Source organism: Nicotiana tomentosiformis, chromosome 2 (genome assembly GCF_000390325.3).
Source record: "Nicotiana tomentosiformis chromosome 2, ASM39032v3, whole genome shotgun sequence".
NCBI classification, from domain to species: Eukaryota; Viridiplantae; Streptophyta; class Magnoliopsida; order Solanales; family Solanaceae; genus Nicotiana; species Nicotiana tomentosiformis.
The window spans coordinates 38,957,219-39,029,307 of record NC_090813.1 but is presented as its reverse complement, the minus strand read 5'-3'; the positions used below and the strand labels follow the sequence as shown (position 1 = coordinate 39,029,307).

General features: G+C 39.1%; 2 protein-coding genes across 2 annotated transcripts; both read left to right on the top strand.

The window, feature by feature from the left end:
• Positions 1-43,070: 43,070 nt before the first annotated feature.
• LOC138904645 (uncharacterized) lies at positions 43,071-43,865 on the top strand. Its single transcript, XM_070193152.1, has one exon. It carries the CDS (start codon positions 43,071-43,073, stop codon positions 43,863-43,865), a length of 795 nt encoding a protein of 264 aa, XP_070049253.1.
• Positions 43,866-49,598: 5,733 nt separating this feature from the next.
• LOC104109565 (U-box domain-containing protein 4) lies at positions 49,599-53,250 on the top strand. The gene is made up of 2 exons (XM_009618897.4): positions 49,599-50,088; positions 52,019-53,250. Exons 1-2 carry the CDS (start codon positions 49,769-49,771, stop codon positions 52,869-52,871), a joined length of 1,173 nt encoding a protein of 390 aa, XP_009617192.1. The 5' UTR covers positions 49,599-49,768; the 3' UTR covers positions 52,872-53,250.
• Positions 53,251-72,089: the final 18,839 nt, after the last annotated feature.

Sequence of the window (72,089 nt, the reverse complement as noted above, 5' to 3'; positions counted from 1 at the left end):
ATTTGTACACTTTAAGTTCTAAAGGAGATAAGTTTTAGCCTTTAATTATTTTATAGAGTTATTTGTTTTAAGGTGGATTGTGAATACCCTTTGAATTATTCACACTAAAAGAGCAACATATAGTTTATTGCTCTATCACATTAGTATAAGAATTCCCAAACTTAAAAGGAGTTCTAAGTGCACGAGATTTTATTTGTAGTTTTCCGTTTATTCTTCTTCAATTAACGTTTTTTCTTGTTATTAAAATAATTTAAAAAAATGAAAAATTAATTTGTTATAATTTTATACAAAAGAATAAAGACTGCTAAATCTAAAAAGATAACTATTTTGTCTAGTATAACATATTTGATGAGTAAAAAGGTGAATGACATTTCTCTAAGGCACATAAAACTCTTAAATTTAAAAGCAAAAGAGTATATACTTAACTTCAATATATTATATTTTTGCATTCTCTTGCCTTCTTTTCCTTTTTCGTTTGCATTCTCTTTTCTTTCTATACTATTTTTTATGCTATAATGAACAAATAAAAACATGTCATTTTGCGTTGTAACCAATCTTAATAGTCAAACAACATGTCCTGTTTTTGGTTTCGCACTTTGCCTTCTGATTCCTTCGATTTTGAAACAAACAATAAAATATAAACTATTCTAGATCTACTCATAATAAAATAATTGTATTAATATCTTCCTTTCTTTTTTTTTTCTAAATTAATACTTTACAACTAAACAATTACGAAATTAATATTATAAACCTAACAATTTGTAGGAAAATAAGGCAAAGTGCGAAACTTCTCTAGTAGTGACGACATGATACTTAACTCTAACAAAATTCTTTTTGTATAATTTACTAATATTTCTGATAATTTTTTCTTTTGAATGAAATATAGATTATTAGATAATAGTTTGATTTCCACACCTATTTAGATATTACCTCTCTAATAATGACGGCATGAAAAGTCTAACCCCTGTTCTTATGTTTATAATATTACCTTTACAAGTAATATAGAAACACATAGAAATATTAGTAGAAAGTTATTTCACAATATTTATGTCATATTATATAATGAACTGTCATATGTTTTCAAAATTGTTAAATTTATAAAAAGTTGAAGAGATGTAACTCCCTAACCTTGGCAATCATATGTTAGAAAGTAACGTCTTCTTTGACTTTGCCATTTTGGTAATGCATGGGTCAGAAAGCAAGCATACCACACCAGGAAGGAGCAATTAATCACCCATAAATCACGAGAACTACATACTCATTAGTCATTATCATAAAATAACAATTTAGACCAAAAAGAAAATTTGTAATTTTGATAAAAGTTAACTGAAATTCTCAGGCATTGTAACAAAAAAGGTCTGGAAGCTTCCTGATCAAGAGTTTGATAATCTATTGGAATTATGGATTCTTTGTAGTTTTGAGAAGTCAACGGGACAAACAAGGTAAAATTATTCAAGATACATGAACTGATGCACAGTTAATACCAAGACAACTAAAAAATTTCATGAAATAAGTACACATACATAAAGCTCAAATTTTAGAAAAGCCAAAAGCTAAAGGAGAAACTCAATTTAAATCGAAAATCTTACCTAATTAGAGGCCGCCAGCGAGATTGAGAACTAATTGACATAGTTAGTTCTTAAAGAGGTTAATTATTCTAGTTTTCATCATGCTTTTTATAGATGCCGTTCGCTAACCCTAATTTAAAGTAAGGAAAAAGAATTTATATTAGGAAAAATTAAGTTAATATGGGAAGATTTAATAAATAAAACTTTAGTGGTTTTTAAACTCCTAATATTGTTAAATTACTATCTTGTCAATATAAGATATATTTTTAAGGGGTAAAAAAGACGAACGACATTTCGCTAAGGACTTTCGTGCTTTTAATATAATATAGATATATTAATTCTTCCTCTAAATTCATACTTTGTTGAAGGCCCATATATAAGAGGTTGTCAAACCAGGTAGGGCTCCCATCGTAAAAATTGCATGGGGCGCCCTATTTGGTCGCCCCTTTTTAACTTATACCTGTTTTATTTTTCCGTTTGCATCCGTACCCATTTTTTTTGTTAAAAGCATTTTAAAAATACAATTTTACCCTTCTTTAATAAAAGACTATTGACAAACTGCAGGACAAAAACTTAAGCATGTTTAGGCTGAAGTTTTAGCAAATAAACTAAAAAACTTCAGCTTGTTTAGACTGAAGTTTCGGATAAATCTCAGGACAAAACTGTAGACTGCGTTACAAAACTTTAACATGTTTTGGTATGAAATTTTAGCAAATGAACTAAATAAATTCAGCATGCATTAGCAAAAACTCTTTAGAAAATTACATACTGCAAGACAAAAACTTAAGCATGTTAGTCTGAAATTTTAGCAAATGAACTAAATAACTTCAACATGTTTTGTCTGAAGTTTTAGCAAATGAACTAAATAACTTCAGCATGTTTTGTCTGAAATTTTAGTAAATGAACTAAATAACTTCAGCATGAATTAGCAAAAACTCATTAGAAAATTACACACTACAACACAAAAACTTAAGCATGTTTAGTCTGAAGTTTTAGCAAATGAACTTATATACGGTCGAAATAGATTTCGGCCTTCGTACGATTGATCGAGTTTGAAACGTAATCGATCGAAGTGAGACTTCGAGATGGGTTCCGAAGATGGTAAAAACAAGCTTCGAGCCCGAGGGGGCGATCAATGTCAAGCTTGATATCATTATCAAGCTCGAATCCAAATCGAACTATGTTGCAAAGTAAAGTTATCGAGCTTATGATCCGGAGACCGACCAACATTGACTCCGAATCAATTCAAGGGTCCAAGTCAGACTCGAGCTCAAACCAAGATCGAGAGCTCGAGTCAAGACCGAAAACTCGAGTCAATATCGAGCTCATAGACAAGAGCCGTTGCAATCTCACTAGAGGAGAGAATCTTGGCAGGAATTGTGAAAAAGCTAATTTATCATGGGTCTCCCACTGCGTATTTTTAATTATATCTAAAATAAGATCCCTCTACTATAAAGAGAATGGTTATCATTTCCGTAGGGGCAAGTCTTTGCTAACATTGTAATTCAAGCACCATATTCTCCTATAGTGAAGAGTTGTTCTTTCAAGCTTCTTAATTTGATTCCACTTGTTTAGTCTTAAAATTCATCTTCTTTACAACCTTGTCTATTTTGCATTCTTTACAATTCATACTTGATATTTCTATTTATCCTTACGATTTGTATTAAGCTACACCACATATCCTTAGAACTACGTACAAATTCAACTCTATCTATTTTTCGGGTAAACAGTCTGGCGCCCACCGTGGGGCTGAGGATAACAGTGGTTATTTGATACGAATCTATAAAAACACACCGTTTTGCACTTGTTTCTGAAAGTATCTTGGATTTCGGACTAGCAACGACTAACTACCAATCAAATGGCCTCACCTATCGACAACGAAGCTGGTCTTCAATATGAGAACAACAACTTAACACCCAGTACCGAAAGACCACTTGTCAATGCTGTTGGAGCTCGAATCGAAATGCCGATAGATATCAATTCGCATGTGCCCATTGAGGGAACCTACATTCTGAACCTGAAAATAGCATTCACGGTGTCACTCGGTCTGCAGCTCGAGATACCCATCATATCGAGGAAAACAGCGTCAGCTTGCGTATGATTTTCGAAATGTTGCAAGTTCAACAGGCAACAATAGCTCAGTTGTAGAGCCAAACCCAGCTACCGAGCATGCTGGAGCCAAGTTCACCTCGAGAAATTGCACACAGAATGGAGCCAGCCATAGTGAGGTCAAATGAGCAAGAGTTGGAGACTACTCCCGAAATTGCTAAAATACTCGAGGAGCTCACGAAGCGAGTCGAAGCCAAGGATAAAAAAGTAGAAACATATAACTCCAGGGTTGATCAGATCCCGGGGGCGCCACCGATACTGAAGGGCTTAGATTCCAAAAAATTTACACAAAAGCCTTTCCCCGCAAGCGCGGCTCCTAAACCGATCCCAAAGAAGTTTCGCATGCCCGATATTCCTAAATATAATGGAACGACCGATCCCAACGAACATGTCACCTCTTACACATGTTCCATCAAAGGGAACGATCTAGAGGACGATGAGATCGAATCTGTATTATTGAAAATATTCGGTGAAACCCTGACAAAGGGAGCAATGATATGGTATCATAATTTACCGTTTAACTCTATCGATTCTTTTGCCTTGCTTGCAGATTCTTTCGTAAAAGCACATGATGGGGCTTTAAAGGTCGAGAGTAGGAAGTCAGACCTATTCAAGGTAAGACAAAAGTGTCACACCCCTTTTCTACCCCCAAAATGATAAAATGTGTTATTGATTGTGGGTTAAAGAGTTTTTCCAATTAAAGTGATAATTTTTAAAATATGGATTATTTTATTTACAGAGTCACCACTTGGAATTGATTTTTTGCCGGTGTTCCAAGTCACCTTTTATTTGAATCCCTAGTCAAAGGAAGGTTTGACTCCTTTATTATTGGTCTGCAAAAACAAAGTTCGGATAAGGAATTCTGTTGACCGGGGAAAAGGTGTAAGGCATTCCCCGAGTCCCATGGTTCTAGCACGGTCGCTTTATTGACTACAACTTGGCTTAAGTTAAATTTGGATAAACTGTGATTTATTTATTTTTACGTTTTATCTATCCGCTTTTAATTATTAAAAAAATAGAATTATCTTTGAAACGAATCACATGTATGAATCCATTTTTTATTGTGCCAAAACCATGTCACGCGTACGTGTACACAATTAATAGCATTTTATTATATTAAGATTATTTTGGACAAAGTTGCGCGAACACATACTTCAGTTTTAATTTTGGAAATCGCAATTATGTCATGCGAACGTATACATAATCACGATGATTTGATTAATTAGGAGCGCACCTAAAGCATTCTAACGCATTCATGATTTGTTTCTTTTCCCTAAGTTTGAAATTACCGTGAGGCCAAGAATGAGCAATATAATCTACTTCAAACTAAATTAAAACACATTTCATAAAGACCTTGTATACTTTTCCAAATTTAAAATTAACATTTTTTATTTTTTTTACTATTCACAAGATTCCCTTTTCCACAAAAAGGTTAAACATCCAGCAAACATGGAAAGCAAATGCAATCTACTGCTCCAACATTTACAATTATTATAACATTAATATAAAAGACAGAAGCATCTTCCACAATGAAATCTAATGAACCGGAAAAAGATTAAACAACATCCATACATGCTGAACATTTATTCAAGCCCAAAACGATAATAACCAATATTAATTAAAAGAAAGGTTAGAGATTGACCTTTATATTGATGAGCAAAGCTGAAAATTTATAATTTAATCTTAACAAACAGAGCGACAACCGTAAGATTAGAACGCTGAAGCTACGAACCGGAACCTCGACATAGAAGCCTCACCGGATCTTCGACGGAGTTTGGTTGCTCGACTGGTTTTCGCCGGAATGGATGGTTGTTTACGGTGAAGACAAGGACGGTTTTCAGGTGGTTTGAAGGGTTATTTTGCAACAACTTTGAGGCGAGTTTGGCTATTTTTCAGCTCGGTTTTCAGGTGGTTTAAGGGAGATTTATGGACTGTCTTTAAAGCTTTTTGGTTGCTCATTTTTAGAGCTGAAAGTGACAGCTTTTCATGGCTGAAATGAGCTGGAGGTGGTGGAGGTTTTCATGGCTATTTTCAGTTTCGTTTTTGGGTTGAGGAGATCGAGATTTGTAGCTGTTCGCACCTCTTTTTACTGCCCGTTTGGGGTGGGATTTGAGCTGGTTTTAGGGAGCAATTTTTAGTTGTGTTTTGGCTGATTTTTTGGTCGATTTTGAGGGCTGTTTTTGCTTCCTCCTTTGAGCAGAAAATAGGGGCTGGTTTTGTAAGTGAGGGACAAAGTGTGGGGGACAAAGTGTGGGGGACAAACATGGGAGCGTGAGGGACAAGGAAAAGTGGAGTGGGGACACGCGTGGGGGACAAAGAGTGGGGACACGCATGGGAAGATGTGAGCGGGAAATATTCAAGCACGGTAAAAAATTAGGTGCTCACAGCATGCCCCTCTTTGCTTGGAAACATTAAAAGTTTTCAGGCAAAGATAAAGTGAGCCGTGTGACTAAGTTTTGACCATATCGTTACTCAAAAGAGGAAGAAAATAAAAGAAAAAGGTGCAACCGAGTCCTGGTTTTGGACTGCCTACATATCCCAGGTTATAAGGGAATCAGGTCGAGTGTAGTTCAAGAAAAGTGATGGAATGATGAGTTGGAGAGTCGAGTGAGGTTCCGTCGAGGCTCCGGTCCGTGGTCTTGCTATTACATCAAAATTGAAAGAAACTAAACAAGCCTATCAACTATGAGTTACAAGATTCCTATCTATAAGTCTTTTGAAGCTTGATCTTGAATCTTGACTGGTTGATCATGCAAGCTCTGATCTGAACCTTGATGCTTGCTAGCTGTAAGTGCTAGTTCATTCTTCTACGGCTTCTTTTGAGCAAAACGGGAAATGTGAAGCTCGTAACTTCAGTCATGTCTTGAATAGTCCGTATCATTTCCATCTGCTTCTGCATGTGGATTCCCTTTCTTTTCCTTTTCTTTTCTTTATTTTGGATTGAGACTTTTTCTTTTGTTCATCTCGAACCTTGTGCCTCGAGGTAAAACCTGCTCAGACATCACAACAAACAAACGAATGAAATTTTTCCGCCCCAGTTTTTACTAGGAAAATTTCGTGAATTATTGTAACAAAATTCTAAACTACTTGTTTATTGAAAGCAAATAAAAAGGAATGGTGTATCCTGAAAAGGTCATGATCCCAAAAGAATGTCTCAACTAAGTATTGGTGTACCTTATGGTGGGAAAATGTGGCAAGGTAATGGGATACCCTATATTGGCAATGATATCAGGGAGTGGTATACCATGCATTTAAGCTCAAATCAACTAGGGAGTGAAGTATCCTATGTTGGATAACACAGCTAGGGATTGGTGTAGCCTCTACTGGTAAGGAGATCGGGGATTGGTGTACCCTATACTAAAAAGGAAATGTAACCAGGGGTTGGTGCCCTGTATTACTGAAAAGGAAATGTAACCAGGGGTTGGCGCCCTGTATTACTGAAAAGGAAAATGTAACCAGAGGTTAGCGCCCTGTATTACTGAAAAAGAAATATAACCAGGGACTGGTGCCCTGTATTACTAAAAAGAAAATATAACCAGGGGTTGGCGCCATGTATTACTGAAAAGGAAATGTAACCAAGAGTTGATGCCCTATATTACTGGGAAAAAGAATGTTGAATCCCCTTGGCGAAAAAGTTCTACCTGGGTTAAACTATGAAAAACAAGACTGGGCGAAGAGTACTTCTACCCGGAACTATGAATTGGATCCCCCTAGGCAAAAAGGTTCTACCTGGGTTAAACTACGAAAAGCAACCTGAGCGAAGAGTACTTCTACCCGGAACTATGAACTGGATCCCCCTAGGCAAAAAGGTTCTACCTGGGTTAAGCTACGTAAAACATCCTGAGCGGAGAATACTTCTACCCGAAACTATAAGCTCGATCCCCCTAGGCGAAAAAGGTTCTACCTGGGTTAAACTACGTAAAACATCCTGAGCGAAGAGTACTTCTACCCGGAACCATGAGCTGGATCCCCCTAGGCGAAAAGGTTATACCTGGGTTAATCTACTTAAAATAACCTGAGCGAAGAGTACTTCTACCAGGAACTATGAGTTGGATCCCTCTAGGTGAAAAGGTTCTACCTGGGTTAAGCTACAAAAAAACAACCTGAGCGAAGAGTGCTTCTACCCGGAACTATGTGCTGGATCCCCCTAGGCGAAAAGGTTCTACCTAGGTTAAGCTACAAAAACCAATCCTGGGCGAATAGTACTTCTACCCGGAAATATGAGCTGGATCCCCCTAGGCAAAAATGTTCTACCTGGGTTAAGCTACCTAAAACAGCCTAGGCGAAAAGTACTTCTACCCGGAACTATGAGCTGGATCCCCCTAGGAGAAAAGGTTCTACCTGGGTTAAGCTATAAAAACCAATCCTGGGCGAATAGTATTTCTACCCGAAAACTATGAGCTGGATCCCCATAGGCGAAAAGGTTCTACCTAGGTTAAGCTACAAAAAGCAACCTGAGCGAAGAGTACTTCTACCCGGAATTATGAGCTGAATCCCCCTTGGCGAAATGGTTCTACCTGGGTTAAAAGCTATGAAAAACAACAGGAGCGAAGAGTACTTCTACCCGGAACTATAAGCTGGATCCCCCTAGGCGAAAAAGGTCCTACCTGGGTTAAACTACGTAAAACATCCTGAGCGAAGAATACTTCTACCCGGAACTATAAACTGGATCCCCCTAGGCGAAAAGGTTCTACCTGGGTTAAGCTACGAAAATAACCTGAGCGAAGAGTACTTCTACCCAGAACTATGAGCTGGATCCCCCTAGGCGAAATGGTTTTACCCGAGTTAAGCTACGTAAAACATCCTGAGTGAAGAGTACTTCTACCCGGAACTATAAGCTGGATCCCCCTAGGCGAAAAGGTTCTACCTAGGTTAAGCTACGAAAATAACCTGAGCGAAGAGTACTTCTACCCGGAACTATGAGCTGGATCCCCCTAGGCGAAATGGTTCTACCCGAGTTAAGCTACGTAAAACATCCTGAGCGAAAAGTACTTCTACCCAGAACTACAAGCTGGATCCCCCTAAGTGAAAAGGTTCTACCTGGGTTAAGCTACAAAAAGTAACCTGAGCGAAGAGTACTTCTACCCGGAACTATGAGCTGGATCCCCCTAAGTGAAAAGGTTCTACCTGGGTTAAGCTATGAAAAGTAACCTGAGCGAAGAGTACTTCTACCCGGAACTATGAGCTGGATCCCCCTAGGCAAAATAGTTCTACCTGGATTAAGCTACAAAAATGGGAGGTATGAACAGTAGTGATGCATGCTGCAAATAAAAGGAAAGTGGAGATTTTGACGAAACCTACCTTTGGTGACATTCGTCCTTTAAGAATCGCCATTCTGCACTGCTTTGATCCTGCTTCAAACAAAGAAAGATTCGTGAGTTTGTAAAGTGGTGGTCGGTTTGTGGCCTTGATGCCCTTAGTAGTTTGAATTCACCCCTCCGTTGTCGAAGAACTAATTTTGTCAGTGTGATACCGAGGTTCCCGAATACTCTGTATCTCTTTCTAGAGACATTGTCTTTCTGATGGTGCCCCTGGCTGTTTCATACCCGGATGTCCATGGTACCGCTAATCCTTGTCCCTAAGGCAAGGCAATTTTCCTTTAAAATCAAACTTAGTGGTCTTTCACCTAGAACCAATATTTGTCTGTAGTGCTTATCAACTTTTCCCATGAAGCAAGTCTTGCTTAAGCGACCTTTTCAGTTTCTTTGAGACACTTTGTTCGCCTTATCAAAAGAGATCACATATGGATTCCTGCCTTCGTCAATGCCGTATATGCTCTAAATTATGCTTGGTATTACGGGGAAACTGTAGCCAGTTTTGCAGCCATCTTTGCTTTGCTTTTGATGCAAGATTAGACCGAAAGGGAATCTAAGAAAAATTGTGGAAAAGAATAGAAGAGCAATTGGAAATGAAAAAGGAATTGTGTCTAAATAAAAGGTGTCCCTTTCGGGGAGAGAAATAAGGAGACTTATCTGGAGATATATGCCGACTTCAATGAATCATGACATGCATTTTGGATTGGACGCCTGATCTGTCTGAGCTGTCTAATTCTCAAAATACGTCGCAAATGTTCATCTTGAAACTGTCTTAGTTGTGCTCATGTCGGAGCATGGAAGACCCTCATTCGGCTAGTAGCGCCCTTTGCGGGTTTTCACTAACTGACCTCTCTCATTTCTCTAATCACTGGCGCCTTACAGTGCCCATACGGGTTTTCACCGATAAGACTCTCTCATTTCTTCTTCTTTTTTTTTTCTTTTTTTTAACTAAGATACGACACGCGGGAAGGTTGGCTGATGCCCTTGGCATGGGGACTTCAAGTATTCTCAAAGATCGATCAGAAGTTCTTAACAGGAAAAGGTGAAAGGAACCTTGAACTGAATTACAACCTTTGGAACTGTTTCTACAGGAAAAAACTGTAACATAAAAACAAACTTCTGCCCCAATTTTGGAATATTGGGAATATGGATTTTTGTTGCAATGGGACCGAACCCAGGGTAAGGCTGCCTACGTATCCTTTCGGAATCAGGTCGAACGTAGTTCAATGAATCAGAAAATTTGCTCATTTTTTTTTAAGTGCACATGTTCCAAAAAGTGGAAAACAAAGGAAGAAGAAAAATACAACTTAAAAGGGGTAACAAAAGGGTGACACTTTCTTGGAATAGCGAGCAATGGTAGCCTTCGTCATCTCGATCTAAGAAAATCATGCGCGAAAGTTCCACAGTGGGTATATATCAGACATAATATCTTTTGACTGCATCTGCATTAATAGTCATATCTGGTACCCGTCCTTCTTCATCTACCAAGTGCAAGGCCCCTTTTGGTAACACTTTCTTGATGATGTAGGGTCCTTTCCAGTTTGGGGCGAACTTTCCTTTAGCTTCTACTTGGTGTGGAAGAACGCGTTTCAGGACGAGTTGGCCTACCTCGAAGTACCTTGGACGCACTTTCTTGTTGTAAGCGCGTGCCATTCTTTGCTGGTATAACTGGCCAAAGCACACTGCTGCTAGCCGTTTCTCATCAATCAACATTAGTTGTTCTAATCGGGTCTTTACCCATTCTGCATCTTCAATCTCTGACTCCACAATGATCCAAAGAGAGGGAATTTCGACTTCAGCCGGTATTACAGCTTCTGTCCCATATACCAACAGATAAAGAGTTGCACCAACCGATGTGCGAGTAGTCGTGCGGTATCCTAGAAGAGCAAAAGACAACTTTTCATGCCATTGTCTCGAGCCTTGGATCATTTTCCTAAGAATCTTCTTGATGTTCTTGTTCGCCGCTTCAACGGCTCCATTGGCTTTTGGCCGGTAAGGGGTAGAATGGCGATGCATAATTTTAAATTGCTCTCATACCTCCTTCATCAAATGGCTATTGAGATTGGCTGCATTGTCAGTGATAATGGTATTTGGGACACCAAAGAGGCAAGTGATGTTGGAATGAACAAAGTCTACCACTGCTTTCTTGGTGACTGCTTTGAAAGTGACGGCTTCCACCCACTTGGTGAAGTAATCAATTGCAACCAAAATAAATCTATGCCCATTTGAAGCCTTTGGCTCAATTGGCCCAATAACATCCATTCCCCAAGCAACGAAAGGCCAAGGAGAGGACATGGGATGCAACTCTGAAGGTGGCGAGTGAATCAGGTCACCATGAATCTGGCATTGGTGACACTTGCGAACAAAACTGAAGCAATCTCGCTCCATTGTAAGCCAATAATACCCTGCCCGCAGAATCTTTTTTGCCAAAACATATCCATTCATGTGAGGTCAGCATACCCCCGAATGCACTTCACTCATTATCCGCTCAGCTTCTGTTGCATCTACGCATCTCAACAAGTTCAAATCTAGGGTCCTTTTGCACAAAATTTCCCCACTCAGGAAGAAACCGCTGGCGAGCCTCCTTATAGTTCTTTTTTGATCTCCCTTGGCGTGCTCTGGATATTCTCTCGATTTCAGGAATCGTTTTATGTCATGATACCATGGTTCACCATCTGGTTCTGTCTCAATTGTATTGCAGTAACTGTGTTGATTCCGAACTTGGATTTCTAGTGGATCGATATGGGTGTTTCTCGGATAAGGGAGCATCGAGGCTAAAGTAGCCAAAGCATCGGCTAGCTCGTTGTGAAACCTGGGAATGTACCTGAACTCGATGGATTTGAATCTTTTGCTCAAATCTTGTACACATTGTCTGTATTGAATAAGCTTGTTGTCTCGAGTCTCCCATTCACCTTGGGCTTGCCGGATAAGCAAGTCAGAATCTCCCATAACCAGTAGTTCATGCACATCCAGATCGAGGGCCATTTTCAAACCCATGATACATGCTTCGTATTCTGCCGTATTATTGGTACAGAAGAACCGAAGTCGGGCTGTTGCAGGGTAATACTGTCCAATAGGTGAGATGAGGATTGCCCCGATCCCAACTCCTTTGATATTGACAGCTCCATCAAAATACATTTTCCATAGAGGGTTGTCATCTGGAACTACTTCCTCTATTGAGTTGACCTCTTCGTCTGGGAAGTATGTGGTAAGTGGCTTGTACTCATCATCAACTGGATTCTCTGCCAAATGATTGGCCAAAGCCTGTGCTTTCATCGCAGTGCGAGTGACATAGACGATGTCGAACTCTGTGAGCAGGATTTGCTATTTTGTGAGCCTGCCGGTGGGCATTGGCTTTTGGAAAATATACTTCAGAGGATCCAGTCTGGATATGAGGTAAGTAGTATAGGCCAAAAGATAATGTCTCAACTTCTGAGCGACCCAAGTCAAAGCACAACATGTCCTTTCTAAAAGGGTGTACTTAACCTCATAATTTGTGAACTTCTTGCTCAAATAATATATTGCTTGTTCCTTTTTGCCCGTCGCATCATGTTGCCCCAGAACACATCCAAAAGAATTATCCATCACCGATAGATATAAAAACAAAGGCCTACCAGGTTCAGGTGGGACCAGTACAGGGGGTTTTGATAGATAATCTTTGATTCTGTCAAAAGCACTTTGGCAATCGTCTGTCCACTTGATTGCAGCATCCTTTTTCAGCAACTTAAAGATGGGCTCGCACGTGGTTGTGAGCTGAGCAATGAACCTACTGATGTAGTTCAACCTTCCGAGCAAACTCATGACCTCCTTTTTGTTCTTCGGGGGTGGCAGATCTCGAATGGACTTTATCTTAGATGGATCCAATTCGATGCCTCTCCGACTGACTATAAAACCGAGGAGTTTCCCAGATGGAACCCCAAACGCACATTTGGCTGGATTGAGCTTAAGGTCATACCTTCGAAGCCGTTTGAAGAACTTTTTCAAATCATTCACGTGGTCAGCCTGTGTCTTTGATTTTATGATGACATCATCGACATATATTTCAATCTCTTTGTGCATCATGTCATGAAAAATGGTGGTCATGGCCCTCATGTAAGTTGCCCCTGCATTCTTTAAACCGAATGGTATGACCCTGTAACAATAGGTACCCCATGGAGTGGTGAAAGCGGTCTTTTCTACATCACCCTCATCCATTAGAATCTGGTGGTACCCAGCATAGCAATCCACGAACGACTGTATCTCATGCTTTGCGCAATTATCTACAAGAATATGGATGTTCGGCAAAGGAAAATTATCCTTCGAACTTGCTTTTTTCAGGTCTCTGTAGTCAACACAGACTCTAGTTTTTCCATCTTTCTTTGGCACGAGCACAATATTTGCCACTCAGGTGGTGTATCGTACAACTCTGACAACATTGGCGCTCAATTGCTTCATTATTTCCTCATTGATTTTATCACTCATGTCCATTTTAAATTTTCGTTGCTTCTGTTAGACTGGTGGAAAATCAGGATACGTGGGAAGTTTATGAACCACTAAATCGACGCTTAAACCAGGCATATCATCATAAGACCAGGCAAACACATCTCTATACTCAAATAAAAGTTGAATCAAGGCTTCTCTGGTTTTTTGTTCAGTGTGAATGCTTATCTTTGTTTCTCTGACTTCTTCATGACCTCTGATATTAATTGGCTCAGTTTCATTGAGGTTGGGCCTAGGCTTGTTTTCAAATTGTTCCAACTCTCTTTTTATTTCATCAAAAACCTAATCTTCATCATATTCGACCTCTTGATGCATTATTTCGAAATTAGACAGCCTTTTGAGATCTGGGCATGAATTCCGCATGCATGTCATGTTATTAAAGCCGGCATTAACAAAACTGAAATGGGAATAAAATGGCAGGAATTAGGAAAAGGAAAATATACAAAATTTAATACGAAACTGAACTGCATTTTATTGAATTTGAAAGGATAGAAGGGTTAACGTCAAAATAAAACAATCATACTAAGATATTCGGATTACAACCCTGAAAGTAACCCAAAGTACAAAAGAAAGAAGCTGCAAAAGTCAACTACCAAAACTCCTTCCTTGTGGGGAGAGGAGTTGCTTCCCAGTTATTGAGCATGGTTTCTGGGCTAATTAGTTGCATATCGGCACGACTAGTGCCTTCACCCGCCTGGATCATGTTCACTTTAGAAAACATCTGCCTGAGGTCATGGCAAATTTCATCAATGTTTGCATGCGCCGCGGAATTTTGACCATGTTTGAATCGTGGCTTGACAAAAGTGTAGAAAATGTGAGGGATAGGTTGCTGCAAGACCCACCCGTGCTTCTTGCAGTGCTTGGCTTTGTCTTTGTCTGCTTGTGTTGGCCTGAAGCCTAAACCAAAAGTACCCCTGTTACTGAACGGAGAATTGGGTTCTGAAATTCCTTGCAATGATGCCCCCAAACCTTTTCCTGGCTCATAACCTTGTCTCATCATAAGTGCAGCCACCATTACAGATGTGGCAGAGAGACGCGGATGTAGAATGGGTTTTCCTTCCTCAACATGGTCTACAACAACCACTTCGAAAGCCTGATAGACAATGGACTCACATCCTTCCTTGGCCTCAATACATGGGATTAACGGGTCTTTATAAATAGATGACTCGTCTTCTCCGTGAACAATAATTTCTTGCATGTTGTGCTCAAATTTGAGCATCTGATGCAAGGTGGATGGCACAGCTCGGGCCGTATGGATCCATGGCCTTCCAAGAAGAAATTTATAAGAAGTTTTCATGTCCAATACTTGGAAGACAATTTCAAAATCAACAGGCCCAATCGTCATGGTGAGGTCGATCTCTCTAATAGTATCCCTCGCTGAACCATCAAAAGCCCGGATGAGACCATTGCTGGGTCGGATCCTGTCTGTATTGATCTTCATGCTTTGCAAGGTAGAGAGAGGGCATACATCTACACTCGAGCCTCCATCAACCATGACTCGCTTCACATAATGCCCCTCGCATTTGACAGTCAAGTGCAAAGCCCTATTGTGATCGGCTCCCTCCTCAGGAAGTTCATCATCAGTAAAGGAAATTATGTTCACCTCAAAAAATCTATTGGCCATCTTCTCTAATTGATTCACAGTGGTATTCTCTGAGACATGTGCCTCGTTCAGGATTTTGATTAGTACACGGGCATGCTCTCTTGAGTGTATAAGCAGAGATAATAGAGAGATTTGGGCAGGAGTCTTTCTCAGCTGGTCAATGATTGAGTAATCCTGAACTTTCATCTTTTTCAAAAACTCCTCCGCCTCTTCTTCAGTGACCGGTTTCTTTATTGACATTTGGCCTTCTCTGATTTGCTTAGCCTTCCTCAACTCTTCTGGAGAGTAACACCTTCCTGATCGAGTCAAACCTCCAGGTTCCCCCACTTCTTCTATGATTTCCTTACCTTTGTAGGTTACTACAGTTTTGTTGTAGTTCCAAGGGATGGTTTTCGTATTTATTATACGGGGTTGTGTGGCAGGCTTGATTATGATAGGCTCTATTATACCCGTCGTACCGCCCTGATTCTTCTTTGTGATGGGGTGACCTCCAAGGACGTATAACTTTGGGCTTGGAGCATTGGAGCGAACCTCCAACCTCGAGATTTTTGGAACAAATAAAATTGCCCCTTCTGAGCTCTGGGCACCTTTCACAATCAACGGTGCATCTAGGCTTGGATTTACTTCCAGTTTGGTTCCCTCTTGAATCGTTACCACTGTCATTTCTGCTCGACCAACCGGCTTGTATTCATGATCTCGGCCAATCATTCCCACAAAATGAACATGATTGTGTACTGGTAACGGGTTATTGGTCACATTAGGAGGGTCCTCTCCATTCGTGACTACAATTAATTTTTCAACAATGAGTCTTTCTACGGCTCTTTTCAGGGTCCAACAATCATCAGTGCTATGCCCCGGAGCACCTGAATGATATTCACATCTAGCGTTTGCTTGAAATCCATGTGAATCGGGATGCATATGGTGGGGAGCGATGGGTCCAAACACGCCTATCTGCTTCAACTTCTGGAATAGACTAGAGTATGATTCCGCCAATGGAGTAAATTTTTCCACTGGCCTCTGCTCTCGACCATAATCCTGCCTAGGACAAGCGTTGTAGGGTGCCCGAAAATTTTGCTGCTGAGGTCGGGGTAATCTTGGAGCTGGTGCCCGTACCTGTTGATTGGGAGGATGAGCATATGATTGAGCATTAAACACTGTATATTGTGGCGGTCCCAAAGAGTACTGAGGAATTGGCGGGGGATAGTAATGTTGAGGGTAGCTGGATTGCCCATGCTGAGCTTGCACATAAGGGTGCGATTCCCCTCTTTGAACTTCCCTGGATCCCGAAGTCATCATGGACCCTTTATCTCTCTTCTTTCTATTTGCCAAACTTCCCGACCCATTTTGGATAGCCTGGGTGGTGGCTTTGAGAGCAGCTTGACTTACAATTCTGCCAGTCTTGAGGCCATTTTTGACCATTTCTCCTATTTTGATTGCTTCAGCAAAAGGCCTACCCATCGTGGACATCATGTTCTGAAAGTAATCAGGCTCTTGGGCCTCCAGAAAAACAGTGATCAATTCGTGGTTATCCATGGGTGGCTTAACTCTAGCTGCTTGCTCCCTCCACTTGATCGCATACTCCCTAAAGCTTTCAGTCGGCTTTTTCTTCATATTGGATAGAGAATTGTGATCCGGCGCAATATCTATGTTGTATTGAAATTGTTTGACGAAGGCTTGGGCCATGTCGTCCCAGACATGCCAGTGAGAGATATCTTGGTCAATGAACCATTCGGAGGCTACCCCCACCAGACTTTCTCCAAAATAAGCCATCAGCAATTCTTCTTTTCCACCTGCACCCCTCAGCTGGTTGCAGTACCTTTTCAAATGGGCGATAGGGTCGCCGTGTCCATCATATTTCTCGAATTTTGGGGTCTTGAACCCTGGTGGCAAATGGATGTGAGGGAACATGCATAAATCACTGAACGAAACACTTTTGTGACCCCCTAATCCTTGTATGTTCTTTATGTTCTGTTCAAGACTTTTCATTTTCCTGGCCATCTCATCCGATTCAACCGTCTTGGTAGGCTTTTCATTTTTCACTGGTGACTCGTACTGAGGAGTCTGATTATATGGAGCCGAGACCACGAAAGCCATATTTGGCGAGTAGTGTTGGCCATCATAAGCATGAGATGGTGGCTCATTGATTGGCCTCGTCACAGGAGGTGGAGGCGGGATTGTGTATGACGGTGCGCCAGACACGACTAGAGGAGTGTTCCTGACCGGTGCGGCTGGAGGTCGCACATTAGAGGTACCAGGAGCAACGTGGAGGCTATAGTTTGGCACATACCCTGGTGGTAGGATGTGGTCGCTCGTTGCATGGAGCGGTGGTTGAGTAGCCAGGGGTACAGTGGAAGTTCCCTCTGAGGGACCACGGGGTGGAGGCTGACCAGACACCCAAGCTTGATATACATCAGACAATTGATGTCTCAATTTTCTTATTTCCTCTGACTCTTGTTCAACTGATTGACCCTGGGGGTCATCACCGATCAGCTCGATCTCATCATCGTTGGTCATTACTACTGCTCCCTTAGATCTAGTGAAGTAATGGTGTGTTGCCAGTTTCACCACAAATCAACCACCTTAAGCTAAACTTGTAAGAGACAGCAAACGTCTTAGGGTTAAGCATTTTATAGATATGAAATCACACATAATGTGCCATGCTCCTATCATTGTCACTATTTCTAACATGCTTTTGGAGGCTTCATGTTTCATTCCGGCTTATGAGGTTGCTTCTTATTGACGCTCTTATTTTCTTCTCATTTGTTTTTTTACTCACGCCTCATTTTGATCCCTCATCTTAGAGTTATTGAAAAATATTTTGATCGAACCTTTTGTGGGTTGCCTACGCATCATGTCGCCGCATGAATCAGATCATTACGTAGTTCAGGAATATCGGGAACAAAGTACATAAGCTAGCTCTTTTTCTTTTTTTTTCTTTTGGAATGTTTGAAAAGAAGAATTCTTAAAGGAGAAAGAAAATATTTTTTTTTTGGATTTTGATTATTTTTGTTTTTGGATTTTTTTGGGAGAAAGACTTCTAAAGAAGGAAAAAACATATTTTTGGATTTTGATTTTTTTTTTCAAATGAAAGACTTCTAAAAAGAAAGAAAATATTTTGGTTTTTTTTTTTTCCCGGTGAGAATCAAACCCGTGTAGTTCGGTGGACCAGAAATAAAATAGATAAACTAACTCTTTTTCATGTACAATTAATCCGACAAAATTTCCTAGCAAAGAAAATATTTTTTAAATTTTTTTTTTTTTTTGGAATTGGTGAAAGAAAAACTTCTAAAACAGAAAACAAAATATATTTTTTTTGAATTTTTATTTTTATTTTTATTTTATTTTAAAATTTCAAAAGAAAGAAAATATTTTTTATTTTTTTTTGGATTTTGGGAGAAAGACTTTTTTTTTTTTTAAAAAGGAAGAAAATATTTTTGGATTTTTGGTATAAAAAAAAAAAAAGCTTCTAAAGAAGCAATTAAAGAAAAATATCTTTTTGGATTTTTGAAAATTGGGGGGGCGAAACCGATGAGGTTTGCCTACGTATCTCACATCCGGTGAGAATCAGACCCGCGTAGTTCGGTGAAAATCAACTATGTTCTTTTTTTTCTTTTTCTTTTTCTTTTTTTTATTTTAATAAAAATTAATCTTCAACAACCATATGCGCTAGACCACATTATTTTTTCTCTGTTCGTTCAACTGATTTATGCTAAAGTCGGTCGACATGCAAGCCTCCCAAATAATGCAACAAATAGCACATAACATGACATAATGGTCTCAACCAGGTACCTGTCCTAAAACAGAACTCGGCCCATGAGTCGACTGTTGTTAAGTCAAATGCACATGATGCAAATAAAGCGCAACCTACTAGGGGTATTCATTGCTTGTGGCTTGTTCTTCTAAGTTTGTAAATCCTAAAGGAGATGGTATCTAGACCTGTCTTACCCGGGCGGACAACCCGAGCCGAGGAGCATCAAGAATTACCAGTAGTAGAACAGCACTGGCTAGCTAACGGCTCTCCCGCCTAAACATGTGTGACTAAATCCTTCACCAGAAGCTGGTAGGCTAACTGGCTTTATCTCAAGACAGAAATTTTGTGATGCTGGTAGGCAAACACAACATAACTAATTATCAGAAGACTCAGTGGGATGCGAGAGAAAATACAATTTATATGTACAGTTCAACAATATCAAAACGGTAAAAACTCGACAAGTAACACATTAGACTCAAATAAATCACAATATATACAAAAATTAATAAAGCCAAATAAAGTCAATGTACAAGCTCGAATTCTCTTTTTCCCAGCAGAGTCGCCAGAGCTGTCACACCCCTTTTCTACCCCCAAAATGATAAAATGTGTTATTGATTGTGGGTTAAAGAGTTTTTCCAATTAAAGTGATAATTTTTGAAATATGGATTATTTTATTTACAGAGTCGCCACTTGGAATTGATTTTTTGCCGGTGTTCCAAGTCACCTTTTATTTGAATCCCTAGTCAAAGGAAGGTTTGACTCCTTTATTATTGGTCTGCAAAAATAAAGTTCGGATAAGGAATTCTGTTGACCGGGGAGAAGGTGTAAGGCATTCCCCGAGTCCCATGGTTCTAGCACGGTCGCTTTATTGACTACAACTTGGCTTAAGTTAAATTTGGATAAACTGTGATTTATTTATTTTCACGTTTTATCTATCCGCTTTTAATTATTAAAAAAATAAAATTATCTTTGAAACGAATCACATGTATGAATCCATTTTTTATTGTGCCAAAACCATGTCACGCGTACGTGTACACAATTAATAGTATTTTATTATATTAAGATTATTTTGGACAAAGTTGCACGAACACATACTTCAGTTTTAATTTTGGAAATCGCAATCATGTCATGCGAACGTATACATAATCACGATGATTTGATTAATTAGGAGCGCACCTAAAGCATTCTAACGCATTCATGATTTGTTTCTTTTCCCTAAGTTTGAAATTACCGTGAGGCCAAGAATGAGCAATATAATCTACTTCAAACTAAATTAAAACACATTTCATAAAGACCTTGTATACTTTTCCAAATTTAAAATTAATATTTTTTATTTTTTTACTATTCACAAGATTCCCTTTTCCACAAAAAGGTTAAACATCCAGCAAACATGGAAAGCAAATGCAATCTACTGCTCCAACATTTACAATTATTATAACATTAATATAAAAGACAGAAGCATCTTCCACAACGAAATCTAATGAACCGGAAAAAGATTAAACAACATCCATACATGCTTAACATTTATTCAAGCCCAAAACGATAATAACCAATATTAATTAAAAGAAAGGTTAGAGATTGACCTTTATATTGATGAGCAAAGCTGAAAATTTATAATTTAATCTGAACAAACAGAGCAACAACCGTAGGATTAGAACGCTGAAGCTACGAACCGGAACCTCGACATAGAAGCCTCACCGGATCTTCGACGGAGTTTGGTTGCTCGACTGGTTTTCGCCGGAATGGATGGTTGTTTACGGTGAAGACAAGGACGGTTTTCAGGTGGTTTGAAGGGTTATTTTGCAACAACTTTTCGCCTAAGGGCTACATCACTTCAAGTTTGAGTAAGCGCTCGCTCGGTTATAGAGGCTATGAAGTCCAAATTTGATTGAGTTGTTTAAATCTTTGTGAAAATATTCATAAGGCATGTATAAAGTCTTCACAAGACAGGAAACAAAATAGAAGCAAGTCGGCAAAAAAAGGATATTTTTATATACAAATTGTTTATATGATTTATTACAACGTAAAAATTAAGGACTAAGCTTCCTGGTCATCCCCAGGAGCGGTCTCTTCTCTATCGCCCCCCCCCCTCCCCAAATTCTCGGATCCACTCTTACTCCCATCGTCATCATCATTGTCATCATTATTGTCATCGAAAACCAAGGCTTGAGCGTCGACTTCGAGTTCTTTGGCCCTTTTTATCTCTTCAGCAAGATCGAAACCTCGAGCATGGATCTCCTCGAGGGTCTCCCTCCGGGATCGGCACTTAGCAAGTTCAGCGACCCAATGTGCTCGAGTATCGACGGTCTTGGCTGCCTCTCTTGCTTGGACCTAGGCAGCTTCAGCATCGGCCCGATAGATGGCCACGAGTGCATCCGCATCGGCCTTTGCCTTTTCGACGTCAGATTCGGCCTTGGCAAGTACGGAGGCCAACTGAGCCTCGAGTTCCTCTATTATTCTTGCTTGGACCGAGCTTTTCTCCTTCATTTTTTTAAGTTGGTTTTCGGCCGATGACAATTGGGCTCGAGCAGTTTCTTTCTCTACAACAAAGCAGTCCAGTCCTTATTTTCACTTCAAAGACTCCGCTCTTATCACATCGACTTCTTCACAGAGCTTTCCGATCATCTCGATTTTTTGCTGCAGCTCAGAGACCGAAAGATTAGCCATTATTCCGGTATCAAGCCCATAGGCTTTTAAAAGCATTATTACCTGCTCGGATAGATCGATCTGATCCTGGTGAGCCCTGGCCAACTCAGCTTGAAGGTCTTTTATTTCCTCTCCCCTTTGGCCCAAAAGGAGCTTTAAGGAGTTTCTCTCCTCCGTAACCCGTTGAAGCTCGGCCTCGTATCGACGCAGCTCAGTTCGGGACCGAGAACATGATTCTCAATGAACTGTCGTGGCCTGCAAAGAAAGAAGAAACAAAGTCATAAAAGAAAAGCAAACTTAAGGTAACGCTATATGATTTAAGGCCTACCTGATTCAAACCCTATTGCACTCCGTGAAACAGATCTGATGCATCATTTGTACCGGCAGTGTCTTCGACGCCAATGAAAAGGTCATGAAAAGGATCCTCTTCATCATGAGGCCTATCTAATTCGAGGGCCCCCAAAGCTTGGGCTTTCCGAATCGCCCCTACGGAAAAAGCAGGGAAGATAGGCGAGCCTTCGATTGCTACTGCCCCAAATGAGTCATCTGGGCATTCTCTTCGGTCCGAAAAGATTCAGGAAGAGCCCCTTCAGACATATCCCTCGTCCGTCGGCTTCGATGGGAAACATCTTCAATCTCCAGCAACTCGGGGACTCTGCCCGAATCTCTCTCCGATATATCCTCAGTTCGAGGCGGAGCCTTATGAACCATCATCGATCCAGCTGCCTTTGGAACGTCGGTGATTTTCTTTGTTCAGGATGCCAGAGCAAGCCCATCGTTCTCTTTTTCTTCTTCTTCATCCCTCAGACGCAGAACTGATTCTACGGTCAAAGGAATGGCATTCTTGTTCGGCTTATGAGCCGTCCTCTTCTTCGGTTTTTGATCTTCGAGGACAGGGGCTCTTTTCCTCTTATTATCTTTCACCGGCTTTGAGACAGAGGCCGAAACCTCTCCCTCGACAGACGAGGGCCTCAAAACTGCATCCTTGCCCACACCTACATATGAAAATTTTTATTGAAGTGTGTGACAAACATCTTATTCGAATTACCAAAAGATACGAGAGAGGTGCTCACCGTGATTTTTGGCCTCCCATCGGCCCTTTGACAAGTTGCGCCATGAGCGCTCGGTATATGAGGAGGTCAAAACCAGATTACGTACCCAGTTCTTGAGATCGGGCACTGCGCCGGGCATCCAGGGAACCGCTGCATCACAAAAGGGGAATATTGGTGAGAAAAGAAATGAATGAACAAAATAATAGGAGATAACAACAGAATTACACTTACACTTCATGTTCCACTCCTTGGGAAAAGGTATCCTCTCGGTTGGGATCAGGTCCGAAGTCCTCACTCAAATGAACCAACCCATCCAGCCTCGATCCTTATCCTCGTTTATACTCGAGAACAGAGCCTTGGAAGCTCGACGTTGAAGTTTTATTAACCCTCCTCGAAAAAGGCGAGAACGATATAATCGGACAAGATGATCGAGGGTGAAAGGCATCCCCTCGATTTTACTCACAAAATATCGGATCAAAATAACGATCCGCCAAAAGGAAGGATGTATCTGGCCTAGGGTTATTAGGTATTTACGACAAAACTCTATGATAATGGGATCGAGGGGACCTAACGTGAAATAGTAAGTGTATACGTTTAAAAACCCTTTCACGTGAGTAGTAATATCCTCTTCAGGAGACGACACTACCATTTCCTTGTTCTCCTAGTTACAATCCTTTTTTATTAGCTCGATATGCTCCCGGGTTATCGAACAAATATATCTCGATACGGGCTCACATCGGCCAGGAACCGGCGAATCTTTATCGAGTTTGAAATCGGAGGTAAGAACACATGCCGCCAGAATGCACTCCTCAGGACGAGGATCCACCGGTGTTTTACCGGCGGCGGATTGGGAAGAAGAAGCTTTTTCTTTTTGGGGGACCATTTTAGATGTTTTCACCATGTTGGATTTAAAGAAGATGACGAAGATTTGGTAATTTGGAAGAAGAATTTTGCAAAGAGGAACCACAGATTTGCGAATAAACTCAGAGAATACGAAAAGAAATTTGGAAATTTGGAGGATTGAAGATGTAAAAGTGATAAATGATAAAAAGAAGGGTTATTTATAGGATTAAAGCAATGGCGGTTCAGGATCAGCGGTGGCCGACCACCATCTGACATGCATTAAATACCTTGAAAGATCAAATTGACGGGATAGCTATCACGTGCGTCATGGTCGAGCCCAATGAAAACGTCAGCCTATAGTCCGATCGAGCCGTTGAAAAATCATATCATTTCTCACCACATTCTACCTCAGAAACGAGGGGACTATCTGTATACGGTCGAAATAGATTTCGTTATTCGTACGATTGATCGAGTTTGAAACGTAATCGATCGAAGTGAGACTTCGAGATGGGTTCCGAAGATAGTACAAACAAGCTTTGAGCCCGAGGGGGCAATCAATGTCGAGCTCGATATCATTATCAAGCTCGAATCTAAATCGAACTATGTTGCAAAGTAAAGTTATCGAGCTTATGATCCGGAGACCGACCAACATTGACTCCGAATCAATTCAAGGGTCCAAGTCAGACTCGAGCTCAAGCCAAGATCGAGAGCTCGAGTCAAGACCGAAAACTCGAGTCAATATCGAGCTCATAGACAAGAGCCGTTGCAATCCCACTAGAGGAGAGAATCTTGACAGGAATTGTGGAAAAGCTGATTTATCATGGGTCTCCCACTGTGTATTTTTAATTATATCTAAAGTAAGATCCCTATACTATAAAGGGAATAGTTATCATTTTCGTAGGGGCAAGTCTTTGCTAACATTGTAATTCAAGCACCATATTCTCCTATAGTGAAGAGTTGTTCTTTCAAGCTTCTTAATTTGATTCCACTTGTTTAGTCTTAAAATTCATCTTCTTTACAACCTTGTCTATTTTGCATTCTTTACAATTCATACTTGATATTTCTATTTATCCTTACGATTTATATTAAGCTACACTACATATCCTTAGAACTACGTACAAATTCAAGTCTATCCGTTTTTCGGGTAAACAAAACTAAAAAAACTTAAGCATGTTTAGTCTGAAATTTTAGCAAATGAACTAAATAACTTAAGCATGTTTAGTCTGAAGTTTTAGCAAATGAACTAAATAACTTAAACATGTTTAGTCTGAAGTTTTAGCAAATGAACTAAATAACTTCAATATGTTTAGACTGAAGTTTCGGATAAAATTCATGACAAAACTATAAACTGTAGGATAAATAACTTCAGCATGCATTAGCATGAAGTTTTAGCTTCAACATGAAACAACTTCATGCTACATTAGCATGAAGTTTTAGCTTCAAGGTGAAATAACTTCATGCAAGTGTGATTCTGAAGATGAATTTGGACAAATTTCTGATTTTTTCATAAAGTTGCTGAGAGGAGAGGAGGAGATCGTTTTATATCTTTTGTCAGGGGTGTAATTATCATATTATTACGGATTTTTTGTGAGATGGCTACCAAATAAATAATTTTAAAAAATAGGGTACAAGTTAAAATGTGGCACAAGGGTACGACTGCAAATCCCCTGCTACCATCCACTTGTTGTGCATCATTATTGGGCCTATAGATGAAGACTGGGCTCACTAAGGAATTTAGCTTGTGGGAGGAGTATCACAGTCCGTGGTGAGACACAAGTTGCTACTACCATTGTATCTTGGATGTGAATCACATGTCCTATTTCGTCCAAGTTGATTTTATCCCACTAGTTTTATTTGGCGAACTTCTTTTTTTTTTTTTTTCACATTATGCCTCAACAATAATACTCTATTTGTTCAGTTTTATAACACTTTTTCTTTTTTTGATATGTTCAGTAAGGAATGACATATTTATATACTTCAAAAACTTTTCATCTATGAACTTCTTATTTTACCTGAAAGATAAGTTTTTATAGTCATAAAAATATCATGTCATAGTTAAAACTACAAGTTCTAAAAGTGATTTTGATAAGTAATTCTTTTTACTTCTTAACCACATGCTCTGTTAAAACGTCATGTAAGATGAAACGGCAGGAGTAGAAATCATAATAATAATAATAATAATAATAATAATAATAATAATAATAATAATAATAATAACTGTATAGTAATTTATTTATTTAAATTCAGGAGGTTGTTTGAACAATGCAACTACTTTAGATTTTAGCTTGCTAGAAGAAAAGGAGGCAATGAATCTGCAAGCTTCAAGTCAATGAGAATTTTGGAAGAAGAGGCAAATATCAGAGTTCTTTTTGTTTTTTTCATATCTGATTTATACTACTAGCTAGCTATATTTACCACGTGGAACACGACAATTGGTTTCCATAATGGAACTAGTCTTAACGACCATTAATTAATTAAGGCTGTATTGCTCAATATCATGTCAACTATAGCCATCTGAGTCTAAGATTTGGAACCCACATTTGAATTCGTGTTAAAAGGAGCTATCATACATTTGATTGGTAGGGATTTGTGTCCACCTATCGTAAAGTGATACATAAAAGAATACTGTAGTGTAGGGCAGTGCTATTTACACTCTGTAGAGAAAAGCAAAGATAGAATATATTGCATTTCTTTCCAATACACTTGAGAGGAAAACGATCTTCAATATTTTCATCTCAGCATTTTAACTTTTGTATTTTTTAAATCTATTTCAAAGACATTTTTTTTAGCCGAGAGTCTATTGAAAATAATTTCTCTACCTCATGTAGGAGTATACATCGCCGGTGACGAAGCCAGAAAATTCAATAAGGGTGTTCAAATTTTGAACACCATTTGCCAGTGGGCTATGCAAGGGTATTCAAAGTTTATTTTTAATCAATAACAAGTAATATTTTACCTTATACATAGTATAATTTTTCATCGAAAGGTGGTTTAGCCAACATAGTTTCGCCCCTATATATCGCATCCTTCCCAAACCCTACTAGTGAGATCACACTAAGCATGTTGCTTTTGTTGTTGTTGTTATTGTTGAACAGAAAAACAACCTAATCATAATTTAATTTATGGTAAATTTTAGAGTTATAAAATTTTAAGGCTCCAATGGTACTCAAATTGAAATTTTACATCAAGGTTTCGAGAAGAATTGAAATGGAACTCACACGAAAAGAAAGGGAATGCAAACTTGAAAATAAAGAAAATCTAATGAAGGCAACTTAGTTAATTAATTTGAATAAACTTCAAATTGAAAGGGTGCGCATGCATAAATGATATTACAACTTTATATTTCTGTCCAAAATATAATTAACAAGAGATTTAAGAAGATTAATTGGAAGAAAAAAAAAACGTGAAAAACATCATAGATTGAGAAAGCTTTGGGAGTAAATCATGTTATACAAACATACACATAACACACTTATATATAGGAAGAGGAAATTAGTTAGAAGGAAGGTAGAAACTTGGCTTAATAAGTAATCACTTGAAACCAAAGAAAGGAATATCATATTCTTTTTCCCCCTCTTTTTCTTTTTCGTGGGGTTGCATTATTTTAAGGTTAGATTAGATGCCTTATAAAAAACGTGTACTCTACGAATATGCCACACACATGACACATGGCAAAATAGGATTAGAAAACCTTTCACCTTAGCTACTTTCCACCAATAACAATATGAGTTCAATCCCTTGAATGGCAATTTTTTTTTCTTTTTAACTTGAATCGCATTAATCAGCTAAAAATCATAACAAAGGGCCCACTTAATGTAAGTAGCTATTAATCCCACCAATAATAACGTAAGTTCAATTAGTTGAATGGCATTAATCGGCTCATTAATTCTACGGACATGACTAGAGTCACGATGACAAATGACTACTTAATTGATTTACTTAATCGTACTAAAGTTTGTTATACATCATTACCATTGGGCCATGCAATATGGTGTAATAATGGTTCATCACGCCGTTTAGGAATTGGAATTATAAGAATAATTGTGAGTCTATTTAAGCTTTATTGATAATATTAGGGTGTTTTACGTCAATATCTTAGGTCAATAAACTCATTGACATTCTATGTATAACTCGAGATAAGTCTACTTATTTTTTTCATATACTCTGGCCCTGTGACAAAATATGGCCCTGCTTTTGGAATACTTAGCATAAAAGAACATTCATCGGTCGAGCTCACCTAAGACATAGCAAAATTAATGACCGAGGTATCGATATGAGTCGTGGTCGAGACATCGATAGAGATCGTGGTCAAGATGTCAACAAGGGTCGAGGTCGAAATCGACTACTAGTGATCATAAGACTTGTAACGGCTAATTTGTCAAAATAGGGTATTAAAAGAAGAATATTCTAGCGAATATTCTTAATGTTTGTACTCAGGGGCGGAACTATGTAGGGACTTTGGGGTGGTACGGCACCCAGACGCTCGGGTAAAATTCTATTTATGTATTGATATTTTACTAGAAAATATGATATAGGTTTTGAGTGGCACCCCAAGTTAACAAAATGACTGTGGGTGCCACAGTTGAGTTTTCAAATTCACACATGCAAAACTCTGGATCGAATCCCACTTAGTCCCAAGCTGGTATTTATTTTTCCTTGTGGTCCCAATTGCCCTCCGTAGGATGTCGTGATGGCACCTAGTCTCTAAGACTAGATAAGCCTATCAATATGGGGAATAATCAAAATATCAATTAAAAACTTTAAAAATCTCAACCTCTCAGTACATAAAGAAATTCCCAAAACCCGGTGAAATACAAGTCACAAGCTCTAAAGAAGTAGTACGAATATCTTTATACATCAGAGTCTAATGTGAATAGGGAAAACAACATAATAAGAATAGAAGGGGACTCCGAGGTCTGTGGACGCTAGCAGATATACCTTGAAGTCTCCGCGTTCAGCTAGCTCACTGATACCTGGTCTGATAGGAAGTACCTGGATCTGCACAAAAAGATGAATAAAAGCGTAATATGAGTACACTATAGCGGTACCCAGTAAGTGCCAAGCCTAACCTCGGTAGAGTAGGATCGAGGCCCAGGATCGAGGGCCATGATCGAAGCCATGATCGAGGCCCAGGATCGAGGCCCAGTGTCGAGGGCCATGATCGAAGCCATGATCGAGGGCCAGGATCGAGGCCATGATCGAGGGCCAGGATCGAGACCATGATCGAGGCCAGGACTTCGTTCCATTTTCCATTTTTGACAAATTGGAGCTTGGGGAGAGGCGATTTTTGGGAGATTTTCAGAGAAAACTGTGATGACCCAAAATGTCACCTTTAAATTTAATAATTAATTTTATGTTCTAAGACCTTGAAAAGCACTATTTATCATTCCTCGACTTGCGTACATAGTCCATAAAATTTTCAAGAAAGTTTTCAGGTGAAAAATAGATTAAAATGTGAATTAGAGCCTTAAAACTCAACTGAGTTGACTTTGGTCAATATTTTAACCAAATGGACCCGGATCAGTATTTTAACAGTTCTGATAGGTCCGTATCGTGATTTGGGACTTAGGCGTATGCCCGAAATCAAATTCCGAGGTCCCTAGCCCGAGATATGGAATTTTGATAAAAAATTAAAAGTTTAAGTTCAAATAGTAACTGGATGTCAAATTATGTACAAACGACCCCGGAATAGAATTTTGATGATTCCAACAACTTCGTATGGTGATTTTGGACTTAGGAGTGTGATCAAAATTTTATTTGGAAATCCGTAATAGAATTAGGCTTGAAATGCCAAAAGTTAAATTTTTGGGAAGTTTGACCGGGGGGTTGACTTTCTGATGTCGAGGTCGGAATCCGATTCTGGAAATTGAAATAGTTCTGTTATGTCATTTATGACTTGTGTGCAAAATTTGAAATTATTCCGAATTGATTTGTTGTGTTTTGGCACAAGATATAGAATTTGAAAGTTCAAAGTTCATAGATTTTGATTTGAGGTGCGATTCGTCGTTTTGATATTGTTTGATGTGGTTTTAAGGCAAGAATAAGTTCGTATTATACTTTGGGACATGTTGGTATAATTGGTTAAGGTCCCGAGGGTCTCGGTTGGATTTCGGAAGGTAAACGGAATGGATTTCGGACAAAGAAGGCTGCTGAAAATTTCTAGTGCGTGGAGCCAAATTTGGAGGCTTATATCTCGCAATCTATAAGGAATCAAAAAATATTCAAAACATGAAAGTTGTAGCTCTTTGATTCTAGTTTCCAGAAGGTTAAACCATTCATTATTTGGACATTTGTACAGAAAGTTATGATGGATTGAATGAAGGCTTATAGAGCAGTTTCGCCAGAAATTTCTGATGTGTGGATCCAACTTTGGAAGCTTATATCTCGAAATTCATAAGGAATCGAAAAAGTTTCAAAACATAAAAATTGTAGTCGTTTGATTCTAGTTTCCAGAAACTTAAACCATTCATCATTTGGACATTTGTACATAAAGTTATGATCGATTGAATGAAGGCTAGTAAAGCAGTTTCTGGTAGACTTTTAGTTACGAAAAATGAACTTTTAGTGACGGAAAATAGACTTTTAGTGACGGATTGGCAGAAACTTAAGGACCAAAAATGGTCATTTCATTCATTTCGTTTTGAATTTTTGGAGCACGGTTCTTGGGCGATTTTTGAGCGATTTTCACGGGAAAATATTGGGGTAAGTGTTCCTTATCCTATATTGATTATATTTCATTATTCCATACTCATTTATATCATGAATCCGTGAATTTATTGAAGAAAAATCAAGATTTTTGCAGAATCTTCCAAAAACGAAAATTTAAGATTTGGAGGTCGAGTTGTTATCAGATTTTGGTAAAATTGGTATGGGTAGACTCGTAATTGAATGGGTTGTCGGATTTTGTAAGTTTCGCTGGATTCCGAGATGTAGGCCCCACGGGCAAATTTTGAGCTAATTTCGGATTTTATTGAAAAAATATAATATTTTCTTATGAAATTGATTACTATAATTTTTGTTGACTGTATCGAATTAATTATGACTAGATACGAGTCGATCAGAGTCGAAAAAATCGAGAAAAAAGCATAATACTTGGTTAAATTGGAGCAAGTCGAGGTAAGTGACTTGTCTAACTTTGTGGGGGGAAAATTCCCCTAGGATTGATAATTGTAATGTGTGAAAAGTCGTGTACACGATGTGACGAGTGTGTACACGGGCTAAATGTAAAAGATTATATTTTAAATTGTGTAGATCATTGTTGCGCATTAATTAAATTATTTTATTTTGTTATATTCTTCATTATTGATTTAATGTTTATATTTTTAAATTTGCTTGACCTTTTCCTGCTAATTGTTTTATCTGTTTAGTTGGAACTTGGTTTCTTTTATTTTGTGCATTATTTGAAGGTTGATTTTCTTTAAATTAAATATTATTAATATGAAGTATTTGGCTTGATATTGAAGCAACGTATTAAAGATTTTGAAATACTATTTTCCTGAATTATTTACTCCTGAATATTTTTGTAAGATTTTCGTACTCTATGTGATGGAGCAGTGAGCTCTTTATTGTAGAAACATATTATTGTTGAATTATTTTGATATGAGCCGTGAGCTGTTGAGTTATTTTGACATGAGTCGTGAACTTTTTATTGTGGAAAAATATTATTGTTGAATTATTTTGACATGAGCCGTGAGCTCTCTTTTGTAAGATTTTCGTACTCATTGTGATGGAGCAATGAGCTCTTTATTGTGAAAAAATATTATTGTTGAATTATTTTGACATGAGCCGTGAGCTCTTTATTGTGGAAAAATATTATTGTTGAGTTATTTTGACATGAATCGTGAGCTCTTTATTGTGAAACAATATTATTGATGAATTATTTTGGCAAGTTAAATTATTTGAGCACCTGAGGTCCAAATTATGATATATTGTGATATTGATACGCATGCGGTGGTATAAGGTCTGAGTATTGAAACACATGCGGTGAGATAAGGGTGGCTTGATACGCGTGGCTAGTAGAGGGAACTACTAGAAGTCATGCGGTGTGATAAGGATGGCTAAAATGCGGGATGCTATTTCGGGAAAAATATTTTCTTTAAAATAAATTGTGAAGGCTCCCGCGGTGCGATAAGAAAATGAGATATTGTGAATTTATTTATGATTTGGGACTACGAGGCGGTACCTCGGGAGTGCCCTTGTTGATATTGATTTATGGCCGCAGTTACCTTTTGATTATTGTTGTGATTTTCTTAAAGTTGAAAAGAATTCTATTTTGTTTCCACGAGGTATTTATTTGTCATTATTTGATGTAATTAAATGTGACATACTACTTGATTCATTTCCATTGTCATTTTATCTTATAATATTATTTAGACATTTTACCATGCCATTATTTATTCTCCAGTAGGGCCTGACCTGACCTCGCCACTACTCTACCGAGGTTAGGCTTGGCACTTACTGGGTACTGCTGTGGTGTACTCATACTACGCTTCTACACATCTTTTTATGCAGATCCAGGTACATCTTATCAGACCATGCATCGGTAAACTCGCTGTACGAGGAGATTTCGAGGTATGTCTGCCAGCGTCTGCAGACTCCGGAGTCCCCTTCTATCTTACTATGTTGTCTTCCTTATTTTCTTTAGACTCTGATGTATAGAGACATAGAGAATAAATTCTTAGAAGCTTGTGACTTATTTCTACCGGATTTTGAGAGTTGAAATTGTTTGAATTGTAGTTTATTTATTTCAGATATTTATTATTATTCCGCATTAATAGGCTTACCTAGTCTTAGAGACTAGGTGCCATCACGACATCCTACGGAGGGAATTTAGGGTCGCGACAAAAACATCGGGCTAGAAATTTGAGGTTGAGATTTTTAAAGTTTTTAATTGATATTTTGATTATTCTGCATATTGATAGGCTTACCTAGTCTTAGAAACTAGGTGCCATCACGACATCACGACTCAAAAATTGTTTGTGGGGCCCACATCTCGTAATCCGGCGAAAGTTACGAAATCCGATAATGCATTTAATTACGAGTCCGACCATACCAAAATTACTTAATTTCGATAACAATCCGGCTTATTTATGTATTTTACTGAAAAATATGATATAGGTTTTGAGTGGCACCCCAAGTTAACAAAATGACTGTGGGTGCCACGGTTGAGTTTCCAAATTCCCAAATGCAAAACTCTGGATTGAATCCTACTTAGTCCCAAGCTGGTGCTTATTTCTCCTTGTGGTCCCAATTTCTCCTCTTTTTTAATTCCTTCTATTTTCTTCATTTTTGTATTTCTTCTCTCTTTGTACAACCTCATTATTATTATTTATTTAGAATGATATGTTTGCTTTCTTTTTCTCATTCTAGATCTTTAAATTTTATTTGAATGAGATTTTAATCATCTAATGTTATATTTTTCTTGATTTTTTTAAAAGTGATGGCATCAATAAATGCAATACTATCTAGCTATATGTAGATTGAAGAGATGTATTTACTAACTTAAATTTTATTTATGTTTTTTAATCATAATAAATAGAATTTGTATTGAGAGAATTAGATCGAATTGGACAATTGTTTTGGTGATCACATATTTATTTATTTACCAAAAATCTAGTAAACTGATTAAATTATTTCATAATGGATCGGATCAAACCGAACCGAACTAATTCAAAATGGGTTGAACCGGCAGAATGCACACCCTAATTGAATCTCTTTCACTACTGATAAGTTTGTATTAAAAATAATAGCACCCATCGTCATCAAATCCCGGATCCGCCTCTGTTTGTACTATTAGGATTTTCTAAAAAAAAATGTCTCATATATATATATAGAGAAAGAAGAGACAGTGATATGGGCATGTAATATTGATTCTGATAAGAATACTTTTTGAAACGAAGACTTTCTCTCTTGCAAAAATACAGAGACTACATTTTGATAAAGATTCTGGGCCATATCATTCTCACCTTTCCACCAGATCTGAAGATTGTTTATACGAATCTTAGACTTATCTGTAATTCATCATTGTCAGGAGAAATATTCGTTCAACCCACTCATTATTGGGTTAATCTTTCTTCTTATTTACTTGAATGCCATTTATTGTCATTCATTGTTAGTTACACCTCCATTAATGTTCAGGTTTGAAGGATATTTTTCATTCATTGTCATCAATTATTTACGGGATCTGTCCCATCTACTATACATTTTCAAGATTAGTATCTAGAATTATTATCCTTAACTAGATTTAACCCCCTTGTTACATAAATTTAATAGTTTAACCAGATTTTATATTTTTTAGTCAAACAATTTGGCGTCGTATGTGGGGATTTTCTAGCTAAGTCATTTAGTTTCTTCTAGATCTACAACCGACACTGGTTACTGAAGCAAAAAAAAAAAAGCAACAAAAAGAACTTGAACTTTCTTCTCTTTGTATGCATAGATCTAACATGGTAGGTAACAGAGAAGAAAGAACGAGAATAATGAGAAACCTCCCAACCAACCTCATGGACATCATCCACGAGAGCTCTGAAGCAGTAGATGAGGACACAACACACAATGCCTCAACAAGGGGAGGTGGATCATCCCCTCCCAACTGCAGCATCACGAAATCCCATGGCAAGGCCGCCTCCACATCCGTGGAAGAGGAGACACCACCAGCGATAAAGAAGCTCCTTGAGGCATGGCTGACTGATACATTGACCAGCGTCCTCCATAAGCCCATTCAGGACGCGACCACAATAAAGGCAAGATCATGCGCCACACCATCAGTGGGCGAGCAACGTGATCAACCCACTCCACCCACAACGTCGTATTACTCGCAGTATTGTTAACAATGCAGGCGATGACGTTCTTACTGCCATTCTGAAAAAGGATAGAGGAAATGGAAAATGAGAACAAGACACTTTGAGATCAAATGAGAGAGCACCAAGAAAGGGTCGATAAAATACCGGGCACTCCTAAGTTATTGCCGAAGAGAGACACCGATCGGGCATGAAATCAATGATGAAGAGTGACGCGCTCCTAAGTTAATCCACAGCTACCAATATGTAAGTGTTCCCACAAGAGCTCACGAACGGACTCATGAAATCAATGCCCCACACATAAAAATGTCAATCTCCAAGATTGTGGTGAGGGGCATCTCATTTTTCTTAGAAATCCCATAGGCCCTTTGACATTCAACACAATACTTGATGAGATCGCTAGCGTCCTTGTAAAGAGTAGGCTAATAGAATCCACAACTCAACACTTTTGTTACCATTTTAGCTCCACCATGGTGACCACCATATGAGGAAGAGTGGCAAGCCTCAAGAATTTCCATTTGTTCCTCCTACGGCATACATCATCGAATCACACCATTGGTACAAATCCTAAGAGATACGGCTCATCCCAATAATACTCTAGGCAATCCTGTTTGAGCTTCTTCCTTTGGTTTGAAGAGAACTCATTCGGTACAATATCACTCACAAGATAATTGGCTAAATCGGCGAACCATGGCATCCCGGTCATTGAAATGGCTAGAAACTGCTCGTCGGGGAAGGAATCATTTATCTCAAGGCCGTCATGTGGCCTCCCCTCCTCCTCCAAACGAGACAAGTGGTCCGTCAATTGGTTTTTACTAACCTTGCGGTCTTGAATCTCTAGATCAAACTATTGCAATAGAAGCACCCACCTCATTAACCTTGCATTTGAATCCTTTTTGCTCATTAAGTACCGAAGCGCCACATGATCGGTATGGACAATCACCTTTGTACCCATCAAGTACGGGCAAAACTTCTCCATAGCAAAGACAATAGCAAGGAGCTCTTTTTTGGTCACTGTGTAACTGACTTGAGTATCATTCATGGTCTTACTAGCATAGTAGACTAAATGGAAGATTTTGTTGACACGTTGCCCCAAAAATGCTCCGACCGCCACATCACTTGCATCACATATGAGCTCGAAAGGCAAGCTCCAATTCGGTGCAGTGATAATAGGAGTAGTAGTCAACTTGAACTTGAGCAATTCGAATGCCTTCATACAATCCTCGTTGAAATGGAACTTGGCATCCTTCTCCAAAAGTTTACGCAAGGGGTTTACCACCTTAGAAAAGTCCTTGATGAATCAGCGACAGAACCCCGCATGACCCAAGAGACTCCTCACTCCCTTCACGGATGTAGGGGGAGGGAGTTTGGAGATCACCTCAATTTTGGCCTTGTCGACCTCAATACCATGCTTTGAAATTTTGTGGCCGAGGACTATGCCTTCCTTGACCATGAAGTGACATTTCTCCTAATTCAAAACCAAGTTTGTTTCCTCACATCTTGCCAAAACCTTGTCCAAGTTGTCCAAGCACTCATCAAAAGAATTCCCCACCACGGAAAAGTCATCCATGAAGACCTCAAGAAAATCCTCCACCATGTCGGTGAAGATGGCCATTATACACCGTTGAAAAGTCGTCGGTGCATTGCATAACCTAAATGGCATCCGCGAGAATGCAAAAGTACCATAGGGACAAGTGAAAGTAGTCTTTTCTTGGTCCTAAGGAGCAATAAGAATTTGATTGTAGCCGGAATATCCATCAAGTAAATAATAAAAAGCACGTCCGGCCAACCTATCAAGTATTTGATCAAGAAATAGAAGCGGAAAATGATCTTTCCGAGTAACTTTGTTGAGCTTCCTATAGTCCATGCAAATTCTCCACCCGGTGACCGTTCTTGTGGGGATCAACTCATTCTTGTCATTTGTTACCACAGTCATGCCCCCTTTCTTTGGGACACATTGCACCAGAGAGGTCCACGAGCTATCGGAAATGGGGTAAACAACCCCGACATCCAACCATTTTATGATATCCTTCTTCACCACCTCTTGCATTACTTCATTTAATCTTCTTTGATGTTTAATGGAGGGTTTGGCATCCTCCTCCAAAATAATCTTGTGCATGTAAAAGGCGGGGCTTATACCCCGAATATCCGCCAGTGTCCATCCTATAGCTTTCTTCCTCTTTTGAAGCACCACCAAAGTAGAATCTACCTGCACGTTAGTCAAGCAAGAGGAAAGAATAACAGGTAAAGTAGAACATGGGCCAAGAAACTCATACCTGAGATGTGAAGGCAATGACTTTAACTCCAAAGTGGGAGGCTCCTCGATTGAGGGCTTTATTGGAGGAGTCTTCCAGTTCTCAAGATCTAAGGATAATTTTCGGGGTTCATAAGTATACGACCCCATTCCTTGTAATGCATTTATACATTCCACAAAGCCTTCCTTCTCATCATCATCATGATTAAGCAATACGGCCTCCAAAGTATCATCAATATTCATCATGGCACTAGCATCATCAACAATTACCTCGGTCACTAAGTCCACAAACTAATAAACTTCATTGCTATTTGGTTGCCTCATAGATTTGCATACATGAAAAACCACCTTTTCATCGCCCACCCGGAAGGTGAGCTTACTGGCTTCCACATCAACAAGATCCTTCCCCGTAGTAAGGAAAGGTCTACCCAAGATAATAGGCACCTCATAGTTCACTTCGCAATCAAGAATCACAAAGTCTGTCGGGAGGATGAACTTATTAACACGAACCAACACATCATCAATAATACCCAATGGTCTCTTCATAGTATGATCCGCCATTTGTAACCTCATAGATGTGGGTCTTGGTTGCCCAGTTCCCAAAGTTTTGAACACCGAGTAGGGCATCAAGTTGATACTCGCCCCTAGATCACATAGAGCTTTGGCAAAATCGGCGCTTCCAATAGTGCAAGGGATTGTGAAAGTGCCGGGATCTTCCAATTTCGGAGCCATTGAGTGCACAATAGCACTCACTTGACGTGTCATCTTGATAGTCTCACAGTTCATTGATCTTTTCTTTGTCACCAAATTCTTCATGAACTTTGCATAGTCACGCATTTGTTCCAACACCTCAACCAATGGCATATTAATGGATAAGCTCTTCATCATGTCAATAAACTTCTTGAATTGGTTCTCGCTATTTTGCTTGGTGAGCCTTTGAGGGTATGGAGGAGGAGGCCTTGGCATTTGTGCCTTGGCCTTTGGCACTACCGGTTTCGGTATGTCAATCATGTATTCCTTAGACGGGTTCACTTCTTCTTGAGTCTCCTCCACATTGTCATCAATATCAATTCTCACTTCTTCATTATCTTGAACCACATTGCTTGGAATTTCATCTTCTTGAATCACTACATCATCATCGAAAATTCTTTTTTGGTTCGATGTTGTTGGCTCCCCACCTTTTCCACTCCTAGTGGTTACGGTCATGACATGTTCTGTGTTGTTCCCACCCTTCGGGTTCATCACCGTATCACTAGGTAGTGCCCTCTTAGGACGAGTGTTTAAAGCTTGCGAGATTTTCCATAATTGAACCTCCAAATTGCGGATTGAAGTGTTGTGAGAGGCTAGTTGAGCATCGCAATCAGCATTTTTCTCCATCATTTATTTGAACATATTTTCAATCTGTCCTATCTCATTATTGGAAGAGCTAGAACCATGAGATGGATAAGGAGGCGGGTTATTTGGTTGTTGATACATCAGGGGCCTTTAAAAGCCCGACCCCTAATTCCCTTGGTTATTGATCCGACCCCCTTGGTTATTGCCTCCCCAATATCCTTGATTATTGTCACCCCAATTTCCTTGGTTGCCTTGATTGTTCCAATTGCCTTGATTATTGTTATTGTTCCAATTACCTTGATTGTGGGTACCACCACTCCAATTGCCTTGATTTCCTTGAGATCGCCATTGTTGTTAATTCGGGACTTGAGAGTTGTTTCTTTGCCCTTGGTAGTTATTCACATATTGCAGTTCTTTCTCTTCTTCATTGTATGATTCGCCTTGGTCAAACCAGTATCATCTTGCACAAATTGTTCCACACGGTTTTGCACTTGTTGACCCTTTTGCCTTCGCTTGTTCACCATCATATTGACACCTTCCATTACATTTACTTGTTTAGGACCTTGAACTTGTTAAAGTTGAGCTTTGGCCAATTGATTCATTATAGTGGTCAACTCGGCAATTGCTTGCCCATGATCATGCAATTCTTTGTGTAGGTGAATCATATTTGGATCACCGTGAGGAACATTTGCTCTACTTTGCCATGCCGATGAAGTATCCGCCATTTCATCTAAGATTTCACAAGCTTCGGCATATGGTGTTGTCATGAAATTTCCACTGGCAAGTTGGTTGACCACGCATTGATTGGTAGTATTGATCCCCCTGTAGAAGGTTTGTTGAATCATAGCCTTAGTCATGTTATTATTCGGGCACTCTTTTACCATAGTGTGGTACCTCTCCCATATCTCATGCAAAGGCTCATTGGATTCTTGTTTGAATGCTAGAATCTCGTCTCTAAGAGTAGCCATATGCCCGGGAGAAAAGAACTTGGCAATAAATTTTTTCGCCAATTCATCCCATGTATGGATAGAATAGTTTGGCAATCTTTCTAACCAGTCCAAGGCTTTCCCCCGTAGAGAGAAGGGAAATAGCCTCAACCTTAGATCATCCTCGGAGACGTTGGTCTGTTTACTCCCCCAGCAAGTGTCCATAAATCCTTTCAAGTGTTTGTACGCATTTTGATTCGGAGCTCCGGTGAAGAATCCCCGTTGCTCAAGCAATGTGAGCATAATATTTGTGATTTGAAAGTTTTCCACCCTAATGCGGGGCGGGACTATGGCACTTGCATACCCTTCATTCGGCAACACCTGGTGTGGAGCCGCTCTTGGTGGATTTGGGGGTAGAATGGGAATGTTGTCTTGAGGCGGTCGGCCTCGTCTATTTGATTGAGGCTCAAGAGGAACCTCCTCAACTGGGTCATCTTCCATGTCAACATTTCCCAAAGGCATGTTTCCGAGAGGATCATTGTTGAGAGCCATTTTTGTACCTACAATCGATTCACAAAAAAGGTTAGTAACCCGGAAGAAAAAGAAGACAAATCATATACAAAACCTAATATATAGCTAAATCCGTTTTTAGCTCCCTGGCAACGGCGCCAAAAATTGATGTCGCCCAAACTCACACCATTGATTGGGATTGTGAGGCGGTCGATGCAATTATAAATACCCAATGCGAGTCGGGGTCATTTCCATAGAGAGTTTTATGTTGGATTAGGTATATACCTAGTCTAAGTATATGACGTGCCCAATATTGCACTTTCACATATTCGGTTGTTTCTTTTCTACTTCTAATTTTTATGCTAATGCTTGTAATTGTAAAGCTAAGGGACAATATTTTTGGTATTGTTATTTTTCAGGTTATAAAAGATCTTGGGTTGTAGCTTCCACCTAGTTGGTTACCTACCGGATTGAGAGCTTTAGGGCATGGTTGGTTGGGGGGATACAATATAGTAATCACACGCGATTACTCACTCTATACCTCTCGGTAGTTTGAGTGATTTTGCCCAGATTGACTTTCTCAAGTCCAAATGGGTATCTCACGAAATAAGTGATAAATGCTCAAGTCAGGTCTTACTATCTCTAGATTCAACTCTTTAATTGGGGCTATCAATTTCTCGAGTTCACCCCAATTTCTTGTTAGCCAAGTTTTTCTAGACGTAGTCTCTCTTTCTCAAGTAGAGACATAGTCAATTTGGCATGAATCAATGTTTGCAACCATCAATTCTTAAATTCAAGTAAAAACTAGACTAAATATTATATACCCAATCATAAATAAGCCCTAAATCAATCACCCATTAGATACCCATACTAGGATTGGGTCACAACCCTAGCTAAGGGTTTAGCTACTCATATGAAATGAAGAAATTAAAGAAGAAACTAAGATAAAACTCATAATAGATGATTAAGGGAAGAAAATCTAATGTTAAAATGATAAAATATTACAAAGTTACCCAAAACAGTAAAGAAAAACGGCTATCTATTCTCAGGTGTTCAAACTTAACCTAAAAATGACAAAAAGATCTATTTATACCCAGCTAAAATAATCAGACAAAATTTTTCCTACGGAGGTTGTGCGGTCCACACAATTCTGTGTGCGGTCCGCACTTTGAAGCTGACTTGACAGGGTGGTCTTCTGCGGCCCCATAAATCTGGGGTGCGGCCGCACTTCCTCTGATTGTGCGGACCGCACATTTTTTAGTGCGGCCGCAATTTTTATCTTAGGTTGGACATGGAAAATAGGGCTGGGCATATATCGGGTAAAACCGATAACCCGAACCGTTAATTATTTATTGGGTTATCGTTATTGGGTTATTGGGTTAACGGTTCGGTAACGGTTTAGAATTTTTTCACTATTGGGCTATCAGTTCGGGCCTCAGTTTGTCAATTTTGTTAATGGGTTAACCGATAACCCAATAAAAATTAATAAAATTACTACTTTACCCTTAAGTATATACATATGCTAGGGCTTTCTTTCCTATTCTTTCTCAACCGCATTCTTCAGTCTTCGGTTGCTTCATCTTCATTCTTCATAGACCTTACTAGTTACTATGCTTTTAATTTCTATAATAAAATTTATCTTCATATAGGGATTTTTTATTGTTAAAGATTCTTTATTTTTTTATTTTTGTTTCTTAATTTTTTGAGCTCACGTTGTGCAGCTTATACCTACTACTAGTTTCTTTTTTCAGGTTAGGCATTTGACAAACAATATCCAGTTTATCTTGGACAGTTTATCTTGGACTGTTTGGAAGTAATAATATTGGACTAATTATTTATTATGTCAGTTAAATCTTTATATTTTTGAAATTTTTAAGTGGATGTTCAAGTTCTTGCTTAAATTCATTCACTTTCATATTTTTGTGTGGCTAATTTATGTTGTACTTTGCTTTTAGTTGTAAAACGTTATAATTTTTATTGTGTTTTGGTTAATTTTAGTTTACATGGGAGGTAATAATATTTAATTTAATTGTTTGTTTACTGTTTCTTTATGAGTTTGCTTTTGTGCTTTGATTAGTTTTAATTATGACACTTAAATATTTCTATTTTTGAAATTTTTAAGTGGGTGTTCAAGTTCTTGTTTACATTCAATAAATTTCGTGTATTTATGTGTCCGATTGTGTTTTTAGTTGTAAAAAGTTGTAATCTTTAAGGTAATAATGTTGAAATCAATTGTTTGTTTAGTATTTCTTTGTGACTTTTCTTATGTGATTTGATAAAATTCAGTATTTTAAAAATCTTGTAGGGTTGACTAGCAAGATTGGCTTTGGAGTGATCCACTACCAGTAAGTGTTGAGGAAGATTTAGATGTTCTCGAGCAACTAGAACAAGGTGATAATATTCGAATTAGTTTGGTTGTATATTAGTTTTATAAATAGTTTGTTTAATATTTTTGTTGTTTGACTTGTTAATATATATTATTCTCTTTAGATTTTGCCAAACTTGAAAAAGAACCTTGCGATGATGATGTGTAGAATCTTAGATAGTTATGAATTGAAACTTTGGTAAGTTTATTATTCAACTTCTATAGTATGCATTGTTAAGAATTTATTTGACTTAATCTTTTTTTCTTTTTATGTTTAATAGGTGTAATCATGCCTCGACTTCGTAGTCATAAAACCACCTCACCCGTTTGAAGTTACTATGAAAGGAATGAAGAAGGTATTGATGGATGGTGAAAAGTAAGATGTAGTCATTGTCATCTTGTTTTTCATTACAATGCACAACAAAGTCGTACTAAGTCCTTAATGAGGCATGTTGGGCGTTGTTTAGTGCGCAATTTGGTGAAGCCTATAAGGATTGAGTAGTTGTTGTCTTGTTAACTTAGATTTGAACTGTTAGTACTATATGTTTGGACTTGTTAATTTTAAGGTGAAATTGCTACTACTTTGTATTATTATTAAAATATATTTGGACAATTGTTGTTGAAGAATTAGTATTATTCCAGTTGTGGCCACTGAACAGAACGCAAAAAAGGGTAGTATACTATATGTGAATTCTTTTCTTTTTTGCTTAACTCCAGTGAATTGTCTTTTCTTTTTTGCTTAACTCTAGATTGAGTTATCTTATCGGGTAAACCGATAACCGAACCGATAATGATCAATAATCGATTAACCGATATCCGATAATCGATATCTTATCGGTTCGGTTATCGGTTTATCAAATTTATAAACCGATAACCGATATGCTAAACCGATAATATTCATAACCGAACCGAACCGACCGATGCCCACACCTAATGAAAAATTTCTGCGGACCGCACATTTATGAGTGCGGCCGCACTTTTGCATTCTACGGTCGCACAATAATAGTGCAGTCCGCACATCTTCAGGTCCCCAAAACATATCTCTCTGAACCTTGTCTTCTGCGGCCGCACAATAATTGTGCGGTCCGCACTTTGTGAAGGAATTCTGACAGTGGCTCTTCAGAGTCTGCGGCTGCACACGGTATTGTGCGATCCGCACTTTGGTCCATTTTTTCTTATTTTGGTTCTTGTCTAATTTTTACTCCTTCTTAGTTGATTTTCATTTCTTTGGCCCGTTTCCCAATATTCATGCAAGAAAGCACATTTCATTAGTTTTCGATAATACCTTTAAGCATTTTTGAGTTAAAACATAAGTAAAAGAGAGCAAATAAGCAGTAAAAATCTCTACTTATCAGGTGACACCATTGAACACTGTCAAACATCCACCAAAACATCATGAGCAGGAAGGAGGTCAGCAAAATTCATTCCAAATATTGGACAGGCCAGAGTCTAGCACAGTGTTACCTAAGAGCCCACCTAGAAAAGAGGGCAGTACTGACTTACCTCTCTCAGGATATGGATAATATTTTATGGTGGAATGTTAGGGGCCTCAATGCCCCTAACAAACAAAAGGAGGTAAAACTCCTTTATAGTAGAGAAGGAATTGGTTTGGCAGGTCTAGTGGAGACCAAAATAAAAGGAAGCAAGATTGAGCAAGTTGCTAACAAATTGTTTGAAGGATGGGGGTCTATGACTAATTTAGACTACCATCCAAATGAAAGAATATGGTTAGTTTGGAGGACAGACTACTCTCAGATAAGAATGGTAAGTGGTATGGCACAGGCAATTACATATGAAGTGGTGTATAGATCATTACAAAAAATAATGATGCTAACAGTGGTATATGTTTTCAACACCAAAGAGGAAAGAAGAACTTTGTGGAATTATTTAGAAGCAGTGGGTGTAAATGTTAGTCAACCATGGATTATAATGGGAGACTTTAATGTTGTATTGCACATGGATAATCGAATTGGGGGCAATCCAGTTAGTATGGCTGAAGTTAAGGAATTTAATGAATGTGTGGAGAATTGCGGACTTCTTGAATTTCCAAAACAGAGGAGCAGGTATACATGGAATGATAAACATGGTGGAAGCATAATTTTTTCAAAAATCGACTGGGTATTTGTGAACTCAGAATGGCTGGATAGTATGCCTGACTTTAGTACTACTTTCCTGCCTGAGATGATCAATGATCATAGTCCAATGAAGCTATCTATGCTGAACTCCCCAAAGAAAGGAAGGAAACAATTCAAATATTATAATGTGTGGTCTAGTCACCCTTTATTTCTGGAAAGGGTAAAAGCTGGATAGAACTTGAGCATAGAAGGATGTCAAATGATGAGGGAAGTGAGGAAGATGAAACTGTTGAAGAGTGATCTGAGGAAGATGAATGGTCAATATTTCAGAAATATACTTACTGAAGTGGAAGATGATAGACAAGTTCTGATGCAAGTTCAGCAGACACTACAGAGGGATCAATATAACAAACAACTACAGTAGGAGGAAAAAGAGGCACATCAGAAATTCAGAAGATCATCTTACTTGGCTGAACTCTTCCTGCAACAAAGGAGTAATGCCACATGGATAAAATTGGGAGATGATAACACAAGGTATTTCTTCTCTATAATTAAACATAGGAAGCTGCAACAAGCTATTACCTAGTTGAGGGATAAATATGGCAGGCTACAGTCAGACCATAAAGATATTGCTCAGATACTAGTGGACTTCTACAAAGACCTACTGGGAAAAAAGAAAAGGAAAGAACTAATGCATTTGGAAGTTTTCTAAAGAATGGAAATATTTTATCTATAGAGGATCAGTTAAAATTATTAAGACCTTATACAACCAAGGATGTAAATGAGGCAATGTTTGGTATTGATAGAGATAAGAGTTCGGGGCCAGATGGCTTTGGAAGTGGATTCTTCCAAGATGCTCGGAATGTGGTAGGAGAGGAGATAATATGAGTTGTACTAAAAATTTTTGAGAATGATAGGCTGCTAATACATATCAATTCAACTGTAATCACACTGATACCTAAGGTGGAGATTCCACAGAATGCAAGCCAATTTAGACCCACATCCTGTTGCAATGTCCTTTACAAATGTATATCCAAAATGATATGTGCAAGACTTAAGGACATACTTCCACTGATTGTGGATAAGAATCAGGTAGCATTTGTTGAGGGTAGATCACTCATTCACAATGTGCTTATATGTCATGACCTCTTAAGACACTACAATAGAAAGACATCATCTAGGTGTCTTATGAAGATTGACTTGAGGAAAGCATATGATATGGTGATTTGGGATTTCATTGAAGAAGCTTTAAATGGATTTGGATTCCCTAGATCAGTGACTCAGTTGATCATGATTTGTGTAACCTCTACAAAATTCACAGTGAAGGTTAATGGGGAAGGATTTGGCTTCTTTGAATGGAGAAGAGGGTTGAGGTAAGGCGATCCTCTATCACCACTTTTGTTTGTATTGGTTATGGAATATCTCACTCGAGTGCTGAAAAGAATGAGTGATCTGCCAGACTTCAGACATCACCCTCTGTGCAAGGCTACCAAGTTAACACACCTGATTTTTGCAGATGACTCGATGGTCTTTTGCAAAGGAAATTTAGCATCTATAACCAGAGTGATGGAAGCATTAAATGACTTTAGTGCTGTGACATGTTTGGTGGAAAACTTAGAGAAGTCAAACATCTTTCTAGCTAGTATGGAAGAGGATGAACAGGCTAGGATCTTGCAATATACAGGATTCTCTAAAGAGACACTGCCTATCAGGTACTTAGGATTGCCCCTTTCATCTATGAAGTGGAATAAAATAGAGTGCTTTCAATTGGTGGAAAAGATAACAGCAAAAATAAAGCAAGCCTATGCAAAGAACTTTTCCTATGCTGGTAGATTACAAGTGATCAATGCAATATTGTTCTCTATATATAATTTCTGGGGTGCAGTCTCCATCTTACCTCAAAGTGTATTGAAAGAGATAGACAGGAAATGCAGAGATTACCTGGGGGGGCAATGAGGAGAAAAGGAAAATGGCATTAGTTGCGTGGGACAAAGTGTATGTACCTAAAAAATATGGAGGACTAAATATTAAAAGCTACAGAGAATGGAATATAGCATCTGTGGGCAAACTGTTTTAGCAAGTGATTGTGAAGAAAGATGTGTTATGGGTGAAATGGGTAAATGAAGTGTATATGAAGACAAATGGAGATGTCTGGAATCACACTTCACCACAGGATTGTAGCCGGTACTAGGAAAAAATGAATGCCCTTAAAGACACGATGAAGCAATGGTATCATAATGGAGAGTATGTCATGACTACTAAAGGTGAATACTCTGTTAGCAAAAGCTATCTAACTATGCTAGGGAGTCCTACAAAAATGAATGTTGCAAATCTGGTGTGGAGTACTATTATGCTGCCTAAACAAAGAGTAATTTTATGGTTGGCATATCAAGAGAGGCTGCTAACAAAGGAAAGATTGCAGAGACTACAAATGCCTATTCATGATGACAAATGTAGCCTATGCACAGAGGATACTAAGGAAACACAGCTTCACCTGTTTACCACATGTAGTTGGATCAAAGTGGTAAGAAATGCTATAACAAAATGGGCGTGGATTCAACTAGCAAAGGCAGATCCAACAACTAGCTTACGATGGATTAAGAAAAGGAGATGGAAGCAATTCAATAAGGAGATAGCTGCTGCAATTGTGGGAGCAACTATATACTATACCAGGAAAGCAAGAAACTAGAAAATATTTCGAAACATAGATGTAATTACATATTTTGTAATAGGGCAGATACAAAGAGAGATTAAGGAAAGGATAGAATGGATAGGGAATATAAAGAGAGTTAGGAAATGTCGGAGTGTGATACAAAGGATTTGTAAATAGTGGTTTTTTGTTATTTCGGAGATTCAGAGATTGTAACAACCTTCATAGGAGGTGGTTATAGTAGTGATCGCTCCAACAGGTTGTAAAGAATCATTTGGTTTGTTAACGGTAATATTTTACAGTTATTATAAATAAAAAAAAATTAAATAGACCAAATAATAATTAATGCGTATGAGAAAATGCTATGACTTTATGTAAAGAAACTCAAAAACTGTTGAATGAATAGACGCAAGAAAAGTTTAGTCAAACGGCTGCCAATTACGTTTTAAGCAACGAACGCCAAATAGAAGAACTATTGGCCATTGGGTTCTCGAATTGTTATAAATGACAAGAAACACAATGCAAAAGGATTAATACTACGTTAAAGTTAAACCGACGAAAAAGTTGTGTCGTTAGGTAAAGGCATCTCAATTCTGACCCCAAATCTAACGATCTATTTGTCTAAAATGGAGACCCCCCCCCCCCCCCCCCCACCTCTCCCCTCCCCCGGTCGGCAATTACCGCCGGGCAACCAAACCAAAGCCCATTTTTGTTTTATATGAAACTATTATTATTTGAACTCTAAATTCTTTTTAAATAAATAACTCAATAAAAATTGAATTTACATTTTACAAAAATAAATGTTCTAACTCTCATACTACAAAATTATCATTTTCCGTGTGCAATTTCTTTAAAAAAATTCCTTCTTTTTCTTTTTTGCTTTTATAATAAGGTATATCGAGATTTTATGTGGTACACGATTGATTATAAAAGTGAAAAATCATTTCAATATAAGTGCCAATACCTTGTTTTTTTTTTGTCGGTTGCGTTGTATGCGGTTGTGAAAAGATAAACGGGCACTAGCTTATACCTATATTTTATTGCTACGTATTCTATACTTTTATCTGTACGTTCTTCCTCTGATATTTGAGAAAGAAAGAAAAGGTGGCTTCAGAAAAAAAGTGAAATCGCACTGATTTTGCACTTGGGCCTATTCGTTCCACGTCTGAAGATGCCATTTCTTAATTATCGAATTGCTTTTAATAAATGTTGAAGGTTCATACTTAAAAGGAGAAAAGCTGTGTGTGTGTGTGTGTGGGGGGGGGGGGGGGGGGGGCTAAAGAAAGCTGAAAGTCAATTACTTTAGAAAATTGATTGTTTTTGTTGAGTAAAATAGATGAAAGTAAGAAGCTGCAGATTTGGGAGAACTATAAAATAGAACGGCGGGTTAGAAAATGATATTCTGAACTAACTATACAAACACAAAGTAGTGCAATAATAATCCACGTATAAAAGGAGTTTAACTTATTCGTAATTAAAATATAATTTTTGTACACTATCAAGTTAAATTACAACAACAACAACCCAATAAAATCTCACTAATGGGTTTTAGGGATTGTAGTGTGTACGCAGACCTTACCCCTATCCCGAATGAGTAGAGAGGCTGTTTCCGAAAAATCCTCGGCTCAAGAAAACAAAAAGACAAAAAGAGACAATATTAGTATCACCACAGAAATCATAGAAAAAATAGGAACAACATGAAACCCATAAGAAAGAGGCCAAGCAAAAGCGATAGCGCAAAAGCGATAGTTAGTAAATAGGTCCTGCACTGAAAAGTGAAACAGTAAGACACCACATTGCCACTAGCTATCTTAAACACAAACCCTAACAGACTGGTCTCCTAACGGTACGAGGTAAGGAAAGATTCAACTACCTCCTAACCTACAACCCTAATACTCGACCTCCACATCTTCCTATCAAGTGTCATGTCCTCGGAAATCTGAAGCCTAGCCATATTCTGCCTGATCACTTCTCCGCAATACTTCTTAGGCCGCCCTCTACCTCTTCTCGTGCCCTCCACTACCAGCCGCTCATATCTCCTTACCGTAGCATCTAGGCTTCTCCTCTAAACATGTCCGAACCATTTGAACCTCGCTTCCCACATCTTTCTCAAGTTAAATTGACATGGACAAATAGGTAACTATTTATAGTAAATGTAATATTATAATATGAAAGATAGAGGGAAACGGACTATAGTTAGAAATTACATTGATAGTGTAATTCGTAATGTTATCAATATAGATAATTCAAATTCTTAAAAAGATATTATAAAAATCTACAAAATCCTCTTTGTTGCAACTTGAACTTAAGATTTTGATACTTTGAAATTAACTAAAGCCCCAAGGATGTTGCTTGTGTCAATTCTATAAGCTTATGTTTCGAGAGAGTTGAATCAAAATATTGAGGTTGTTGAATCTTGATCTTGCTAAAGCTAAATCAGCGGCTCAAAAGGTGAACATAACGTAGGATTATACAACTCGTATTCCCGAAACTTCTTTCTAGAAATGTCCAAGTGCCTTTCTTATTCACAGTAACTTTCGCTTTAATCTTTTGGAATAGAGGTGGATTTGCACCATATAAATGGCTAATAGGATGGATAGAATCTTTACGCCTTTAATTAGGTCATTTAAGTTCCAAATGAAAAAGAAAGAAAAAAATTGGTTGAGATAGCTTTCTTATGCGAGGTGAGTCTAAATTAGTTAGAGCCCTAATACAAGTATCGAACGTCGGGCAAAAAACAAAAAAGTAAATCTATAAAAGTTATAAGATATATTATACCCATACTGAATTTCTATGTGATATTTGTACGTTTTTTCTTTCGTTTTGATTGGACTTTACTTAAAAAGAAATATCAAATCATTTTTTATTTAAGGGTATAATAACAGTCAATAAAATAGGATGGAAATCGTGAAAGATTTGGATTTAAATAATAGAGATAAAAATTATTAGGTGATATTTGTCTCTAACTTAATAATCAGAGACAATAGGTAGGCACGATTGGATTTATAACAACAAATGCCCTTAACCAAATTATTGCAAGGATGAATAAGAAAAAGTGAGGAGTAGACTTTGATACAGTAATAAGTAAATTTTCCCTGATATGGATAAAGATTAAACGTTGCCAAAATCACACTCCAATTAGGCTATTAACCGAACCAAAAAGAAGAATACTACTACCAAAGACGAAACAACTACCAAAAGCCGTTGAAAAGAAAGCGAAATCCGTCTGCTGTCCCCACAAGTCGGGCCAAAGGTGGTGGGTTCTTATAACTGTTGCTTAACGCCACCGCACCCCTCCTTTTACTTCCTCTCCTCTCAACCTTACGTTTTTACAGCAAACTACCTTACTTCTAGTATTACTTAAATAAACTTGTCCCTTTCCTTTTAACCTCTTTCTATACTCTCCCCTTCTGAGCTTTAAGTAGCTCAGATATTTATTTTCTCTCTCACTCTTCTCTATTTTTCCCAATAATTTAGCACCCAATAATATGGGTTCGGAGGGCGAGAATTGTGTGCAGCTGAATACTACTGGTGCCGGTGCCACCGACGGTTTGTTAGATGGTGATATTAGGCGAACGACGTCGTCTTCGGCAGTTCAACAAACCCTTTTTCTCATTCATTCCGATGACCTCACTTTGAAAGTTCAGGCGGCTAAGGAGATCCGCCGTCTAACCAAGACTTCTCAACGTTACCGCCGTCATTTCTCTAACGCCGTTAAACCCCTCGTCGATATGCTCTGTTCTGAATCTTTTGAGTCCAACGAAGCTGCTCTTCTTGCCCTCCTTAATCTCGCTGTTAAAGATGAAGGGTGCGTTTAATTTCTGTTTATTAGCTTAATTAAGTGTTTGGATTTGATTATTGCTAAATTCTGATTTCAATTCAATATTGGCTTGTGAATTTTCTTGCTAGTTTTGATTTTCTTTGAAGTGCTTTTGATTGAAATTATTGTTTTGGAATTTTCAGTTTTCTATCACTTTCTTACTTTTCGTTTCTACTTGTACATCTTTTTCCTCGGAATCAGTGTACTAGTGAGGGAAGTTGATACCTTTCTTCTTGTTTATGCCTTTTTCATCTTTATTTTTCTTTATGTTTACTGTTTTCTTTCCCCTGCTTTATTTGGTTGCTGGGAAAAGTTAGTGACAGCAGAAAGTTGGTCTTAAATTTTTAGTATTTCAGGTTGTGGAAATATGTGACCTTGAAATTGGTGGGTATTGTAAATTATAATTTAAAGAATTCAACTTTTAGTGGTAAAGATTGAAACTTTAATTTCTAAATGCTAGTTTTCTTCTGTGCTTCCTTCAGATTCTTCTTCTTTTTTTTTTTTTTTTTTTGAGTTTTTGGAATAAGCGATCAAACTGAACTTGTGATTCAGTTTAATTCTGGGTCCAATTCTTGAAGCATCAAAATGTACTAGGATAAAGAATTGGCTTCCATTTACTTGGATAAATTGAACAGAATAACTGCAGTAGTTTCAGACTTTTGATTTGTTCATTAAGATTATAATACTCTTATTGCCTCTATCTAAAAATGAAATTAAAGTTAATACTTAAAAGTTAGAGGCATATTTACTCCAAATGCTTTTCGATCGCATCCCTTGGCATCGGATGCTTTAAGTCAGATTGCTTAGATTTGAAGGCGGGGCTGTCCTTTTATCCACATGCTTTCTTTTATTTTCTTCTTTTTAATTCTTTGACCCATCTGCTTGTCTCCCTTTTGCCTTTCTTTTATCTTGTTTGTGAAGCTATCACATGGATTGGATTCCTTGCTCTGATAAAGAAATTCTGCTCTTAATTTAAATATTCTATTTGTACTATGATTCCTTGACAAGGTGGGTTGCTCTGATGGTAAGCACCCTCCACTTCCAACCAAGAGCTTGTGAGTTCGAGTCACCCCAAGAGCAAGGTGGGGAGTTCTTGGAGGGAAGGATGCCGAGGGTCATTTGGAAACAGCCTCTCTACCCCAAGGTAGGGGTAAGGTCTGCGTATACAATACCCTCCCCAGACCCCACTAGTGGGATTATATTGGGTTGTTGTTGTTGTTGTTGTTGTTGTTGTTGTTGCTGATATTTTAATAGCATTAATGTATTTATAAGAATATAGATTTGCGATCACTCAAAGGGATTTCTTTTTTAAATAGTTATGTATGGGGAATATCAAGATTTCATTTTAAGGTCAAACGATCCTTTTGTGATTAGTACTTTGGTATACTGTAAACTACGTTAGAGTATGGTGTTGCTCTGCAATTTTTAATGCTTTTAATCTTATCTGTTCATTGTTCCAAAGTGCTAAATGATTTAGATCCAATTGTACGATATCGACACTTTTGTTATTTGACCATGAGGATAAGTTTGTTTATTCGACAATGAAAGGGAGTAAGAACTTGCGTACTTCCAAGTAAATTCATCTAGCTCTTTGTAATATTTTGGCTCAAATCCATTTATTGTATCATTTCAATCAGGAATATAAAAACTACGTTTTTATTTTTAAAGAAGAAATCAATTCTAGAGAAACCACAAACTTAATGAAAGGAGAGGCAGATTTGTTGCTTTAGATATATATGACTGCTGGACTGCTTGTTTTTCATCAGATACGGAGTATATTTACTCTCTCTATGCTCTAAGCTAACGAAACATTGAACACTGAATTCTGCCAACTTCACAGTTTTGTAGTGTGCAAGTATTAAGCATTAGAGCTTCGAACTTTGTTATTTGACTATTTTATTTCATTTTTGACCTCCAGAAACAAGATAAGTATCATAAATGCTGGTGCTCTGGAACCCATCATTGGCTTTCTTCAATCAGAGAATGCAACTCTCCAGGATCATGCTACTGTTTCGTTGCTCACATTATCTGCTTCTCCTGCCACGAAACCCATTATTAGTGCTTCTGGTGTTTTCCCTCTACTTGTGGAAATCATAAGGCACGGCAGTTCGCAAGCTAAGGCTGATGCTGTGATGGCTCTTTCCAATCTGTCAACTTATCAAGATAATCTACTCTTAGTTCTGCGGGCACAACCAATTCCTTCTACAGTTTCTCTGCTTAAATCTTGTAAAAAGTCTTCAAAAACTACTGAAAGGTGCACCGCTCTGATAGAATCTTTGGTGTGTTATGAAGAGGGTAGGAATGCATTGATATCTGAAGATGGGGGAGTGCTTGCAGTGGTGGAAGTGCTTGAAAGTGGATCTCCTCAAAGCCGAGAACATGCTGTAGGAGCTCTCCTGACAATGTGTCAAAGTGATCGCTCTAAATACCGAGAACCAATTCTCAGAGAAGGTGTAATCCCTGGGCTCCTTGAGCTGACTGTTCAAGGAACAGCCAAGTCTCGGACAAAGGCACAAACACTTTTGAGGTTGCTGAGAGATACTCCTTACCCGAGGTCTGAGCTTGAGCCTGACACATTAGAGAACATTGTCTCCAATCTTATATCTCAGATAGATTGTGAAGAGCAATCGGGAAAAGCAAAGGAGATGCTCGCTGAGATGGTACAAGTTAGCATGGAACAGAGTTTGAGACATTTACAGCAAAGGGCGCTGGTATGCACTCCAGCTGATCTTTCTGTTCCTAGTTGTGTCTCCAAAATTACTTCGAAATGATAGAATCTTACCTTTGTTTCTTCTCGTATCCCTTTTCCTCTCGAAACAAAGGCTTGTGTGAGATTGGTTCTCTGTATTTGGAACGCTGCATAGATACTGAAAATTGGCAGTCCGGGCCCTTAGATAGCTGCCAGGTGACTGTTTAGTGCTCAATAATTTGGAAAATTATAAGGTCTTAGAAAGTATAGCTTATGAACATGCTCTTTGTAACATAAATTGGTGTTTTGCAGTTTATACAGCTAGTGAAGGTTTCCTTCTTCTTGAATCATGGTTTTCATGATTGTAATTATGTGATTGAGCGGCATGCTTGTAAGTTGTAACCACTATCCTGTACAGGAATTTCCACTTGTTTACTAATCTATATGTCATTTCAGATGTAGTCTCTAGCTATATTCAGATTGATACACTTTCTAAGCAATAGGGCTCTAATGTTGCAATCAAGCTTTACATAGGTGCAGGTTATTTGTTGGTAATTTTTGCTTATAATTCAAAACTCCATTGCTTTCTTGATTTCAACCTCCCCATGTTTTAGTGAGTGTGGACCAAGTATATTCTAAGTGAAGCTTGTTTGGCTCTGTTTCTGTATCTATTTGGAGTTGATTGGATCAATCTTGCTTCTGTCAGTGTACAAATAAATATTTTACAGGTTATTCACCCGGCTCCTTTGCAACCAAGTATATGATTTGATAAGTATTAAATATAACTATACTACCAAACACCAACTTTTATTAACTACTTTGTGTAGTGGGGATGAGGTAGTTGGTTGAGGCTGTGATGGAAAAACAGCCCAAAAAGTTTGATTCTAAAACACAGCCTGCCTGAGTCCTGAGATATCTATGAAATTTTAAAGGTAAAACCTGCCATATTTGCAAATTGAAGAATTGCATAATTAAAAAGTGAACATGGAAAGCTCAATTAGGTAGAAGCAATGGCCTATACTAGGGTCTGAATTATGAGTCATGACCTCTTAACTATTGGACTCCTTTCAACCTGATATTTTGAGTTCAGAGTTATATGTATAGAGTCTCCTTTAAGTAAAGAGTGGTTCACTCTTCTATTGGGATTTTCCGGTGTGAATCCTAATTAATCGAGTACCGAATAATACCACATGTGAGAAATCCAAAATAAATTATTGGACTCTTTAGTGAGAAGCACTAAGCAAACTTTATTTACATAGAACGTTTAACGTTTTGATAAAATAGAGACGTTGTGAGTATGTAGTGGATTTCCTTTTTTTGCCACCATTTGTACTCAAGCGGTGTTTAGAAAAAGAAGAGCAATGTGTTATCAGTGACTGGAAACGTGTCAATAATAGGTGAGGCATGACATATCTTTTGCTTCCTTTGCCTTGAAATCCAATTACCAGACAAAATTGCTCACACTTGTGCACATAAATAATACTTTCTTTTTTGCCGTTTGTTTGCAATCAGACTAGATTTCACTATCACAGTCACACAAGCAGACACAGAAGAGTGCAGCAACGTTGTAGCGCTGAGAGCCTCGGAAAGTATCTTCGAATGCAGCCAAAGCTCACTCTTAACGTGTAAAAGAGTCATGTAAACATCATGTTTTTGACAATATAATAAGAAAACGAATTAATATCCTAATTTAGAGAAGCCTTCTCCAAACTAGTGGCTTTTCTGAGGAAAGCAAAACGCTGCGATTTTGAGATTAAGCATACATTTATACATATAAATATAGAATTCGTAGCTATTCATGTCGATTGTTGCCTCAAGTCAAGTGTCATGAACCAATTGTATTTCTACACATTTTGTTCTTGCAAAAAAGGTCCAGCAAGTGAATTAAAGTAAACACCTATTACTCCAATCCTTACAACCTGATACTTGCGGCAAATGTTAAATGTCGGATCATAATTCATGCATTGTGCAGGAAGAAAGGGAGACAATTTATTATTCTGTGAATTTTAACCCTTTTGCTTGTTTGCTCTACAAATACTTGGTAGTTCTATAGTATTATTTTGCACAAGACACTGGAAATCAAAGAAAGCTCCTTTTTTATGTAGTACGTAAATTAACCCGTGGAATGTGATTAGCCACGTGAAGGTGATATATTTCTAAGTTTTGTTTACCCGTAAAACGGTATAATTGAATTTATACGTGGTTTCTAGACAAGTGAACTAATTTGATCCTGAAATAATATAATAATCGAAGAAATACACAATATTTAGCCTTAGAATGTAGATGAATTAGCAAAGATGGTAATTCCGTGAACACGGTTTCCGAACATATCAATGATGAGATCAAAAAGCAAGAAAATAAAATTGTATAAAACTTTGTATAGAGTAGAGTGTAAGTTTAGTCAAAGAATTCGTACGTCACTTACAATGGTAACTAAGTATTTATAGTTATGCCTAGGGAAAGAAGTCTTAGGATCATGCCATCCTTTAATGTCAATTATGAGGGTCCTTGATGAAAATGTAACGGTGAACATAAATGTCATATTCTCTATAACGGATCGTCGCTCTTAATGCTGTAGAATATTCCTTAGTAAATGCTACCGGGCGCAGAGCATTTAATATACATTTATGAACGTTATCCTTTCCGGTGACAAGCGGAGTGGCTGCGTTCGGTCCTTAGCCATATCATCTTGGATTCCCCGTGTCCTTCTTTTGGTCAGCCACGTGTCATATCATATTTTACCCTATACAGATAGTCTCCCTGCTTTTCGGTGACATAACTTTGTGTTAACGGGAAGTTGGTAGACGTACCTTTTTGGCGGGAATTAATATAATTCCCTCTGAAGGTCTCTGACAGTTGATTAGACACGTCTCTCCGCATTTAATGCCCCGAACATGCGCCATCCCATGATTCAGCACAACGTTTGTCGATTAACGAGGTAATCACGGGCATGAATTTAGCCACCAAAATTTTACGTATACGCAACTTTCTTTTCCTTTACGTTTCACAATTGTTCGAGCTTCTGATTTGCATTCGTGTTTTCCATCATTTTTCTAGTTTTCTTCAAACACAAACTCTTTACCTTCTTCTTTACCAATGGCTTCTTCCTTTAAACGTGTTCGTTCTACATAGAATAAGAACAAAACCGAGGATTCCGTTCTTCCTACAGTGTGTTCCATCATCCCAAGAAGGCTTCAATTTATCGGTACAAAAGTTACAAAGTTCCTCGAAGACTTGAAGATAAAGAGAATCACATCTTCACCTTATCATCCGAGCGCAAACGGTCAAGCGGAGTTGACAAACATAGTGATCTTTCAAAACCTTAAGAAAAAGTTGGAAGCAGCAAAAGGCAAATGGCCCGGCCCGGAGTTCTATGGGCCTACCGAACAACGGCCAAATCAAGTACAGGAGAAACTCTTTTTTCCCTCGTGTACGATGCTGAAGCCCTAATCCCGGTTAAAGTGGGCGAACCCACTTTGAGATATTCTAAGACAAATGAAGAATCGAACACCGAAGCAATGCTAATCAATTTGGAACTACTCTGGGGACGCAGGGACTTAGCACATGTAAGAATGGCAGCTCAAAAGCAGAGGATGGAGCGATATTACAATCGAAGAGCCAACTTCCGTTATTTCAAAGTATGAGACTTGGTTCTAAGGAAAGTAACACAAAATACCCGGAAGCTCAACGCGGGAAAGCTAGGTCCAATATGGGAGGGTCCCTACCAGATTTCGACTGTTATCGGGAAAGGTTCATACGAATTGGAGAACCAGAATGGAGACAAGTTGCCTAACAACTGGAATGTGACACACCTCAAAAGATATTATTGTTGATGAACAACGCTCAAACGGAAAGTACGTGCTACACACTTTTTTCCTTTGTTCAATTTTTGTCCCAATTGGATTTTTCTAGCATGGTTTTTAATGAGGCAGCGATAGAAAGCATACTACGAAGACAGCAGTAATAAGACCTTTGATAGCAAGGCAGACAAACAAGCTTCCACTCGGGGATGATTAGGTAATCTTTGGTTCGATAGAAAATTTTCACCGGGAATTTAAGTTTGCTACCGAACAGATATTACCCGACCGTTCACAGGCGCAAACTGCCAGAGGACTGTTAGGTATTCTTTCGCTCGATAGCATGGATTCCTAAGGGAAAACAAGATATATTGTCGAGTGAATTACCTAGCAATTCATTGATGGGACCTTCGAAGATACAAGACTTTCGGTGTTCCAATTTGCATTCTTCGCATTCAAACACTAGGGGGGCAATGACATGAGGATACGACAACAATGACTGCCACGTCAACCGGGAACAAAAATCCGAAAACAAAATGCATCATCGGGACTGGGGATTGCGCAGCTAGCCCCGTAGAAACAAGTTGTACAAGATAGCCACAAGTAATGGCAATTTCTCTTCTGCATAGCAAGACGCTTATGTATTTTTTGAAATAGAAGGAATAAAATGAAATCCTTTTGCTTTTATCTTGTTTCTTGTCCAAATGATGAGGTAACTTTGTCATTTGAAAGTTAAACAAGTACTTCAAATATTAGTGCTGTAATGAGACGTCCTCTTCTAGAGCACTGTAAACATAAGAGGGCCCTCTCTTATAAAAACCCTCACGTTAAAGGGTTGGTTCCGGAAGAACCAATGCCCGAAATCCAAAAATGCCATCGGGAAAAAATACACCCGAAACCGCATATGAAAAGGACGCAAAAAGCAAACTTGCGCAAATATTCATAGAAACTCTCACGTAAAAGGGAAACTTGCGCAAATATTCATAGAAACCCTCACATAAAAGGGAAACTTGCGCAAAAATTCATAAAAACCCTCATGAAAAAGGGATAATACTCGGAACCAAAATGCTTCGAAGAAAAGGCATCCGAGACTACACATAGTAAAGCGCAAATTGAACAACATACGCAGAATGCCTGAGAAAATGCAAAAGTCAAAGGCTTGCATGGATATTCAAATGAAAGTAAGACTCAAACGATATTTGAACAAAAAGTATGTCTTTATTCACAAGAACGGGCCAAAACGTTACAAGTACAAAAATGAGAAAAGAAAGAAAAAGCTAAACTACAGCACCTCCGGAACTAGGAGGAAGAAAAGTATCCGCATTGCCGGGAAGAGTAGGTGGTTCCGCCGATGGCTCAACGCTTTCCCCAGTTTGGTCTTCGGCCTCATCGTCTTCCGATCCTTCTTCAGTCTCCGAAAACTCGAAACCAGAATAAAAAGAATCTAGAGCATCAGACTGTGCCGAGAGTCCATTTTTTGAAGCCAACTCAAGCTCTCGGGCTTTAGCAATTTCGACATCAACATCAATGATACCAACTTTGGCCTCTTCCAAGGTTTTTCTCCTTATGATATACATGGAATAAGTTTTTTCAACAATGAGGGAAGCCGCTCGGTGCTTAAGTTCTTCTTTGAGTTGAGTAACCTTGGCGGAAAGGTTTTCCCGGGCGGACCTAGCAGATTTGAGGCTGACGTCGAGCTCGCGGACAGTTGAACTAAAGAGCCTATTATTCTCAATAGGTTTCATGTACTTATCTTCTAGCTGGTATGTTTCGCCTCCACAGCAGCTAGCTTTTCACTTTTTGAGTTCAAGGCTGCTTCCAAGTTAATCACTCTTTAAGCGGAGGCAGCCTCACGATCGGTTGCAGCAAGAACGATGTTTTGGACTTCTGCCCATTTGGACTTGGCCTCATCAAATTCAACCCTCAACGGCCCAATTTCTTAGCTAAGGGTTACCACTTCTTGCTTGCTTTGCTACAAACGAGCCTCCAAAATAACAGCCTCGGTAGCTCTGGTTTCCAATTCCAAGAGGCGGAGAACAATCTGGTCCCATTCTGCCAAAAGTTGATCCCGTTTAGAAGTAAGTTCTTCCTTCTCACGAATCAACCTTTGAAGGCCCTCAGAACCAAGAAAGTTGGCCTATAAAACAAGAAGAAGTAAAACTTAGAATACATTCATACTAAAGTAGAAGAAGTAACGAAGGAAGAAAAGGACGTACCGTTGCGGCGTTGTGCATGGCATTGTTCAACAAGCACTCTCCTAAGAGTGCCTGAATCTTTTCCCAGTCCTTTTCTGAATCCAAAGGCTTCAGATAATTAGCAAGCTCCACCGGCCGAGATATCAAGTTACATCCTGTAGAAACCGAAAGACTAACGTTTCTCCTCCTTTGTGGATCTTCAGAAGGGGCAGCATAATTTTGCCCCAAATTCCCATGAACTGGGTACTGTGGAAGAGGAACACCTTCTTCACTGTTAGCTGATGCCGATGGATTTGATGTAGCAACTGTTGGTGGAAGAGTGGATGAAGATGGAAGTGATGTAGCAGTTGTTGGTGTTAGTAAATTTGGAGATAAAGCTGATGGAGTTGAAGAATGAGAAACAGCTGCATCAAATGCAGTGCTAGCTATTGGATGCTCGCCAAAGACGGCAAGGACCCGATACTCAACCCCGCAACACCGGTTGCAGCAATTGGGGCCCAAAAATGAGAGTTGGCATATTCTACCAAATCAGATTCTCCCCAAAGTGCCGAGACATCGTCTTCAGTTGGTGTAACTATCTCCACAGGTCGAGCATACTGTTGAGATGATGAGGATCGCCGCCTTCTGTGTAAAGAAGCTCCCTCATCAACAGCTTCTTCATCATCATCAATCATCACGGTGTCTACGACCGGCCCAGAAGGAGGACCAATCATCATCGCCACTGGATACGATTCAGGGGCATCAATCTTTGCCCTTTTATTCTTTCCCCTAGTCACGGAGGAGCTTCTTCTCTTTGTTTGTTTATCCTCCGACCAGGGACTCCGTAAAGAAATATTTACACCCAAAACAGGCCCGGAGATGCCCGTTTGAGTAAATGCTTCCTGAAGCAGCCTCGCTGCATCAGCAGGATCAGCCAGAACGTCCTCCTCGGGGATACCAACAGAGCCCGCAGATAGACCTAATTCCATGAACAAAGTCATAAGGGTTCAACCAAATTATTCATATACGAAAATGAAAGCAAGGTAAATTAAAGTTACCATGATTTTTGGCCTTCCACTCGTATTTAAGGGCCAGTTCTTTCCACGAACGAGTTTCGGGCATTGTGACGTCCAAGATCTTCTGAACCCACTGGTTCAAACCTTCCACCACCGGTGGGAGCCATCAAGTTGCTGAAACATGAAAAGGTAAAGAGATGATACGGCCATAAAAGAATATCTAGTAAGAGGAATATTATACAAAGAACTTACGAGTGCAGTTCCAAGCAACCGGAAAGGATAAAGCCGTTATCGGAATGATGTCATTGGTGCCAACTACAACGAACCGTTCCATCCACCCATAGTCATTGTCATCATCCATTCTAGACAACAAAGCATGATGGCCACGCTTGCAAAGGTTTATCATTCCCCCGCGAAAAATTTTGGGGGAATAGAGATTCATCACATGAGCTAAGGTTAGCTCCTCTCTAATTTCTTGGCACAAGCGTCGGAGGCAAGCATCGTCCTCCACACTGAAGGACTTACCTGTGCTAAACACAGCTGGTAGCGAAGGCAAAACTGTGCAACCATGGAATCAAGCTCTCCGCTCAAAGGAAACGCAGCCTAAGTAAAGGGATACGTGAAAAAATATGTAAATAGATTGAAATTTGTAAATACGCGGCCCATTGTCGCATGCTATCTCTTTTGGGGTATTCCGAACCTGCAAATTATATTTTCCCACAGGAAATCGACCACTTCGCATTCTCCGATCTTTTGATAAGAACCTACTTTCACCCATTTAGAAAAATAATCAGTCAAAATTAAAAGAAACCTTACCTTTTTGTGAGCCGGTGGTAGCGGTCCGACGATATCCATCCCCCATTTCATGAACGGCCATGGGGACAGAACCGAATGTAAAGGTTCTGCCGGTTGATGTACTAGTGATGCGTAGCATTGGCACTTATCACATTTTCGTACGAAATCTTTGGCTTCTTGTTCCATGCGAGGCCAATAATATCACGCCCGTACTAATTTCAGCACCAAAGACTCTACGTCTGAGTGATTGCCGCATATCCCTTCGTGGATTTCTCTCATGACATAGTTAGCTTCTGACGCTCCTAAACACCGGGCCAGCGGGCCTTGGAAAGATTTTCTATACAATTGGCCTTTCCTGAAGTTATAACGTGCAGCTTTGGTGCATAACGACCGTGATGCTTTGGGATCGTCGGGCAACTTTCCGTGTTCGAGGTAGTTGATCATTTCGTTTCTCCAGTCCCAGACCAGACTAGCCGAATTCTCCTCATAGTAACCATCCGTATCAAGGACTGAGCTCATTAGTTGTACCACCATAACGGACTTCGATCCTTTTATTTTCGTCGATGAACCTAAGTTTGTTAATGTATCCGCTTCTGCATTATCCTCTCTCGGGATATGAGTGATTGACCACTCACGGAATCTTGCCAAAAGAGCCTGGACCTTTATCATGTATTGCTGCATATGTTCTTCTTTGGTATCAAAGATCCCGTAAACCTGATTTACCACCAGTTGTGAGTCACATTTGATTTCGATAACCTCGGAATCAAGTCCCCGGGCCAATTCGATCCCTGCAATCAAAGCTTCATACTCTGCTTTATTGTTAGTTAAAGGAATTGTTCGGATAGCTTGCCTTATGGTTTCCCCCGAAGGCGTGATTAAAACTATTCTGAGCCCGGATCCTTTTACATTCGAGTCTCTATCCGTAAATAATGTCCAAACCACTAATGTCGATTCCGACACCATGACTGCCTCCTTGGTTACCAGAGGTAGCAGCCCCGGACTAAAATTGGCCATGAAGTCAGCCAAGACTTGTGACTTAATTGTAGTCCTCGGTTTATATTATATGTCAAATTCACTCATTTCGACAGCCCATTTGGCCAATCTGCCCGAGAGCTCGGGTTTATGAAGGATGTCCCGCAAAGGAAAAGTGGTCACCACAGCTATTGGGTGGCATTGAAAATAGGGCCTCAACTTCCAAGCGGAGACTACGAGAGCTAAGGGCAATTTTTCCAAATGTGGGTAGCGAGTTTCTGCTCCCATTAAAATTTTGCTAACATAATAAATAGGAAATTGCGTACCTTTGTCCTCCCGGACTAAAATCGCACTTATCGCAACTTCTGAAACCGCGAGGTAGACTAGAAATATTTCGCCTTCTTTTGGTTTCGAGAGCAATGGAGGGATTGATAAGTACTTCCTTAGGTCCCTCAAAGCCTGTTGGCACTCCGACGTCCATTCAAAATTGTTCTTCTTTTTTAGCAATGTAAAGAAGCGATGACATTTTTCCGACGACCGGGAAATGAACCTGCTCAAATTTGCTAATCTTCCTGTGAGTCTTTGGACTTCCTTCACGTTTGATAATTGATCCGGGACATCGTCTATGACCTTGATTTTGTCGGGATTTACCTCAATTCCCCTTTGTGAGACCAGAAACCCTAGGAACTTATCGGAGATGACCCCGAACGCGCACTTTTCGTGGTTAACTTTCATGTTATGCTCCCTCAGGATATCGAACGTTTCTTGCAAGTGCTTAAGGTGGTCACCTGCATTCAAAGACTTAACGAGCATATCGTCTATATAAACATCCATTGTCTTTCCTATTTGCTTTTCAAACATCTTATTTATAAGCCATTGATAAGTGGCTCCGGCATTTTTCAATTCGAAGGGCATTACATTATAACAATATGTACCAAAATTTGTTATAAACGAAGTCTTTTCCTGATCTTCTGGGTTTATCTTAATTTGGTTGTACCCCAAATAAGCATCAAGGAAGATCATCAACTCGTGCCCGGCTGTAGCATCAATCATTTGATCGATATTTGGCAGTGGAAACGAATCTTTTGGGCACACCTTATTAAGATCTTTATAGTCTACACACATACAAAATTTATTGTTATTCTTAGGAACTACTACTACATTGGATAGCCAGTCTGGATATCTTACCTCTCTGACCGAACCGATTTTAAGCAAGCGGGTTACCTCTTCTTTAACGAATTTATTCCTGGCCTCGGCAATAGGGCATTTTTTCTGTCATACCGGTGGTACGTTGGGATCCAAACTCAGCTTATGCATGGCTATTTTCGTCGGGATACCTGTCATATCCTCGTGCGACCATGCAAAACAATCAGTGTTAATTTTAAGGAATTCAATAAAACCAGACCTAAGCTCGGGGTGTAGTCCTGTCCCTAAGTGAAATTTTCTTTCTAAGAATTCTTTGAATAATGCCACTTGCTCTAGTTCCTCTGTCGTAGATTTTGTTGCGTCCGTCTCTTCCGGAACTTGGAAATATCTCGGCACCTGATATTGTTCTGATGACTCTGCCTCTAGAATAACCTTTTCTAACTCGGGAGTAGTCGCCGGTTTTTGTAATTGCTATGCCGTGCGCTCCTTCTCTCTGCTACTGGAAATTGAGATTGCATTCATCTCCCTTACTGCTGGTTGGTCACTTCTTATCTGCTTGATTCCTTCGGGTGTTGGAAACTTCAGCAATTGGTGATACGTCGAAGGTACAACTTTCATCTTGTGTATCCATGGCCTTCCTAAGATGATGTTGTATCCCATATCACCATCCACTACTTTGAAGAGAGTTGTTTTCATTACTTCTTCAGCATTCGTGAGCAGCAAGATCTCTCCCCGGGTCGTCACACTCGCAAGGTTGAATCCAACGAGGAGTTTTATTGTCGAAATAATGCTTTTAGTGAGTTTAGCTTGTTCCAATACTCTCCATTGTATGATATTAGCCGAACTTCCTAGATCCACTAGAACACGCTTGATTTTAAAATCTAACACATTTAAAGAGATTACCAGTCTATCTGTGTCTTCTTCCGTGAAAGTGATATCGTCCTCTCGGAGTCTTTTGCCATGAGTTATTGATACTTTAATCTTTTTTGCCGCCAAAAAGGCGACCCCGTTAATCTCGTTCCCCCCCCCCAAAGATCATGTTGATCATCTGGCGTGGGTTTTCTTCTTCTGCTTTCAAAGATTCTGTGTTGTCTCTGTTGCGACCGTAATTGTTTTTAGCTCGATCACTCAAGAATTCTCGGAGAAGACCATTCTTCAATAGCATTGCCACCTCCTCCCGAAGATGTCGGCAGTCCCCTATCCGGTGACTATTCATCCCGTGATATTCGCACCATATATTGGGATCCCTCTGGCTGGAATCAGACCTCATAGGTCTCGAGAATTGTGCTTCTTTAATGTTCCTCATGGCTGACACCAGTTCCACTACACTGACGTTGAAGTTGTATTCTGATAACCTGGGGTAAGAAAGATCTCGAGACCCCGACGTTTGTTTATCTTGAAGTGATCTATTGTTTCGACCACGATCAGTCCCGTCGTCAACAGTGAACTTGTTTGCTGCTAGAAAAAAATTTCCACGGCCTTCAGTACGCTCATAGGGCAAAAACCGACCCATCGAAGTCCGCCTATCCGCATCATAGTCATCCTTTGATTTTTCTCTGTTCTTCTCCAGTCCTTTGGCCGATGATGTAGAACGGACATGGTCATCTTCTATCCTTATCTTTGACTCGTACCGATTGTGAACATCTGCCCAGGTTGTTGCTTGAAACTCAAGCAGTCTCTCCTTCAGCTTCTGAGAAGCGTCTGAACTTCTCGGATTCAATCCTTTGGTGAATGCTTCAGCTGCCCATTCATCTTGGATGGCCGGGATTGATAAGTGTGGAATTTGACTGCTTATAAACATATTTTAACTTTTGTTTTAGTCTAAAAGTATTGAATTATGCTCCCGGAACTAATGAAATTGTACAAAATTGCAGGAATACTGGAAGCTGGGCTCCCAAGATGAAATCTGACTACAAGAGGAGTAGTCCAAGCACAAGGCAACAACGGGCACAGAGGCACACAATGTACGGTCCGCAGAAGGAATTCTGCAGCCGTAGAAGAAATTGCGGACCGAAGAATTCCATCTTCGGCCGCAAATAAAGAAGGAAAACTCAGCAGACATTTGTGCAAATTGTAGTCCGCACATAAATTGTTCGGCCGTAAAAGATGGGCTAAAGGTCAAGATCATAGAGATTGCAAAAAGACCAAGTCTTGAGCTTTAGAGAATTGTGGATCGCACAAGATTTGTGCGGCCGCAATCCTACTATTGCGAAACGCAGACGAGTGACTTGCGGCCATAGTTCTAAATCTGCGGACCGCAGAAATATTGCCTCGCGGCCGCAGAATCCCAGCTCCTGCCAGATAAAGAAGTCTGGGGACCGCACATGGAATTGTGCGGTCGCAGAACCTGCTGAGGGGCATTTTTGTTCAAAATTTTCAGACTTGTATAAATAGAAGAGTTTCACGAAATTAGGTCAAGTTTGAACCTTTGCAATTACCGTAGCTATTTTTTCTTTGACACTTTTGGAAGTTTACTTTAATTTGGTGTTTTACAATAAATTTTATCATTTTTAGCTTACATTATGAATTTAATTAGTCTTTATTCTTCATTTTCTTCAAACTCAAGTATGAGTAGCTAGATTTTTACTAGGGTTATGACACAACCCTAGAGTGTAAACCTTATAGATACTTAATTTAGTGCTTGTTTATGATTAGGTATTTATTATTTAGCTTCGTTCGTGATTTAATTTGAGTAATTAATGGTTGCAAATATTAGTTCATGCCTATTTGACTTAGTCTCTTCTTGAGAAAGAGAGACCTAGTCTAGGACAACTTGGCTAACAAGAAATTGGGTCAATTGAGGGATTGATTCACCCAATTAAAGGGTTCAACCTAGAGATAGTAAAAACCCGACTTGAGCTTTTATCAACTATTTTGTGTGATACTCATTTGGTCTTGAGAAAGCCAAATTTGGCAAAACCACTCTCTGACCAAGAGGTATTGAGTGAGTATTTTTGAGTTGATAGCTATAATATACCCCAATAAAAAAATATTAAGGTCTTTATCCCATTAGGCAAGCACCTAGATAATGATCACAACCCTAGGCTTTTAATCAATTTGAAAAAACCCCAAAAAACAGTTATTTCTAGTTTTTTTCTTTATTTGGAAATCAATAGAGTAAAAATTAGAAATAGAAAACCAATCTTTTTGTGGAAGTGAAATCTCGATAATTCAATCACGCGCATTGAAATATATATCCCTAACCCCCATCTTAGCTCCTTATGGATTCGACCCCAACTCTTAGTTGGGTTTCTATAATTGCAAACGACCGTTTCATACTTCTTTTGAGGTGTGCAATTGGACGCGATCAATTTTTGGCGTCATTGTCGAGGAGTTAAAAACGGTGTTAGCTATATATTTTGGTGTGTTTTTTGAGTATCCTCTTTTCCTTTCGTGTTACTAACTTGTTTGAGAAATCGTAGGTACAACCATGGCAAACAATGAGCTCGGAAATATTGCTTTGAGGGATATGGACATTGAGGATGACCAAGTGGATGAGGTTCCTCTTGAACCTCAAGCCAATAGAAGAGGCCGAGTGCCTCATGACAATGTGCCCGTTCCACCCCCACCTCCACCACGAGCAGCTCCACAGCGGGTGTTACCCAATGAAGGATATGCAAGTGCAATAGTCCCTCCCCGTATTAGGGCGGAAAACTTTCAAATCACCAATGTGATGCTCACCTTTCTAGAGTAATGAGGTTTCTTCACCGGTGCTCCAAGTCAAAATACATAGTTTGTGGACACTTGATGGGGGAGCAAACAAACAAATGTCTCCTAGGATGCTTTGAGGCTAAGGCTTTTTCCCTTCTCTCTACGAGGGAAAGTTTTAGATTGGTTGGAACGTTTGCCGAACCATTCCATTCACACTTGGGATTAATTGGAGGAAAAGTTTATTTCTAAGCTCTTCTCTTCGGGGAATATGGATACACTTCGGGATGAGATTCTAGCATTCAAGCAAGAGCCCAATGAACCACTACACGATATATGGGAGTGGTATAGAACAATGGTCAAGGAATGTCCCAACAATGATATGACAGAAAATATGATTCAACAAACCTTCTATTGTGGAATTAACATGACTAACCAATGTGTGATGAATCAACTTGCTGGTGGAAATTTTATGACTACGCCTTATGCGGAGGCGTGTGAGATTTTAGATAAAATGGCGAAAACATCATTGGCGTGGCAATCCCGGGCTAATGTTCCACAAGGTGATCCCAACGTGATCCACCTTCACAAAGAGTTACATGACCATGGGCAAGCCATAGCTGAATTGTTTACCACCATGAATTAACTAGCAAAGGCTCAACTTCAACAAGTGAAAAATCCTAAGCAAGTCAATGCCATGGAGGGAGTGAACATGATGGTGAACAAAAGGAGAACCAAGGGTCCACAAGTGCAACATCGAGTGGACAATTTTATGCAAGAGGATAGTGGTTTTTATCAAGACAATTCTTACAATGAACAAGAAGAGGAGGTGCAATATGTGAACAACTTTCAAGGACAACGAAACAACTTCCACGGCCCAAGCCAAAAACAATGGCTCCTCAAAACAATCAAGGCAATTGGAATACTCACAACCAAGGAAATTGGAATGGTGAAAACAATCAAAGAAATTGGAATAGTGGCAACAATCAAGGGAATTGGCATAACAATAATAATCAAGAAAATTGGGGAGGTAATAATCAAGGCGGATGGAACAATAATCAAGGAAATCGGGGATCGGGTTTTCAAAGGCCCCCGATATATCAATAACTAAGCAACCTGCCTCCTTATCCTTCCCATGGTCCTAGTTCTTCAAATAATGAGATGAGGCATATTGAGATCATGTTCAAGAAAATGATGGAAAAGAATGTTGATTCGGATGCCCAATTTGCCTCACACAACACATCGATCCGCAATTTAGAAGTGCAAATGGGAAAAATCTCTCAAGCTCTCAATTCTCGCCCTAAAGAGGCACTACCAAGTGACACGGTGGTAAACCCAAAGGGTGGGAATAACACGGGGCATGCCATGGCCGTTACTACAAGAAATGGAAGTGGTGGGAATACTTCCTCCTCAAGTCAAAGGCAACTTATGGATGATGAGCAAGCGGTACAAGAAGAAGAGGTCTCGAACGATGCGGTGCAAACAAATGATTAAGTTCGGATTGATATTTATGATAGTGTGAAAGAGACTAAAGAGGAGGTGAAACCGTCTATAGATCAAGTTATTGATATACCGGAACCGGTAGTGCAAAAGGCTAAGGCACCATTGCCTAAAACTCCACCTCCATATCCTTAAAGACTTGCCAAACAAAATGGCAAGAATCAATTCAAAAAGTTCATTCAGATGATGAAGAGTCTCTCAATCAATATGCCATTAGTTGAAGCTTTAGAACAAATGCCCGATTATGCAAAGTTTATGAAGGATTTTGTGACAAAGAAGCGGTCAATGAATTTTGAAACTATCAAGTCACTAATCAAATGAGTGCAATTGTTCATTCAATGGCTCCTAAGTTAGAATATCCCGGTGCTTTCACAATTCTTTGTACAATTGGGAGTGTCGAGTTTGCTAAAACTCGTTTTGATCTTGGGACAAGTATCAATTTGATGCCCTATTCGATTTTCAAGACCATGGGGATTGGGCAACCAAGACCCACATCTATGAGATTGCAAATGGTTGCTCGTACAATGAAGAGACCTTTAGGAGTGATTGAAGATGTCTTGGTTCGTGTTGATAAATTCATTCTTCCGGCGAATTTTGTCATTCTTGATTGTGAAGTGGATTATGAGGTGCCGATTATTCTTGGAAGACCTTTTCTTGCTATGGGGAAGGCTATTTGTGATGTGGAAATCGGAGAACTCACTTTTCGAGTGGGTGATGAAAAAGTGGTATTTCATGTGTGCAAGTCCATGCGGCAACCAAATAGTAACGAGGTGTGTTCTTTTGTGGACTTGGTGACCGATATTATTATTGATGATACAAGTGCTACAATCAATGTCGGTGATATGTTGGAGGCCATCTTGCTTAAATTTGATGATGACGAGATGGATGGCTTCATGGAATGTGTGTACTCTTTGCAAGGAATGGGGTCGTACAATTATGCGCCCCGGAAACTATCCTTGCATATTGAAAATAGGAATACTCCTCCAACAAAGCCTTCCATTGAATAGCCTCTTACCTTGGAGTTGAAGCAATTACCTTCACATCTTCGGTATAAATTTCTTAGCCCTTGTTCTACTTTACCGGTTATTCTTTCCTCTTATTTGACTAACGTACAGGTAGAATCTACATTGGTGGTGCTACATAAGAGGAAGAAGGCTATTGGGTGGACATTGGCGGATATTCGGGGAATAAGCCCCCCATTTTGCATGCATAAGATCAACTTGGAGGAAGGTGCCAAACTATCTATTGAATATCAAAGGAGACTAAATGAGGCTATGCAAGAAGTTGTCAAAAAGGAGATTATCAAGTGGTTAGATATCGGGGTTGTCTACCCCATTTTTGATAGTTCATAGACTTTTCCGGTTCAATGTGTCCCAAAGAAGGGGACATGACGGTGATCACCAATGACAAGAATGAGTTGATTCCTACAAGAACGATGACTAGTTGGAGAGTGTGTATGGACTATCGCAAGCTCAATAAATTCATAAGGAATGATCATTTTTCACTTCCCTTCCTAGATCAAATTCTTGATAGGTGGGCCGGTCGTGCTTTCTATTTCTTCCTTGACGGCTATTTGGGCTACAACCAAATCCTTATTGCTCTGGAGGATCAAGCGAAAACAACCTTTACATGTCCCTATGGTACTCCTTCAAGTGGATGCCATTTGGTTTGTGTAATGCACCGGAGACTTTTCAAAGGTGTATGATGGCTATATTCACGGACATGGTGGAGGAATACCTTGAAGTTTTCATGGATGACTTCTCGGTGGTTGGGGATTCCTTTGATGATTGCCTTGCAAATTTAGATAAAGTGTTAGCAAGATGTGAAGAAACGAATTTGGTGCTCAATTAGGTGAAGTATCATTTCATGGTCGAGGAAGGCATTGTCCTTAGCCATAAGATCTCAAAGAATGGAATTGAAGTTGACAAGGCAAAGATTGAGGTGATTTCTAAACTTCCATCTCCAACTTCGGTAAAATGTGTGCAGAGTTTCTTAGGCCACACGGGGTTTTACTGGCATTTCATCAAAGATTTTTCTAAGGTGGTGAACCCGTTGTGCAAGATTCCTGATAAAATGCTAAGTTTAACTTCAATGATGATTGCATGAGAGCCTTTGAATTGTTAAAGTTCAAGTTGACAACCACCCCCATCATCACCGCTCCAAATTGGAGTGTCAACTTTGAACTCATGTGTGATGCTAGTGACGTAGCGGTCGGTGCTGTTTTGGGGCAATGCATCAACAAGATTTTTCATCCGGTCTTTATAAGGATACAAGTGACGTAGTGAAAAGATGTGATGAATGTCAACGGGCCGGTGGAATATCGAAGAAAAATGAAATGCCTTTCACTATAATTTTGGAGATTGATATCTTTGATGTGTGGGGTATCGACTTCATGGGTCCTTTTGTGAGTTCTTGTGGAAACACCTACATCTTGGTCGCGGTTGATTATATGTCTAAATGGGTTGAGGTCATTGATCTACCCAACAATGAGGTGAGAAGTGTGGTGGCATTCTTGAAGAAGAATATTTTTACAAGGTTTGGAACTCCACGGGCTACATAAGTGATGGGGGTCGCATTTTTGCAACAAGGCTTTCGACACTTTACTTAGTAATTATGGTGTTACTCATAAAGTCATGACTCCTTATCATCCACAAGCAAGCGGTTAAGTGGAAGTCTCCAACCGGGAGATAAAGAGTATTTTGCCCAAAACAATGAATGCTAACCGGACAGATTGGTCCAAGAAGCTCGATGATGCATTATGGGCTTATCGGACGGCTTACAAAACACCTATCGGAATGTCGCCATACCGGTTGGTGTTCGGAAAAGCTTTTCATCTTCCTGTAGAACTTGAGTACAAAGCCATGTAGGCTCTAAAGAAGTTGAATCTTGATTGGGATGTAGCCGTTAACTTGAGGGTTGCACATTTGAATGAATTGGATGAGTTCCGGTATCATGCTTATGCAAGTTCGTTCTTGTACAAAGAAAAGATGAAATACCTTTATCACAAATACATTTGGAACAAAGAGTTCAAGTTGAGTATGTTTCCCAGAAAGCTAAAGTCTAAATGGAGTGGTCCTTTTGAAATTGTGGGTGTGACACCTTTTGGTGCATTGGACTTGAAGAACAAAAACAATGAGGTATTCCAAGTCAATGGTCACCGAGTGAAGCACTATTTGGGAAAAGTTGGAGATGGCCACGTCATGGCGGTGATTCATTTCAACTGATGGTATTCTGCGTCGTGCCGCGACGTTAAATCAGGGGCTTCTTGGGAGGCAACCCATATTTCTTTTTCTTTTCCTTTTCTTTGTTTCTTTTGTAGTTAGGTGTTAATTTTTGTGCTTACTTGATTTGAAGTGTGTTGCAGGGATGAGTGTGCTTTATAGGAATTGTGGCCAGAAATCTGGTTAAGTGTTGAAAGAATTGCGTACCATAGTTGCATTGTGCGGACCGTTGTTGCATTGTACGGACCGCACAATTATGGTTGTTGTAGAAAACGGTGCTCTGTGGCCGCACAATTAACTTGTGGACCACACAAATTGAAGGTGAAAAATGATAGCTCTCTAAAGTTGGCTTGTCAGAAAAATGGCCGATCTGCGGCCGCAACACAGAATCTGCGGTTCGCAACAAGAATTTGTGGCCGCACACAAAAATCTGTGGACCGCAGAGAAAATGATATTTTAGCTTACCAGGTAACAGAGTGCGGTCCGCAATTGAAATTCTGCGGCCGCACTCACTCTTCTTTCCCTTAGAGACTTGATACGTATAAATAGAGGGCAAGGGTTATTGTTACCATTTTCCCTCTCTGAGCAAAAATCACATACTATTTTGAAGTTTCTTGTTAAGTCTACCTGTGCATTCATACAACATCTTTGATCAATCACTCATCACACTCACTCATTTGGTATGCTTCAAAATCTTGTTAATCTTTTTCTTTAAATTTGTAGATTTTTAGTCAAACTTTAGACCATTTGTCAGTAGAATTCAACTGTACAACCATGTAGGGGTAAATATGTAGTGAGTTATCTAGTACTGCTCTATGGGGAATGGGTCAATAGATTTTTATGCTTGTACGTTATTTCCATGTCAAAATTTGTGCAAAAATTGCATGCCCTAGATAAAAGTACTGATCGTTCGTAATTGTTTGAAATATATGGCCGCACAAGAAATTGTGCGGTCCGCAGAAGTTAAGTCTAGGGTAACTCTAGGAATGAATGGGTCTGTGGCCGCAAGGAAAATTTTGCGGACCGCAGAT

Coding starts and splice junctions, on each gene's coding strand:
- LOC138904645 (XM_070193152.1), top strand. CDS start 43,071: ATGGATAATATTTTATGGTGGAATGTTAGGGGCCTCAATGCCCCTAAC.
- LOC104109565 (XM_009618897.4), top strand. CDS start 49,769: ATGGGTTCGGAGGGCGAGAATTGTGTGCAGCTGAATACTACTGGTGCC. Junction 50,089..52,018: donor CTCGCTGTTAAAGATGAAGG/GTGCGTTTAATT, acceptor TTTGACCTCCAG/AAACAAGATAAGTATCATAA.